The 62357-nt window shown below is 39.2% G+C and overlaps 2 protein-coding genes across 2 annotated transcripts; both read left to right on the plus strand.

The window, feature by feature from the left end:
• Positions 1–4238: 4238 nt before the first annotated feature.
• trappc9 (trafficking protein particle complex subunit 9) lies at positions 4239–7869 on the plus strand. The gene is made up of 2 exons (XM_015047790.1): positions 4239–4593; positions 7230–7869. The coding sequence occupies exons 1-2, from the start codon at positions 4318–4320 to the stop codon at positions 7407–7409; spliced, it is 456 nt and encodes a 151-aa protein (XP_014903276.1). The 5' UTR covers positions 4239–4317; the 3' UTR covers positions 7410–7869.
• Positions 7870–14604: 6735 nt separating this feature from the next.
• Positions 14605–56872, plus strand: kcnk9 (potassium channel, subfamily K, member 9). Its single transcript, XM_015047808.1, has 2 exons — positions 14605–16365; positions 55214–56872. The coding sequence occupies exons 1-2, from the start codon at positions 15792–15794 to the stop codon at positions 56095–56097; spliced, it is 1458 nt and encodes a 485-aa protein (XP_014903294.1). The 5' UTR covers positions 14605–15791; the 3' UTR covers positions 56098–56872.
• The last annotated feature ends 5485 nt before the right edge of the window (positions 56873–62357 follow it).

Below are 62357 nucleotides of genomic sequence, written 5' to 3' on the forward strand. Positions count from 1 at the left end.
CAACAAAATAAAACTGAACAGTGGAAAACTCTCCTGACCACAACTATACACATTTTCATCTCCATCATGTTTTACATTTTCACAAAGTTTACATAAAGCCATACAGCATAACTCATACAGTCAGTTTGATGGCATAGAGTCGTCACTCCTGTTGTTCTCTAAGTGCTTGTGTCAGAAATCCGGTCCTCCATAAAGCTCGACATGACATCTTTATTAGCATGGCGCTGATTTGTCCGTTCTTCCTGTAACACTGAGGAGCGACTCCTCACCATCTGACCCGACAGCCGTGGCGACACGCCAACACGACCCAGTCGGTGTGCGCCGGCTGCTTTTCCACCTGCAGTCACATGATTGTTCTGAAGGAGGTGCTGGTCCCGGTTTGATCCCCAAATTGTCGTTCCATCTTACAGCAGACTCACTTTGGAGTCACCTCCCCCAGTTGCCGTGGCGACGTCCACCTAAGCTCTTTGCCTCTGCGGGTTCTGGTCAGAGAACAGCATGCTAACACCAAACCAGGCACTCGTGTTACATAACATGTGGACAGAGCTCTTTTACCCACTCCGTCCCGTTGCCCAGACAGCACCCAGTGGAGCAGTGACATTACTGCTCACTGATCCTCAGTCACCAGGATTTACTGCCTTGAACTTTTGACTCATTTGTGATTTTATAGCCATTGGTTTTGTGTCACTTTGCAGGATTTTTAATGTGAGATACTGACCTGCTGTGGTACATAATTGGCAAGTGGAAGGTGAAGTCTACAAATGTTTAACAAGCTAAACTCTAAAGAGTGTAGCGTTCACATAGGACTGACGTACTGACCGGGTCCGCTGTCGTAGGTTTAATATTTGCAGGTTTTTCTATGGAACATGATTTGAGGAAAATTTGTCTGAAGAAAAACAGCAAGCCTTGTTGAGAACATGATGGTCATGTTTTCTTTTATATGAGATGATGATGATATTTACTTAGTTTCCAGCCTAACAAATAGAAAAATAGATCTACGTTTAGTGTCATCCCATAAAAAAAAATTTCATTAAAAAAATCTTATCATTTCCAGTCAATGTTTTCTAAAGACTCACTGTGGAAAGGCCAAAGAGCCAGTTGTAGCTGCGGACCCACAGGTTGCAGATCTCTGGCTTAGATCGAATCAGATTCATATTAGAATGGCCTAGTCAAACTCCAAACCTGTCCAATTTCAAATCTGTGCAAGGATTTTGAGATTGACTCCCACCAACACTCTCAATTCAAGTAGAGTGTTTTAGATCAGATCACCTTATATTTTAACAGTTTAGAAACCATGAGGTATTTTTGTTCCACTTGATGAATATGTACTGTCTTGTGTGGGTCCATCGCATAAAATCTCAATGAATTACAGTAAACTGTTCCGTCGTAGCATGGCGATAAGGGGAGACGTTCATTGGGGTTTGCACACCGTCTTTGTCGCCTTTCACACTTGACCGACTCCCAAATTGCCAAAGTTTGAAGTATTTTAGATTCAGACAGATGCTTGGAGTCATGTAATATAGAGGTGGATGTGATGACGTTGGATTCTCGGGTTATGACTGTATCTAAGCCTCTGGTGTGTAACCTGAGTGTTGCCTGTTCGGCCTGCAGATAGCCGGTTTGCTTTAATGTGAGAACTGAGGACGTAGCGGAAACTCTGAGACCTGCTGACACTCGGCTCAACACAACAGGGAACACACAGCGGATGTCTCTGAAGATCACTCGCATCCTCTCGGGTCCGCACATATTCGCCGAGACACTGAGCCAAAGGCAGAAGTCTTCATCTGCTAGATCCAGCACTGGTCCAGCTGTGATGCCTCCACAACAGAATGAGCTCCATGTTTATTTAGCTGAGTGTATTTTTGAACAGTGGTAGATCACCATCGACCACTTTGCCACGGTGCAGCGTTCGATGAACATCGCCGGCCGCATTTCCCAGCTGATTGCCTCTACCGGCACTCTGGGACGGCAGAGCGAGAGAAACTCTGGAGCGAGTGTTTTTCGGCATGTGGGTGTGTGTGACTGTGCTGCGTGTGTGTGTGGGAGTTCATCAGCAGACTAACCATCCTCTTTTGTTCACTTTTAATGCGGAAAAAATGTATCCCCGCTTTTAGAACCAATGTAGGTCTACCTATAATTTGTCATCTCCTAGCAACAAGACTTTGAACAAACTAAATATATCCACTTGCCAAGGTGTCACTAAAGGCTCAACGATGCCAGTTATGAAGTGGTTGTTTTGAACACAGTGTGTGTGCATCCCGTTGTCTCAGCAGAGTTCTGTTTTATTTCACCAAATGGTTGATGTAGGACGTCATAGGAATGGTAGAGTTTTAGAAGCTGCTGAATTAAGTAACAAAACCTTTATATTTTTGATTTTGCATTCATAAGCAGAAAGCTTTGAGATCAGAGTGTCTCCACCAGTTGAGGGCAGGCAGCATGGATGGAGCGAACCTGTTCACCCCTTCACCTTCAAAACTCTTCACACTGCAAGTCAGTGGGTCTGAGGACAGGGGGGGTCATCATGATTAATGTTTGTTTTTGTTTGTTTAGGGATTTCTTGATCCTTTTTTTATGGTTTTGGTCATGTATGGTTTTTATTTATGTTTTTTATTGTGTTTTATTTGGGTTAGAGTTCCAGTGTTGGTCATTGACAGAGCAAACTTGTACTATTATGTCATTATTAAGACATTATTTGAAAATGGTCTCAAGACAACAATATTATCGTTTCTCGCGATAATTACTGGGACAATTTATCATCCAGCAAAATTTATTATCATGACAGGCTGAGTCTATTCCTTAAAGGGGCGGTGTCATGTACTTTCCAGCCACATACCATTGGATAGAACAATCAAGCAACTATGAAAACTATGTTACCTTCAGTTGTTATAAAAGTGCTGTATGTGTTAAATATGTCCTAAAAGAAATTTGACTTTGTGTTTTAACACCTTGAATTTGGGTCTCTGTCTCTTTAAAAACTCCTGCTTTTTCTGAAACTTCGCCTTCAGGGAGTCATCGCAACACGGTTCCTCTATTAACTCTTTAACGTTTTTACCAGCGTTTCACTGAGAAGTAGCTCCTATAATGAGCTCAGCAGGTGTTTGCTAATTTTTCCGGCTAGTCTGAAGGAGTGGGGAGTCACGGAAAGGGCTGCGTTTTGCACAGCTGAATGGTTGCCATGGGAGATTAACATATTTCTCAAACCTGCATGAAAGAATCAACACAACACTCCAAGTGCGTCTCTGATGAGCGAGTGACATCATGACATGATGTAACGCTAAGAAAATATTTTATATAATTCTCCCTCTTTAAACTGAATTTTGTGGCTATAAAGTGATAAAATGTGACAAAGTTCAATGCCACTATAGATTATTAATTTTATATAAGACGAGCAGTTCAGTCTGAACTTTAATCCAGTTGTAAAACAGAACAAGTTGTTTTTAGAAACAAAGTTAGAAAACTCTCTCATGTAGACTCTTTTTGATGAGAGGTGAAGTGTGCTTCATCCGGACTTGGAGCTGAATGCCACCAACCACCTCTCATCTCTCCTCTGGGGCCCCCAGCTTCCACAGGGCCCCTCTTTGTCCTGCTCTCTCTCTCTGCCACTGTACTCAGCAGCCCAGCTCACCGGTAGCAGCGAACGCGGCTCCGCTCTGCCATCAGGCTGTCACAGCGCCGGTGACTCATGGTGTTTATCGCAGCCGCGGGCGTGACACTAGAAAGCATACACCAGCCGGCCCCATGCATCTGCGCTGCGGCCTGAGCGTGTGCCGCTGTGAAACCGAAAAGAGCCGTCACCAGGCGATTGTGGGCTCACTCCGTCAGGCTTGTTGTTTACAGCAGATCGTTGCGTCTCAATCAGCGGCGGAGCCAAACGTGGGGCCACTTCAGGAGCTGGTGGCACACGGCAGGGAAATCCAATTGAAGTCACTCTGTGTTTCCTGATTGGCTGTGACAGCAGGGATGGTGTATCTACTTGACAACGGACGTCTGTGTGTGTTTGACACTGTTTTCTAAAACAAACAAGTTCTTCATGCATGAGATTAAAAGGAGGGGAATCAGTTTGATATTTAGAATTAAGCTCTCCATCTCTCTCTCTGTCTCTCTCTCCATCTCTGTCTCTCTCTCCATCTCTGTCTCTCTCCATCTCTCTCTCTGTCTCTCTGTCTTTCTCTCCGTCTCTCTCCATCTCTCTCTGTCTCTCTCTCTGTCTTTCTCTCCGTCTCTCTCCATCTCTCTCTCTGTCAAAAAATGTCTGAAGAAAACCCGTTTTGTCTCTGAGGAGCTGTGTGATTTTCTAATCCTGGTCTGAAGGATTTGATGAACATTGATGTAAAGATGTGCTCTCTTGTTTTTGTCTCCTGTCTCTCAGACGTGCTGGTGAACGGGAAGCCATGCGACTGCGATGTGGTGGCAGACTGCAGAGTGGGCGACGCCGTGACCCTGGAGGTTAAACTGACCAACCTGAACAAGAACCCGGTGGGCCCGCTGTCTCTGACCGTGATGCCGTATCAGGACTACCAGAACGGGGTCCAAAACTACGACCTGGACGAAGCGGTCACCTTCGTCGGCTCAAACACCTTTTTCATCGACGTGGTCAGTCTGTTTCAGAACAAACCCTGTAGACCAGGGGTGTCAAACTCCAGTCCTCAAGGGCCGCTGTCCTGCAACTTTTAGATGTGCCTCTGCTGCACCACACCTGAAAAGAATAATTGGGTCATTAGCAAGGCTCAGGAGAACCGATCTACACAGGGAGGAGGTAATTAAGCCATTTCATTCCACTGTTTTTTACCTGTGGCACATCTAAACACTGCAGGACAGCGGCCCTTGAGGACTGGAGTTTGACACCCCTGCTGTAGACGGTTGGGTCAGTAAAGCCACAGGCGGTTTGCAAAAAGTATTCATACTGGTTGAAACGTCAGTTTATGTTTTAAGATGTTAATTGGTGGACCAACTTAAATCAGATCATTCAACTCTCTTTATTTACAGTAACTGTGTTTCTGTTACAAAACCTTTGTAGTTTTTAATTGGTGTTTATGATTAAGGGAGAAAAAAAATCTGAACACTTGAATGTGACAAACATGCAAAAAAATAAAAATGTAATCAGGAAGGGTGCAAACACTTTTTCACTCCACTGTATATAGCAACAATTTATAACAAATGTTTACTTGAAGCACTTTACAATACACACACATAAGTGATGGAAAAAAATCCTAGAAACATGTTTAAGGGATTGAAATAAAATATCCTGGTTTAAAATAACACAGAGGTTCTTAACTGTATTATTGGAGGTCAGTGTAAAAACTGTTGACGAAGGTCAGAAGGTCAGAAGGTCAGAGGTTTTTTCCCAATTGGAATAATTGGAAAATATATCATAAAAAGAACTGGTCCAAGCACGGAGCCCTGTGGTTCTCCACCAGTAACCCTGAAACAGAATTATTGTTCACATGAACAAACTGGAGTCTGTCAGACAGATGGGATTTAAACCAGCCTATGACTGTTCCTTTAATACATACAACATATTCAATCCCTTCTAAAGGAAAATCATGACTGACCATCAAAAGCTGAACTGGTTCTACCAAGATACAGGTCCAATATCTGACACCAAGCCGCCGGACTGGACCATGGTGTTACTGTTTAAATGCTCACACACCTGACCAGCTACCACCTTTTAGATAAAAAAAAAAATGAAGATCAGATGTAGATCTGTAATTTATTAGTTCATATTGATCGATTGAAGGTTTGCAGTAAGCTTCCTTAAAGCCTCCGTTTGCTAAGGATAGGCCGATCGTTTCAAACGGAACGTTTCTTTAAATAATTAGATCTGGCTAAGGTTGATGTTTTTCAAACAGCTGATATTTATGATAAGTCAGGAAGCTCAACTGACTCCAAACACAGATCAGCCTCTGTAGTTACATCCTGTGCTGCATGAAGTAACCAGTTTGGAAAACCTTTAATTGAATCTTTATTAGCAAACTTGACCAATAAAGATGATGCTGGTTTTAAAAACACACAACTTATTCCACTCATTTAAAGTTAAAAGTGGGTTAAGAGGAAGTAAAAAATAAAAGCCACAACAAAGTTTAATCTTTAAAAAGACAACAAGATGTCAGTGAATACAGAACGGGTTCGAATTAAGAGCTAACCGCTTCTAATTGGTGTCAGGATGAGGGACTGAGAGCGTTCACGTTGTGTTTCCAAGCTGAATTACCATGGTAACGTGCTGAGGAGACAGACACATGCTCCGGTTCATCCGGGCCCGATGCCGACATGCAGCCTGATGTTGGACAGCTGGCTTGGCGAGGAACCTCGAAATAAATTAGGCTTATTTCAACATGTCTGCACAACACACACACACACACACATATGTATGTGTGTGCATGTGTGACACAGAACTGTTTTTAGAAATAAAGAGAAACCAGTTAAAGAGCAATAAAAGTATTTGTTGGCAGTGAAACTCCTACAGTTCAACTGTGTTGCTTAAAATCCTTAAACTAAAAGCTTTAGCACAGAATGGATCCAAGAAGCGAGCGAAAGAAAGAAAAAACCTTTTCTGAGTGTCAAACACACTGCAGGCGGATGAAAGAGACTGTTAGGAACAAAACAAAGAGCTTAGAGTCTGAAAAGAAGATGAAAGGATGAAAAAAGAATCCCAGTGAACGTGTGAGCAGCTTAATTTTGGTGATTGTTCTCACCTTTTTTTCTCTTTTTACAGCAAAAGCAACATCTCACTCTTACCATGGAGATGTTGGAGATAGAAGAAAATAGGAGTAAATTTCATCTAAAAACTCAGAAAACTGTATTATTGAAATTCCTAAGAACCTGAAGCCAAAAGTTTACTTTAAAAAAAACTCAGAAATGTTGAGATCAATCTCAACAATCTTCAGAAAAAACTTGGAAATCTCTGAGCTCTGAACATCAGACATTTGTGAGGAAAAAAAACTTTTTGAGGATAAATTTTGATATTGATCCCAAAAATTTTCTAGGAAGAACTTCAAATATTCTGAGTTTAAGAAGTTGTAAATTTTTTTTCTTTTCTATCTACAATGGTCTTAACACACTGTCATCCTCTCTGCTGGTGTGCCCGGTTTAATTCATAGTCAAAAATACTTTATGAATCCCCAGGGGAAATGTTGTAACTCATTAATTAAGACTCATCAAAGATTTGTTGAAGATTGTTCATGTAGAAATGACAGCAGGGTGTCCGCTAACGGCTCTTGTTTCCGTCGCAGGTTAAACCCAGGGAGAGCTCGGTGTGTGAGGGCGCCCTGCTCTTCCTCTACACCGGAGACTTCTACCTCAACATGAAGGTTCAGGACGACAGCGCCCGGCGGGAGCTTCCTCTGGCCTGGTTCACCCTGCCTGGCGTCCACGTCAGAGCCCAGGACACGCCGCTGCAGGCCGGGGCCTAACGGACCCAAACAGCTAAACGTAGCACAACGTGGTGCAGCTGTAACAGCCTGGATGTGACTTCGTTACAGGTTTCTGCTTCTGTTTGAAGGAATCGAGACAACCTGCTCACCGGAGGACATGTTTTCAAAAGCTAAACTGACACTGATGATGAAAACCAAACTGACTTTGTCTTTCATTACAGGACGCAGGAGTTAGCTTAGCGCTGTGAGCTCTGCTGAACCTCTAGACACATTTAGCTGTAAGAGTCGGCTTCCTAACCGAGAGCCAACATGATGAAACGTTTTATCCCCTCTGTGAAACCGTTCTGTTTCAACAACTCTATTCTTATTTATTTTTTTTTTCTTTTGTTTACTGCTGCAGAATCATAAGGCATTGAGATATTGATTTATTTAATTAGCTGTGTGACTGGACTGATTATGCTGATGATAAACTGCTGTAAATAAATGCTAGAAAAAGCAACATGTTGGTCAGTTTGCTTTGTTTCAGCCGTCAAACAGTCTTAGTGTTTTTGATCACATCCGGTCAATCAGTAAATCTGTCGGTCAATCAATCAATCGTTACCAGACAAAAATAGGAGTAAAACAAACGCATACAAAAAGATAAAATAGATAACAGCTCTTAAAAAACCCACAGCAACCAATACCTGACGTTTTGTCAACTAACTGACTAGTGGGGGAAAAACTAACATTACAAAAGAAACTTAAGCAGTTGATATTATGCTGAACTTATTTATTGGTTTTCAGTGTTTATCTTTCAGGTTTTGGGGTTCAGACTCCTTCAGACTAGCCAGCTGCAATTAGCAAACACCTGGTGGAGCTGAGCGTCTGCTGAGCTCATTATAGGAGCTACTGCTCAGTGAGATACTGGTAAAAACATTGTTCAAGTGTCATAGAGGAGCCATGTTGTGATGACTTCCTGAAGGTGGAGTTTCAGAAAGAGCAAAAGTTTCTTAAAGAGACAGAGGTCCAATTTGAAGGTGTTAAATTAGGAACTCAAATTTCATTTAAGTCATGTTTGAGATATATGATTTTTATAACAACTGAAGGTAACATAGTGACTTGTCTGTGCTGTAAAATGTCACTGTGTTTGGTGAACACATAACACTGCTACTGTAAAACACACAACTCTTCTGCAGCATTTGTCATGACATTAACTTTGGTAATGAGGCAGTGGTGGCTGAAAACCGTGTGTATTAAAGACAAAAAGAATAAAAAGCTGTAGATTAGGTTTGATGTTGTTTCCAAATCCTTGGTTCCAGCTTCAGACTCCAGTGGAACACAGTCAGAAGCCACTTCCTCCTCCTCACCTTCCTGTTCATATTTTGAATTCTCAAAACTTTTCTTCTGTTACTTAAAAAAATAAAATAAAATTTCTTATCGGACGTCATCGCTTCATCATCAGGCACTCAGTGTTGATATTCCGACCAGCGTCGGTTATCAATCAGTTTGTGTGTGTGTGTGTGTTTGGGCTGTTTCCACTGAGAACTGAACCTGGGCAGATGGAATCCCCCCAGGACCGCAGCTGAAGAGTCCAACAAGCAGCAGGAATCTTCATGCAAACGAACTTCCAAAGGAAGCAGTTCAGTCAAATCCGTCTCTTCGTCCCGGTGACTTCGACATGCAGACCATCAGAGGAGCGCAGCAGAAGGAAGAGAAGCACTCTGACACCTGCAGGGCTCTCTGACATCCCCGGTTCTGCAAGCAGAGCCTGGCAGAGGACAGAGTAACCACACGCACACACACACACTCTTCCTTTCAACAGAATACACACCGATCCACAGTGAGGTTCTTCCAAATGTAAAGAAAACCCAACACTCTGTTAAAGGTTCAATAAAAATAAAAACTTAATTTTTCCTCCTTGTTCTCTATATTTCAGGTTATATTTACAGAATATTTAATGTTCTGTTTTTTTTTTTTATGTGGTCGTTTTGTAAGCAAAACTAAATTATCTCAACAGTTTAAAAGAAGCAATCTTAAAATAGCCTCACTGCTGCCAAGTTCTTTCCTGTCCTCATAAGGATTTCTCTGATTATTATTTTTTTTTAATATTTTATATCAAAATCTTAAACCAGGTAGAGAATCCTCCACCATCATACCAGATGTTAAAGCAGTTCACATCGCCGTCGCTGTGTCCTGACGTACCATACTGTATGTTCAGCGCCATTACCATGGAGACCATCCTGAACAGTTGCCATTATTAAACTTTGCTATCTGAGCATCTCCAGAAATACACCAGGAGTCCTGGAGGTGGGAGCTTCAGACCGAAACATGAATCGGACGTCAGCCGTGTTGATGGCCAACCTCCACTTCTTTATTGCAACCCAAACGTTGATAAGATGTCTGCAGAGGAGAAAGAGGGGGAGGAAAAAAAAACAAATCTTTAATGGCTTTAATGGAGTTCTGGAAACGGGGAGGATGTCGGTGCATTAGCAGGCCTGATAAAGAAAAAAGAAACGGAACATTTAGCGAAGCACAAGTTCATAAAAGCTGCTGCGCTTCCTGCTCGGGTCGCTCAGTTCACTGTGTTCCAGCAAAGCTTTCCTCATTCTGATGACAGAAAATGATACTAACATAAATACAGTAACGCTGATGTAATAATGATAGTTGTTATTAGACAGTAAATCATTCAGGTAAATGTCAAACCTTGCTACCAGAACAGAAAGTTTTGGCATTTATTTCATTATTTGCATTTTCCGTCACTCAGCTCCTCCAGACTAGCGGCAGCAGCAGTTAGCACATCTGCTGAGCTCATTATGCAAACTGCTTTTCAACCCAACTCCTAAGATGAGTTATAAATGGCAGTTATCAACTCCACTGAAGGCGGAGTTTCTTAAAGAGACAGAGGCCCAATTTCTAGTCATCAAACTGCAAAGTCAAGGTTCTTTTAAGTTGTGTTTGATACATACAGCATTTTTATAACAACTGAAGGTAACATAGTAACTTGACAGTGTTATAAAATGACATCATGTGCCTGGAAAATATATAACACTTCCCGCACTGTCCCTTAAGGGGTTAATAGAGGAGCGGGAAAAGCAAACGAGGCAGATTAGCAGAGCTGACCAACAGCTGATGATGTCAACCGGGACAACAAAATTTCATTTCTATTTGAATGAAGTATTTCTGAATGAAATGAAGCACATATGCATAAATAGTCCCCAAGTTAAAAAGTAGTAGTTTCAAATATTCAAACAGTTTTTATTTTTTAAAGTTCTTCTTCTCTAATAATAATGAAGATAAACTCTGGTGTTGATTCAGTCTTCACCTGCTGAAGGCGGTCTCCATCCAGCAGGTGTTCTGCAGCTCTCCATCCCGTCTCTTAATCTTTATTTGCATGAAAAATAAATGATTTATTATCCACAATATGATCAGACTTCATGCTTGTTTAAACAGCTTTCTGCCCCGTCCATTATGGAACATGAAACCATCCATGATGTACAGTATCATCATTAATGTTCCAGGTTGGTGATGAGATCACTTCTAAACATTTTCCACCCTTAGAGTCACAGTTTTATTGTCCAATTCAACTGAAACTTGTACAATAAGTAGGTAGTAACAACTTTTACTTGTTTCAAGTAGGAAGCTGTAGCTGCTTTTTGTATAAACTCACCAAAATGGACGATAATATGTGGGAACAATTTTCCTGTTCTGTTGTGCTGCTATCATTTGAAAGATATCAATATTTCCAGAGGTCAACCAGCTCCCCTCCTCACACACACACACACACACACATACACACACACCTTCTTCAAATCAGACAAAATTGGTGTCAATCAACTCGACTAGGTTTGTGCTGTTTTGTACAGCAAATTTTTTTTTGTTTGTGCTGCTTTGGCTTTGAAGATATCAATGAATGTTTAAAGGCCATTTTGATTTCGTGGACCCTGGTTGACCTTTTGACCTTTAAACTTTCATTAATATATTCAAAGCCAAAGCAGCACAAACAAAAACATTTTTGCTGTACAAACATAGCACAAACAGTCCAATTTTGCCTGATTTGAAGAAGCTGCTGTTAGGTGGAGGGGGAGCTGGTTGACCTTTCATGACCTCTGGAAACATTTCTTGATATCTTTAAAATGATAGCAGCACAAACAAAACGTTTTGCTGCACAAACGTTTGTCACCAATTTTGTCTGATTTGAAGAGGGTGGGGGTCCAACTTCACTCAGGTTTCAGTTTTTACTCCGACAGCCTCCAGAGCCACAGATCTCATTCCAGTTCAGGACCTTTGGGAAGAGTCTCACCATGGATGAGCAGAAACTTCTAGACGGACCAAAAACCCTGAGAATGTTGAATCTGTGCCACAAAGAATCAGAGCTAAAAACCTCCAGTTAACAAAGTGAGCGGTTAGTCGGAGCATTTATGGAAACTGTTTGTTTTTTGACCCTGTTTGACCCACATCACTGGTACCACAGGTGGATGATAGAAGTTACTGTATTAAACTCTTGTGAAAACCATAGAAAATTTAAAGCAGAAGATGTTTGATCTCAGTGACACCATTCAAGACTCAAGACTGAGAAAGTTGCCAAAAGGTGACGTAAGTTTTAATCCTCATTTCTTTTCCTGTTTTTTGTTCTTTTAGTATCACAGAAAAATACAAATTCTAATGAAATTGTTTATGATTTTTCTCACTTTGTCTCAAGCATCGGATTCCATCATTGTACATTTTGTATTGATTGTTCTAATGATGGCACTCAACAAACTGCAATGTGTTACTGGTTTTCCAATCGTTGACAGTATGATGTGTTTATGGTGTTATGATGTAAAGCATTTCAAACTGCCTTGTTTCTGAAATATGATTAACAGAAAACTAGATTGACTGATATGCTGCCCTAATTTCCATAATAAACTAAATCATAATGATTTCATTTCAAATATTCAATCAGTTTGTATTTTTTAAAGTTCTTCTTCTCTAATAATAAAGAAGATAAACTCTGGTGTTGATTCAGTCTTCACCTGCTGAAGGCGGTCTCCATCCAGCAGGTGTTCTGCAGCTCTCCATCCCGTCTCTTAATCTTTATTTGCATGAAAAATAAATGATTTATTATCCACAATATGATCAGACTTCATGCCTGTTTAAACAGCTTTCTGCTCCGTCCATTATGGAACATGAAACCATCCATGATGTACAATATCATCATTAATGTTCCAGGTTGGTGATGAGATCACTTCTAAACATTTTCCACCCTTAGAGTCACAGTTATATTGTCCAATTCCATTCATATTTTGTAAGTTAAAATACCTTAAAGTTCTGGGGATCCCTTTAATTCTGCAAGAAGCAGAAAGTAATGTTTTAATTTGTAAAAATACACTTTAAGTACCAGAAATGATAACGAAAAGTGTTTTGCATATTCCAAGAAAAATAGTAGAAGATTTCTGAAAGAGCAATAAAACTACACAGCAAAGTCCATAAACGAACATGTAAGTTACAAGAAAGTATTAGAAAGTTTAGTGAAAAGCAACATGTGAGATTTAAGTTCCCGTAAGTTGATAAAATCTATGAAAATATTCTGAAAGCACCTTGAGCTACTTTTATTATGAAGGGTGCTTTATAAATTTGATTGATTGATTGATTGATTGATTGATTGATTGATTGATTGATTGATTGATTGATTGATTGATTGATTGATTGATTGATTGAAAGTTCCTCTCTATTCCAAGAGAGTTTCCAAAAAGCATCCATCAATAATCAGGGAAGCAACCTGGAGTTTACAGCAACATTCCAGGAAAGACTCAGAAAATGACCCAGAAAACTAGTGAACAGGACCCTGGATGTAGTTTCTAGGAAGAGTAACTTGCAACTTTTGGGGAAACAATTTGTAAACTCTATGAAAATCTCAGAAAATCAAAGAACTTGTAAGATTCAAAATCATCAGGCACCATGTTTGTGTTGAGGAAAGAAGTGAATTCATAAGTGGAGGATTAGATCCTGGCACAGGAAATCCTTCAGGCTTTACAAAGGTTGAGTCAGTGAAGTTTAACTGAGCTCTGCGAACACAAAGCTCAGGTTTAGATACGTCCAACTGTTACAAACCGGGTCAATTGGAGAAAATGTTTGGGAAATACACCTATAAGTTCCATAACAATACTTTATGAATGTCATCTAAGTTCAGATAAAGTAATTTGTAAGTTCCAGGAAAGTTCCAAAAAAGAACTCATCCTGGCTTGTGCATCATAGGAACGATTGTTTCCTGCAAAACGAAATGCGGACCACAGTGTACATGTGGTTGTTTTTTAAGCATCCAATAAGTTCTAGAAAATTTCTGTTATTTCCAGCAAAATTGTTGGAAATTACTCAAGAAAGGCCCAGAAAAGAATCCTGGTGACATAAGTTTTAATCCTCATACAGACTACTTCTGCTAAAGTAGTTTGCATGTTCTGTAAAGGGAATAAATAAATCTAATCTAGAAGTTCATCAAAAGTACCGTGTCAGTTCAGAGAAAGAAACAATTATATTTCTGGACAAAAAATTCAGTTTTAATGAAGTTCCAGAGAGTTAGTTCAGGAAAACAGATCTTTGAGGAGAGTTTAAAGATATAATGTGAGAAACTATTCTGTATTTTATTTTAGGAAAATCTCTGAAAAAATATCCTGAAGAACATATGAAGTTGGAGGATATTTGGAAAAGCAGCCTGTAAGTTCTAGTGAAACTATTCTGGTCAGATCTTGGAAAATAAGAGAACGTTTTAGAAAATCTTTCTGAAACTTCAGGGACAACAAGCGGTACATTCCAAGAAAATAATATTCAATTTTGTGAAAGTATCCCTCTTTAGTTCCATGAAAATAAAATAAATAATAATAAAAAAAACAGTTCCCTGTAAAATCTGATTAGATTTTGGATAAATCAATTTGTAAGGTCCAGAAAGTCTCCTGAACGATCAGTCTGTAACTTCTGGGAAGATTACCTTCAAATTCAGAGAAAACATTCCATGTGTTCAATGAAGGTAAATAAAATTACCCAGTAATATCTGACAGTCTTTGAAACTTGAAAACTTAAAATGTTCAACGCAAGTTTCATCATCTGTAAGTTTTCACTTCTGAGAAACTTAAAAACTATAAATTCCAGAAAATCCTTTAGATTTAATAATAATAATAAAAAATACAGTCAAGTTTAATGTGAATGATCCAAACAGCACCGAGCTGCTGTCTGTTGAGCACCGCGGACAGCGCCCTGGCTGCGCGCGCGCCTTCATGATCTTCACCTGCGGAATCACAACACGCGACCAATTAAACCCAAGTGGACCCCTCTCCCTGCACGCGACGGGAAGCTGCGGCCACAGTGGGAGGGGTCACGCGCATCCACTGGGGAAAGAAGAAAATTAAATCAGAAAAGAAAGAAAGAAAGAAAGCCTGAGCTGCTCAGACCTGAAGTGAATCGTGACACTCGAAACAGAAACACAGACGGGAGGAGCGACGCCCACCGATCAGAGCCGATCAGATGGAGACGTTCAAATGTGGAGCTCTGAGCGTGAAAATGTGAGCAGCTCGTGACGCGTCAGGATAACTAAAGCCATTTTTTTATTTATTTATTTTCTTTCCTTTTTTGTTTGTTGTGTTTGCGTGTTTTTTCCCCCCCTTCCCTTGAACACTCGCCGAGGCGCTCAGCTTAAAGTCCGGGCATCGGGAGCTTGTGGATGTGCGCAACAGAGGATGAGTGGCACTGCGGGAGCCGAACGCGCACTCCTCATCCGTCCCGCTTCTTTCCCGAACCTGGAAAGTACTTTTCAATTCCGGCTTGAGCACGTCCTGAAACTCAACACCTCGAAATCCGAGGAAGCCTGTCAGCGCGGAACCTGTTGTTCAGTTCGGGTTTTTCTCTCTCCTCCTCTTCTACAACAAAAGTATCTGGTTAAAAAATCGCAATAAACTAAGCTGTACGTTTCATCCCCCCCAGCTCACCCCCCACCCAATGAAAATCTACATTTTAACATTTTCTCCCACTTGCTGCTCTCTCTTCCACTCTGAGAGCGACTCGCGTCGTTTGGAAGAGTCAGCACATTTGGAATGAGGATGCTCTCTGGAAGCGGGGAAGATTCGCAGATTTCATGCAGAGTAAACTGATTCCCCCGCTCAGCAGCAGGGAGAATGGTTAGGGGGGACAGGTTGTGTTCAGGGTAAAGAAGAAAAAAGAACTTAAAGCCAGGAGGGGGGGAAAATGCCAAGTTTTAGGACATTTTTATTCAAATCACAGACAAAGTAAGCGAGGAGACACGGAAAAAACAGAAGGAAATAGGAACAAATATCAACGCTGCTTTGTTTTGTTTGTTTTTATTTTTTTTCTTTCTTTCTTTTTTTTTTTTTTAGTTGGAGACGTTTTTAAGGATCCACACAGCTTGTTGCGGGAGGACAGAGCGACCAACAGGCGATCCGAAAAAGCAGCTTGTTGATGGCACTGCGCACCGGGAGGACTTGGTTCGGGCAGGTCTTGCGCAGGGTCTCTCGTCTACAGGGTTCTTGGTCCAGGCGATCCAGCAGTCTGTTGTGTCTCTCCGCGAACCAGGAGCAGGATCAGGGGCTCTGCCACCGGGACCACTACAAGGCGGGGGACTTCGGCGCCCCCCGTCTCCACGGCGCCCCCGCCTCCGGGCGCTGCCCACGCGGCTTCCCCTACGCCTGCTGCGCCTTCCCGGGTCACCCGAGGGGACATGAGACCCTCGGCCGCCGCTTCCAGTCGGCCATGAAGCGGCAAAACGTGCGGACCCTGTCGCTCATCGTCTGCACGTTCACGTACCTGCTGGTGGGGGCCGCCGTGTTCGACGCCCTGGAGTCCGAGTTCGAGATGCGCGAGAAGGAGCAGCTGGAGGCCGAGGAGAAGCGGCTGCAGGGGAAGTACAACATCAGCGAGGACGATTACCGCAAACTGGAGAGCATCATCATAGAGGCCGAGCCGCACCGGGCCGGGGTGCAGTGGAAATTTGCGGGCTCTTTTTACTTTGCCATCACGGTCATAACCACCATAGGTAAGTCTGAGAGTGTGTATGTTATGTGTGTGTGTAGGGGGGTGTAGGGTGTGTGTGTGTGTGTGTGTGTGTGTGTGTGTGTGTGTGTGTGTGTGTGTAATATTATCACAGCTGCTCAGTGGACTTTGCATGAAACTAAATCGAGGCTGCAGGACTTAATGTCACATCACAGAGAACCCAAACAACAAATCTTTGCATCAAGTTTTTTTTTGCGAGCAACATGTTGCAGCCAACCGTCTCAGGTTTGAACGCATCGGGCAACGTTTGCGGGCGTACTTGCGGTGGAACATTTAAAGCAGAGGACCGAGAGATCCGTTGACTTCACCGCAGAATCTTAACTTTTTGTTTTTCCTTCCATCCAGCCCGTCGGGATGAGGTGGTGCTGAACGGACAGCTCCTCTGAATTCAGCCTGCAGGCAGCAGGCAGTGGCGTCACCAAGGGGGGGTGGATGGGGTTGATGTAATTGCTTCTTAATTTGCTGGGTCCTCTCACTGTCCTTCTGACTAGACAGATAGTCACGTGTGTAGTTTATTATTTTAATGTGAATTTAAGAAAGGATGGAACAAGCTTCAGTGATGTGCAACAGTTATTTATTAATTTATTTGTTTGTTAACACAGATTATTAATTTATGATCTGTCAGAGATGGAAGTCTGCAACCTCAGAGAGTTTTCACACCTGAACGTGGGAAAATTTCAGCCTTTGTTGCATTTTCAGCTGCTGCGATTCTCTTTCACACTGAACTATCAAATAAACCAAAACCTTAAAAAACCTGTTCCCCTCCTCACCTGTGGTGGCGCTGAAGAACACACTAAGCTCCCGTCTCTATGAACTGTAAACAATAATGGAGTGGCGTCAGATTTTAGCAGTTGTAGGATTCCTCTTTTGTCTTTGCTCTCATTGGTTTGGGTTGTATTTACCCATGTGCCCTGCGCACCAGTCCGCTTCCTGCTTTCCTTTCATTCACATATAATTCACTTCTTTGGTCCTCATCAGTCTTTGATTACGCGGTCATACCTTCTGAAACCAAATAGAGTTTGATGGAAGTGCTCTAGAAAGGGCTAGGGGCAGATACACCTGTAGACTCAAGTCACACCTTACTTTTTTAATCTAGATGAGCACAAAATCAAAGTCACTCCTGGCATTAACTGAATTTATTTTATTTTGTTTTTATCCCAGATATTGGGGTGTGCCATAACACCGGTGGATTTTTTTGACGCCAGTGAAAAAATTTATATCGCTATGTCATATGATGACGTCATTTAACTAAGCCTGACCTGCGCAGCGCGAGACGCTGTGGTAATGTTCCTATTGTTTACCAACCGCCATTAAAACAGAGAAGAAGCTGGTGGGCTGTTCTACTGTCTGGACTGAATTTCAGAGTTGGCTGATATCTTGTGAGAAGGAAAGAATATGCAGAAGTGTTTTGACTGCTGTAGCTCCTGAACCCGCTATTACCTGGCTGCTGCTCTCCTTTCGTCACAAACAGAAAGGACAGGTCAGTCTTTGCGAAAGAATAAAAACTTTCTGAAACACAGATGTCTTCAACAAAAGTAAGTAAATAACCCGAAGCTTACCGCAGAGTTCAGGTTTATGAAACGGGAGGAAACATTTCAGTCTGTTATGTCTGCACCCGGTTTATTGGAGGTGCAGGGAAACGACGGCTAATCAGAGGAAGCTAGCTAGCTAACTGTAGCTAGCCACTTCTGCTAGTCTTTAGTTAAAGACTAGCAGAAGTGGCTAGTCTTTAGCAAACGTGCTTATAATTTTCACTGTTGGCCATTATGAATGAATGAAAAAAAAAAAAAAACATACATTTTTTTTATTAATGTTTAAGTTAAAAAAAAATGAGGGTCAAACATTTTTAACATCTTGTAAAGCTAATATTCTGTTGAACCACTGCAGTCTGCTTCATTTTAGGGCATTAAATATTTTAAATTTAATCTTAATAAACTGTTTTTGTTGGTCACATTTATTTATTTTATGTCGTCTTTGAGGCACTGACATTTTGTATGAATTTATATTTGATGATTATATTTTGTTTTCTAGTGAAAACAACAACTCTGTTTCGAAGTTACATATTTGTTTAACCAAGTTTTTTTTTAAAAGTGGGATGTCATCCATGTTATCGTTATTGAGGTATTTATAAAAATATATTGTAATTACTTTTTTTTTTTTTTTTTTGAAATATCACCCACCAGAAAGAACTTCTGAACCAGTGATTCTACATTTTTTGCGTCTGCCCTGTGCTCTCTTCTCTTAGCCATGGCAAGATGTCCGCTCTTACCTACCGGTTCTACTCTGATTCCATTGTACTATAACTCAGATCGAATTGGAATCGATACAATTTTTGACTCATCGAACCAGCACTAGGTAAATGACTGATTGTAGTTTCAAGTGCTTTGGAGTTCTCTGACTTGTTAAAGCGCATGACAAGTGCAGGCCTTGTCTTGATTCGTTCATGCATGTTTGAGAAATACTTTAATCTCCCATGGCAACCATTCAGCTGTGCATAACTCCTGGTGGAGCTAGAGCTGCCTGCATGCCCAGCTCCTTCTCTGAGTTGCAGTTTCCGCGGGAACTTCCGCCTCTGAAAGCAGCACTCCCTCACGACTCCCCCACTCAGCTCCTTCAGTCTAACCAGCAGCAATTAGCAAACGCCTGGTGGAACTGCACATCTGCTAAGCTCGTTGTATGAGCTACTTCTCAGTGAATCGCTGGTAAAAACGTTGTTAAAGAGTTAATCGAGGAGACATGTTGTGATGACTTCCTGAAGGCGGAGTTTCAGAAAGACCAACAGTTTTTAAAAAGACAGCAGCCCAATTTCAAGGAATTAAATTACAAAGTCAAATTTATGAAGTCATGTTTGATATGCAATGAGTTAACATAGCTATTTGATTGTGCTACAAAATGGCATATCATGGCTGGAAAATACATAATACTGCCTCTTTAAAATAATTCTTCTTTTTTTTTCTTTTTGTTTTCTGTGAGTGACCCCCACCAGGGTGGCCCCTTTGAAAGCTTCCTGGTAGCGGCCCTGGCTCCAGGCAGGCTGAGTAGAGCTCAGCATCTGAAACCTGACCTGTTTGCTTTTTCACAGCCGGTGGAGCGTGTTCACGCTTCGTTGTTCCCCGCCACAAACAAGTGGTGTGAGCGGGTTGTAAATGAAAGCTGCTTCACTTGGAGCATTGATCGTGTTACGCCTAGAAAACCTCTTTTTGTTCACTCCTGTATGATGCCTTGTGACATCATTTTTTTCTTTGATGGATAAAAGTTTTTATCTTTTTCTTTCTTGGTCATCAACTTGTTGTTTTCTTAAAGTGAAGGGACCTAATTCTGATTGTCTGAGCTGATAATAAGGAAATAAAATCCAGCTGGAGACGTTTAACAGGACATAAGAAGTATCAGCCTTTAGAGAGGGGAGTGGGTGCAGAAGGAAACAGGAAGTGGCGCCGCGGCCTTTCCTCCCCGTTCACCAGGCAACACCTGACGGGGACAACCGTTCGGCACAGTGAAGGCGGATCCTCTGTTGTTTCTAGGTAAAACTTGTTGTAATATTCATATTTTGGGAAGTGTCTAGCTGAGGGCACATGCGGACATTTCCTGGAATAATGTTTATGAACAAGCTGCTGTGTGACAAAAAAAACAAAACATAAGAGTGAAGTCAAAGAGGTCAGGAGCAGAACCCCACCGGTACAGAGGAAGCTAGAGCCACTGTCACACTAGCTGTGTTTCCATTGATGATATAATTGTGCAATTTGGAATTCTGACAATAAATTCCATTAATGGAAATGTAGCAATTTAGAAAAAGGCCCATGTTTTTTAAGTTTTAGTGAGGATTTTGTAGTTTTTCAGTCAGATCAAGATTAATGTATTTCAATGTGCCTGTGTGCAACTGTGGCTCTGTAGGTAGAGTAGTCATCTTGTCATCAGAAGGTTGTAGGTTCAATTCCAGCTTCCTCCTGCCACACTTCATCCTGCTGATCTTCATTCTTCATATTGGTATGGGTGAATGTGACACTAGTGTAAAGCGCTTTATAAGTTCAGTCCATTTACCATTTTGCAAAACTAAAATGGAAACATTTTTTCACATCAACAACTGGATGTTACTACTGGAAGAAATAACGAAGACGACTAACAAGAAGTGGTACGAAGATGACAGAGCAGCATGTTTTTTTTAAATGACGTATCTCCTGAACAAACTGTTTTCACGTGGGATTTTAATTGAGTTTAATGGAAACAACACATTTGGAAAATTATTTTTTTTTTTTATTTTTTTTTTTTTTACATTAGTGGAATATTGACAAAGTTTTGCACATATTTTTAATGGAAACAATAACTGAAGCTACAGCTTTTGTTCTCTAAGGAGTGAAGCATTTATTTTAAAAAATCCCTGTGGAATAGAGGGTCCATCTCAAACACAGTGTCTATTTGAAATGGGAGATGGATGTATTACCATTATCTGGAAAGCAGATTTGTCCCCTTTTTCTCGATCAGAAGATTTCCCAATCGTTATTTTGTGATCAGTGTGAAAGTGTGAAATGAGGCTCAGAGGCACAGATAAAGAACCAGGCATGCTGAGCGGCATGCTGACTCCCAGTTTGAGCTCTCCTGTATCTGCATCTGTCATAAGATTGCTAATAAAAACCTCGAGGGCCTTTTTTTTTTTTTTTTTTTTTTTTAAATTAATTTGCTGTTCAGTATTCGCCATAATTAGTCTGTTCCCTGAGTATAGTTACATAACCTACTAATGGGGGACAAATTGAAGGTCCAACAGGTTGCTGAATACGAGGGATTAGTAGAATATTTATGTGGAAATTTCACAAGAGTACTCCACAGACTCAAATCAGAATAAGTGTGTTACATCCTGTTTGCTTCATCAGAATGAATGACTGCAGACAATGGCAGGTTAACCTGGAAGCACAGAGATAAGTAGCTGTGCTTCAGTTACAAATGCGTGCAAAATTTTATCTAGATTCCATTTATGTTGAAAATGACACAATTTTGGCAAGGCTGTGTTTCCATTAAATAAGAACACATGAATATGTTCTTTCATTTTCTTTAAAAGAACATGCTCCTCCTACTGCTTCCTGTCGTCGTCTTCTTCGTTCCCACCAGTAGTAACATCCGGTTGTTGATCACATGACTTGTTTGGCACAAAAAAGTTTTTCCAATGCAGTTTTGTGAAATATACAAATTTTGACGTGGCCACAAAAACACTTCTTCATAGCGCAAAAACCTTTTATTTAAAAAGTTTGAGCTTTTTTGAGTTTGCCATTTTTTCCAAGGGGTTTTATTTTCGTAATTCCAATTTATACAATTATATGTTCAATGGAAACACAGCTAGTGTTCACTTGCAGCTGGAAGATCCTCAGTTAGAATCCCAGCCTGGGGCCTTCCTGCGTTGAGTTTGTATGTTCTCCTCATGGGTCAGTCCGGGTACACCGGCTTCATTAGGTTAATTAGTCTCTTTAAATTCTCCCTAAGTATGTGTGTGTGCGTGCATGTGTATGTGTGTGTGTACATGGTTGTGTATTTACCTGGAAGAACTGAACTGCCAACAAAGTTGTCGAGGTTTATCATTCCGAATGCGCTGCGGTCATAGAGATTTGGTGGAAAGCAATTATAAAAATTTGTTAAACATTTTCAGTGGGAAACATGCAACTAAGATGTGTGGGAGGTTGTAGGTTCGATTCTAGCTGTGGCGTCTCTGTGTGCCTTGACGTGGCTCTTAACTCCAAGTTGCTTGCATACTGTATTCATGTTCCAGACGAACATCAACCCTCAACATGAGGCCAGAGCTACAATGGAAGCCTGTATCTGTTAGAGCTGACTAAACAAAAATTTGAGTTGTTACTCTTTCCAATTCACCACTTTACCATTTTGTTCACTTATTTATCTGCATAAATACTGATTATTTGGAAATAAAATATCAATACTTCATCAGTCCCTCCAAGGTCAAATCATTTTAGCTGAATTAATTACGCAGCAGATGACGGCTAAAAGTTTACCTTTACTCATAATTTGGCTTCTGTGTGCAAAACCACATTAATGTGAGCGTCCAAAAATAAATCTAGGATGTTTGGAAAAGCTGTCATTAAAAAAATAATTGATTGGTTTAACAGCACTTAGGAAATTTCTGAAAAAATTTTGACCTTAACTGTACATGTTATACAAGTCCATGTGATACTATAGTGGCATGCTACCATGCTAAAGGTCTCTGTAGATGATATAAGCATTATTTTTTACGTCATAATGCTTTCCAAGAGCACTTATGTGGCATGTTGCCATTATGCACTACTTTGTGTTGGCCTCTTATATAAAATCTGACTTGAACACACTGAAGGTTGTGGTTGTAACATGTTTAAATGTGAAAAAGTTAAACAGGAATGGATTAATTTGCGTGGCACCTCAGTAGGTCTGATCGGATGACTGAAATCAATAGTTCAGGTTGTGATGGATGTAGAGTGAGTGAGCGCAGCGTCAACAGGTCTCTGAGACACTAATGGAGATCCTCAGTGATTCAACGGCCGTAATAACAGTATTTGAAGCAGTCGTTACTGTCGTGGTGTTTTCCCGCAGAGTAAGAAAAAGCCAACTCGTTAATAAACCGCACGACTGAAGCTTCACGTTTACCGAGGAATTAAAACATCTGTCATGTACAGATGGAGGACGGACCCGATGAACGCATGTTGTCATCCTGGATGCAGACAAAACTAAATGACGTGAAATGTTTTCAGGAACTGCGGCGATCCGGCCGTCAGGGTCCTCCTTATTTAGACCGACCTGCGGGTCAACGCTGTTTATTCCTCATGATTAACTACGCCAAATGTGCGACACTTAGTGATGAAAGCATGCAGTGTTCTAGCTGAATGCGACGCTCAGACGGAGAAAAGCAACCCCGGTGCTCTGTGGTGTGTGTGTGTGTGTGTGTGTGTGTGTGTGTGTGTGTGTGTGTGTGTGTGTGTATGTATACACACCCCTGCCTCTCTCGTCCCACTAAGCCGTGTTGCCGGGAGACTAAAGACAGCTTAAAAGGTGAAAGTCATCCCTGCTAAATGTCTGGAAATATCAACATGTGGATATACCGCAGATATGTTGAGCTCAGTATATGACCGTCTGAAAACCAGCACGTGTGATATTTCTAAAAAGTAACTTGCAGCTTTTTCTAGTAAGATGCTCCACAAGTAAAACCATTTAATTTTTCTTTGTGTAATGGAACAAGATTTAAAGGCCAGTCAAACTCACCAAGGTTCAGGAGGACAAAGTTATAATTTGCTACTTGTGCTTCAGTGTTCACACAGCAACATAACTTTATTTGTAGAAAATCTGCCTACTTATGAATGTTTTATATAAAATGTCTAAAATATTCTAAAGAAAATTCAACTCAGTAAGTTGAAATAACTAAGCAGCCAATCCAGGAGTGGCATTTATTTTCCATGGCGCTGATTGGCTGTACCTCCAAGAGCGGAGGTAAGAAAGATGGCCAACATTAGTTTCTGTGCTGGACAGTTTACACTGTGTGTGCTAATCCATATCAAGGTATGCTTAGTGTTTGTCCTGTTAAAATAGGCAGTTGTCATCAGTCTTAGAAGGAGTCTCAAGTACTCGTGGATTTTAGTTATTCATGTGTGGCTGAAATGCTAAAACGTGTGAATATTGGCTGTAGAGCTAACAGTAGCTTGTATGGAATCAGGGAATGGAGATTCAGATTCAGCTTTGTTTTTTCTACATTTGTTAGCATAATCTGCCTAGAAAAAATATGATTCTAATGCTGTTCCTTTTTAAGCTATTTTTTTGTATCAATTAACTGTGCTGCTATGCTAATGTTAGCTTGTACATTAGCATAGCAGCTAGGGGACATTCTGGGCAGAGTACTATCAATTGAGGCCCAGATTATTATTATTTTTGCTATTTGCACTTAAGAAAATTTGTGCATTGGTTACTACTGACTGAAGATTAAGCTTGTTTTGGATTCAAAGTGCTATTTGACACCAAGTTAAATAGTCACTTCGCTGTTTTAAGGAATTTGGACCAGAGATGTTTATATTGTTTGTGAAAAAATAAGAGATTTTTAAGACTTATGTTATCAGGAGGACAAACAAACAATTTTTGTTTTGGGCAATATACCTCCTCTATTCCACTGGGTCACACTAATATTAAGGGGAAAAAAACAAAAATAAACCAAAACTGTTTAGCTTACATTATTAGCTCTGTTTCCACAACAAATCTGTACAAAACTTTGTCAATATTTAGTTTGTCGGAAAAAAAACACAATTACTCAATTGTGGCATTCCATTAATTTAGAAATGCAATTAAAATCAGTTGTGAATAAGTTTTTTCACTCTTAAGTCATAAAAAACAAAAACAAAAAAACAACAAAAAAATACATGCTGCGTGAGGCAGTGTAATCTTGGGTAAACTTTGAAAATCCAGGAGGCTAAACCTTTGCTTTCAAACGGAGCATGATTATGTTAGAGTACTATTACTTATTGCTTTAATTATGCAGTGCTCTTCAAGAGAATGATGCTCTCACAGATGAATTCATCACCCGTCCTCTCTACTAAAAGCGCTTTGTGAGGATGAGTCAGCTGTTGAGCCTTTGTTGCAGCTTTTGTGCCAGCACCAGTTTCCATAACACTGCAGAGTGAGTGACTATCACATCCAGTTCAGCTCTTTCTGCAGGTGTCCATGCCCAGCCTGAATCCAGCTCATGAGGCAGTAAGAGAAGAGGAATTCACATGTATTGTGTATTCACATGTATGTGTTTTTAACATGTACATGTTAAAAAGTAGACAGGTGGGGAAAACTATCCCCTTTAGATAATTTGCCAAAAAGTGTAACAAATATATGTGGAGAGACGCCATCCCCCCTGCAGTCCTGCAAGGATAAGCAGGAAAGTCTCCAAATCTATCAATAATTAATGTGTATATAAAAGAAATGTGTTTATTCAAAATAATTCATTTAGAATTTATGCTAAAATTTGCCTTTCAACTAAAGCTTACAAGTACCAATAAAGTCAAGATTTAAAAGTATTTTTAGCCAAACTCAGATCTACTCAGTAATGATTAATCAAATGAAATAAACAAACTGTACAAAAATGGACAAAAAATTCTACAAACTGTGTGGATGAATATGAGGAATCTGAATCGCCTAGACCTGTCAGCATTCAGAATCAGAACCACAACAGGAAAAAAAACAAGTCAGTTGGTCCAAACCTGGGTTGGACCACCACTCATAGCAGAGTTTTCCACAGTTTATCATAAGCCTGGTGGGCCACCAGGCTTTGCTTGTGCCCCACCAGGCTAAGCATTGCTTGTTTATTTATTACAGGGCTTTATTTTCTCATCAGTAACAGTGACAGCAAAGACGGGTTGACGAGTCTCTTTGGTGAAACTGTTGAAAGTAGCAACATACGGTCAATATGTGAACACTGAGGTCATGTGTCTTTTTTTATTTATTGACCGGAACCCTGTAACCACTTCCTGTGTTTACCGGTCTTAAAGCTTCAGTCACTGATAAAAAATAGAAAAGGTTTGACATTTTAATTAGGATGAAACAACTAGTGCAGAACATCTATATATATTTTAATTGTTTATATATATATATATATATATATATATATATATATATATATATACACACATTTACCTTTTCTAAGGCTTTATATTTGATGTTTAGGTATTGCCAATAATGTCTTCCAATAACATAATTATGTGGTAATATTTTAAATTTCCCATCGACTTTAATGTTTTTTAACATACAAACACGGTGGTTTTGTTGGATAACTGCTCTAGCACCACTACCAACCAGGCTCAACAAGTCTTCTGGGGTAAACCCTGCATACTAGTTATTTTCTAGCCTTGATGGAGCCACATGTAAGGAATTAGAGGTTATTTTTGATTCCAGGCTCAAAAGAACCTGGAACCTGGAAGTTCTTGTATGTAAAATGTTTCTGTGTGAACTATTTCTATAGATCTCTTTTGAAATAAGAGGGAAAAAAAATAGAAACATTTTGGGTATCCATCGAATCTGAATCGCCTAGATTCAGATTCTAGGCGATTCAACTGCATAAATTGACATGCAAGCGACTTCAGAAACCTTCATTTTTCCTCCGTTCAGTTGATCTTTTCTCATTGGATTAGAAACGCAGGATTCCTGACCAGGTTTGTCAGGCAGGTTGTGGACGGTGGTTTTTCCCAGGCTGGTATATTTGAACATAAGTTGAGTGAGCGAAGAGGAGCACACACAGTCTGCTGTCCATCTGTGCTGAATCCTGACGGTGACTGATCGCAGAGCTAGAAGTACAATATCGCCACCGTTACGGACATTATCCCCCTTTGATTTTTCCTGGAGGGCTGCGGCGCTCATTCACTCCCTCCAACTGTGCTGCTTTGATTTGTTCACGCTCTCATTTGATCATCAGAAAGCACATCCAGGCAAAGGGTCAATACGCCTGCTCATTCCCATCACTTAGTATGGATTATACAAATCTCTAAAATATCACGGACACAGAAGTTCACATCAATTTGCTGCGGACAAAAAGACTGAGCGTGTTTGGAATGCTGGTGATTTTCTCATACAGAGCGGCCTTGAGTGGCAGAAGACCTGTAAATGGAATGATTAGTGGCTCATTTTATGGTTTTTATGGTCTTATTTAAGGTGCTCTCAATGAAGAAACCTTTTGTAAATGTGCATTCTACTGATCAGGGAAGACATTTGTGATTATCAAGCAAAGCAAATGACACTAATATGACCAAAATCACTGCGGTCTGGAAGTGAGCCACTGCAGGCTGCTAAATATTGCAAAGCTTTTTTTGTTTTGTTCTTTTGTAAAATGGATCTCTGGGTGCCAAAAACAACTGTTTCATGGTTAGTTTTTTTTTAAGATGCCTCATGAATGACATGAGGGATATTACTGAAATAATATTTTTGCCAGTGTTTAAGTTTAAAGGGGCAGTATCATGTATATTCTAGGTACATAGTGCCATTTTACACCACAATCAAGTAACAATTTTACTTTAAGTTGTTATAAAATTGCTACATATATCAAACATAATTTAAAAGAATTTTGACTTCATTGTTTGACACCATAAAATTAGGAGTCTCTTTTTTCTGACACGTCATTACGACAATTCTTCTCATGCTGTTTACAACTGTTTGTAGGAGTGTTAGAGTGACAAGGAGTTTAACGAACTGAGCAGACGTGCAATTCCAGCAGGTAATTGCTAATTGCTGCTGGCTAGTCTGTAGGAGCTGAGTTGGGGGGGAGGGCGCTCTGTGAGGCGGAAGTTCAGCTGGAGGCTGCAGCTCGGGGGAGGAGCTTTGTAGAAATAGGCAGAACTTTGTGAGAGCAAGTGTTTAGGCATCCTTGAATGGTTGCCACAAGATATTTAAGGACTCCTCAAACATGCATAAAATAGTCAAAAACTCCAGGTATGCTTTTGATAAGGGAGTGACATTATAGCATGATATAAAGCTCAAAATAGTTGATTTTGTATAACACATCCCCTTTAAACTATTATTATGAGCCCCAGACACACCAGGAAACTATCAGTAGTATATTATTTTTGTCTTTATGGTTGCTTTTACAATATAAACTTTCACAGAAGACAATGTCACAGGTTACCTTGCACCTCACCCCATGTGGGTGTGTTTGTTTTGCTGTGAAACAGCGTGATCTTCCTGTTTTCAGCAGCAAGCAGGGGACAACTATTGAACACAGGGATGATAACGGCCTTTTCACTGTGCATGCAGACAAGCAACAAGTATATTCGGGGAACAGCTGACTGGAAAATGATGGACTTTATACTTTTTTTTCTAGTGTCATTTGAGACTTGTGGTTGACATTATATTCCTCAGCATGTTAATGAGTCTAGACTGCATTTCATTATTTAAGAATTATTCAACCTTTATTTGTGAAAACAAGTTCCTAGTATGCTCGAACATCTTCTATTAGCCTCATCTTATTTTCTTTTTATGAACATTATATTATCTCTTTCTCCTTCTTCTCTTCCATCCCTTCATCTTTGTCTGATCTTTGTCCTTGCCCTTGAGATTATTGTCACAGTTTTCTGCTTACTAGAATCATACAGACATTTTTGGATAGTTGCCTCCATTTTTACAGCCTTACAACCATGTAAGCAAAGGCAGTAATAATTTCATTTCATTGAAGTTTTTTTTTTATATCAGTCGCCATGACAACATTTCACGTTGAAAAGCAATAAATAAAGAAATTATGTTTTTGGTGATTATTACATGTTGCCATGCTAAAATGCTGTGCTAGTTAGATGCAAAGTTGCTAAATAGTGTAAGTTGTGACTGCACCTTACCCACACTTTGCTCGAGTAAACATGAACCTCAGCATCAGAGCATCAACATCATTAGCTAGATGTGTTTAAATTTGGAAAGAGACTCGACTGAAGACATGCAGTTGGTCTGTGGTCTGAAAAAAAGAAGTCATTAACATTTTGCAGGGAGTTTGATGAGAAAACCAACACGTATTTAGTGATTCTGTGAACATTTTTATTTGTTTGGATTTAAAAAAGTGCTGGAGTTGATGTGACCAAGAAGTCCAAGTCCAGCAGCGACTACACCTGTCACCTAACAAGGGCTAAGGCCAGTCTCTCCAGAACCTTCACATGAGCTGTGAGGACCACTGGTCATCAGATTTGACCTTTTACCTTTACAACTGATTTTCTCCTGAACTTTTCAGATGGTCCTTGTTGGACTTTAGAATGAGTCAAGTTTCCATAATCCCATTGTTGTGTTTAAATAATGGAGACTCATTATTCTGGTAGTCCTCGGACATTATTTAGGTTTCCTTTTGGTAAAACACTCTTCTTACTTTTTTTGCTAACACAGATTTCCTACTCTCATGCCTTCTTTTAAAGTTAAACATGCACAGCCACAACAATCGGTGTGTTGCCGGTTTGATTCCCACTTTGTCTGCCTCTGTCATTGTGTCCTTGAGGAAGACACTTCACCCGCCCTGCCTGCATGGCAGCCTTGCCGCTGTCGGTGTACCCCAGGGCAGCAGTAGCTACTGTCAGTAGCTTACCACCATCACTGTGTGAATAACTCAGGTCCTCTGCACTTGATAAAGTGCTGTACATGTACTTACCATTTACAGCCTCTTTCTGATTGAAGACAGCAGTCTTACCTTTCCAGCAACAAGTCATTTGTAGGTCCTATTATGAGACGTTAGGTTTTTTGATGACTACTTTTAGCATCTTGCTGTCTACTGTCATTGACAAAGTATTGTACAGCAACATGTGGGTATGTCAGCAATTCTTTTAACTGTCCATTTGTGGAATATTAAAATATCAAATGGAATGACTGATTTCTCAATATTTTGAGATGTCTGTAGACCCTTGATTAGACTCACAAGCTGCTATCATCTTTCTGAAAAAATGAAAAAACAAACTAAGCAAAGATCATTTAGGTACTGCTAAGGTCGATATTAAATATTCATGTTGAATAAAGTTGCTGTAGACCAAAGCTTTCATAGAGTATCTTAACACTTTCAAGACTAGATTTGTAAATTAGGTGAAGATTCCCCTCTTGTCCTCGCCTCAAAACCAGTTTTAGATTGCCTTTATGCATCTATCCAGTTTCTCCTGTGATTAATGGAGTGCTTACTGGTTTACCTCTCTTTAAATTTTATTTTCAGGTTGCCACTTTTCAGATCAGATCTGTGGTGTAAATGAACATTTTGTGCTTTGGTTACCTCTAGGCTGTAATTTCTCATAAAGCGGCTCAAACTTGCGCTTGTGTTTCCTCCGAAAATGAGGAAGATGTAATGTTCTGTCTGATTCCTTTTGAAAAATGATTGGAGGCATTCACCCCAGCTGCACCTTGTCCCAAGCAGATTATTTTCACTTTGCTGGAGGGTCCTATGTGGAGCTTGATGAAGGTCTCTACACAGATCGATGGCAGCGTCTTCCTGTGGTGCTCAGGCTCTTTGTGGTAGTCGCTGGCTCTGGAGCCGGCTGGTCTGTTGTCACTGCTCAGAGGGTAAACTGTACACACAAGGTCCCAGCATGCAGCACAGCTTGGCCCTGTGGCTTTACCCAGAAAAAAAAAAACAAGTGACACAGGATCATATTATCCAAAAGACAGTTATATAAAGTGTATTCGTTTTTCCTGTCTATCCTCATCTTAAAGGGGAATCTTCCTGTTTTACGTTGAAGTTAACTTTTTGGTCATTGGGACTTTTGATCAAATGAAGAAAAGAAAGTCTTAATAAAGAATTGAGCTAATATTTTTGAAACCAGACAAGCAGGCATATTCCAGCTGAAAAACGTCAATGATGCAGACTAATATTCTGGATGCCTTCTATTTGCTTAGAAGTGCAGTTTCTCTTTCTTTTATTCCGCCTGCTACTGTATGCTCGCTCTTTCAAATCATTCATAGCTGGAATAGAGAGGCCTGAACTGCCTGAGTGTTTGATGTTTTTATGCTAAGCGACTTTTGTCATTTACAGTATTATAGGAGGAAAGTAGAGCCCTGCTTTCCTCCTGATCATGTAAAAAAAATTACATTTCATCAATACCGATAGCATATTTATTTAATTTATTTCAAATGATCAGTCGTGGATTTTCAAAAAGCATGTATCTGTTGCAAAATATAAATAAATAACAGTTTAAAATGTAAACATTGTATATAATGGACCAAATTAAACTATTAACATCTTAGAGCTGCAGTATGTAGATTCTATAGAAAAGTTTTTTTTTTTTTGTTTGTTTTTTGTTTTACATATTTGTTAACACTGTCACTATGCTGTGATGGTATGGTATGCAATATATTTATTTATATCTCTTATAAAAGTTACATGCTGCTATTAGTACTACTTTAATGAGAATGAAAGTGGGTTGGCATGTTCTTGTACTGTAAATAAGTTTTTACAATTGTATATTATATTTTAAAAATGCTGATCTATTTTTGGATAATATTTAACTTAATTTTTTTATCTTATTCTTGCATGGATAGTGGTGGAGTCCATCAAAATAAACAAGCATCTAGTAGATATCCTTTACTGGAGTCTCATAACCAGATTTCCTTACAGTCGGGTATGAAAGGAAAGCAGCAGATTCCCTAAATCAGTGGTTGTCACAGCAGGTTGTGTTTAGTGGTTGAGAGGAGATATTAGGCAGTGATATTCAGCAGTTCAGTGAAAACCCACAACCACACCGGTACTCCTCTGTGCTTGTCTTTTTTATTAAGCACCTCTACATTACTTTGAGTTAGAGAGATGAAGATGTAAAGTCCATCTTCCACGCGCTCCACAGACAGCAGTGGTACACACTTATGACATAGCTACACAGTGACCTAAGCAGTCTTAAAGAGACATCTGGCAATGTTTCTAAAACTGAACAAATTGTCCACCTGGAGGGAACAAACTGCTGCTCGGTACGAGACGCTGTGTGGCAGCAGAGAAAAAGTCACAAAAACTGCAAAGGTGTAAAAAGATGAAACGACATAATGATCAGCACCAGGTCACACTTTCCTGTATAATTATTCAGTTTAATTTGTAATATTCAGCTTCATACTTTATTAATGTAACTTCATGAAGTTTTAAACGAGACCTGTTGTAACTCCTGTTTCGGTACCAAATTTTGTAGTAACATTTCCTTTCATTTTATCGTGACTTTCATAAGGAATGATGCACTTGAAACATCATGTAGTAATTCTAAGACATTCATTAATTCTATGAGTAAATTGAGATTTCTGTATAACCGTTGTTGGTGTGACATTTGGCATGTACTCACTGTTACCCCAACAGAATCAACCATAAGGCCAGCTCCGACTCTAAATCCTTTTTTAAAATAGGTTCATCTGGGCCAAGGTGTGATTTTCCAATCAAACGCTCCCACACTAGTGAACTGAGTCTACCTTTTTGATGCTGAAATGCAGTCACTGATGCTGCTGCCTGTGGAGCTGGTTATTTTCCCTTCTGTCATCTTTGCAGCTTTGTTTGTTTAAAGCTACAGTATGCAACTTTTATAAAAATAAAAATTTTGCTCTACATATTTATTGAAACTGTCACTATGTCGAGACAATCTGTGAAAAAATTAAGCTTCCCTGTCTTCTCCCAGTTCTAACTAGAAACAACCAATCAGAGCCAGGAGGAGGGTCTTAGTGCTGTCAATCACTTGGCACTTTACATTTGGTGCAGCTCATCCCCACCTCTTCCTCCATTTTTGCTCTCTGCTATACTGCACCTAGCAGAACAGGTTGTGAATGCTAAGGTTAGTTAGCATAGCCACCAATGATTGTGGATAAACAGTTTTCCTGTCAGGGTGAGTTGTTTCTCCACTATTAGCACATTTAGCAGCAAGTACATGAGCTTGATTAACAGTGCTAAGCTCCTCCTCCTGTTCCTCAAATATCTGTACATTTGCCTCCAAGTTGAAGTTCATGAAAAAGGCCTGACCTCTGCTGCTGCACACATAAACAAATAACCTTTTGTCATTTAACGTCCATTGCTTATGCACATTTAATGTAATGTGCTTTGGAATTATACAAAAATATTAATGTAGTAAACTTCTTTCAAATATGAATAACATTTTCTCTTTGAACTCCCTGCACTACATCACATACAGTGTGTTACCAGATTCTATGAAAGCTGAAGAAATGACTTTGCAGCTGTAAGCATTTCAGTTCATGTCACATGTTGTTTAATGCATAAAATATTCAGCGCCATGTTGGAGACTTTCCTGTTTGTTCAGTCTGAGTTGAGATGAGGCAAACAGATCTGATGAAACTCCCTTGTCCTTCAGAGAGCCGCTAGGTGACTCTGGTTTGTACAGCTTCATAGTTTTAGCTCAGTTTCTAACCTGGAGATTAGCTTAGAAGAGGATTCTAGTTTTTGTTGGGCCTATGAGTAAGAACATGGCCTTCATCAAGTTAGTTATGGGAATCTGGAAACGTGTTCATACACTTTGAAGAGGTCTGTCTGTCAGAATATGCATGACTCACAAGAAGTTATGGGGTACTCAGCTTTTGGGTAAAGTTTCTCAAAGAACTTACAATGAACTTTAACCTCTACAGGTCAACTAAATGTGACCTTCTCTAACCTTTTGAATGCACATGTTGAACCGTTCAATGTTTCAGTACTTTTTGCAAAACTTGCTGTTCTCCAACAAAGAGCCTAACGCTGCAGCAGGTAACTTTTATAAAAAGATATTGTTCAAATTATATCCTGACAGTATGAGACAGATAATCTGTGGAGAAAAAAAATCGAGCTCCTCTGCCTCTTCCCTGTAGTCCTACTGCTATCTGAACAAAAACAACCAATCAGAGCGAGGAGGAGGGGCTTAGCGTTGTCAATCATGCTCGTTTCTCCCAGACCTGTCTGCTGCGTTCCTTGGTCTTCATGATGTTTCTTCAGTTTTGCTTTCTAACAAACTTCTGAGATCTTCATAATTCATCTTAATCCATAAGATTAAATTACACATATATCAGCCCTTTTTTTACTAATTAGCTGACATCTAAACACAATTGGTTACGCTTGATCAATATATCAGGTGTGAATATATCAGTTAAATTTTCAAATTGAGCCTTATTGACCATTGCAGAGACAAAGAAAAAAAAATAGCAATCACAAAACAACAATCATTCTTACGAGCGTTGCACCGAGATGTAGCTGGTATGAAAAGAAGGTGTTTGATAAATGTTTGCCACATGTTTTTATTTGAGCGAATTCAAAATTGTGTAGAATCGAATCCCTTTTCACAAATATTTCCTAATTTGCGTTGGTTTATCTCATAAAATCCCAATACAGTGGATACCCGCCTGTGTGCAGTTCAGTATCTTCTGATTCATCTATTCAAAGACTTTTCTTTGGAACATAATTCCAAATTATTTATGAAAAATGTTCTAAAATATCCAAAAGAAAAATGTCAGCTTGAGAAAGTAAAATACCTGCTGGACACGTTATTGGCTGGCATTTGCATAGCAGCCAATCTAGGAGCGTCAGTCATCTTCTCTGGCGCTGATTACCTTGTACCCCCAAGATGATAACCTTTATTTAGCCAGATTAAAACTGGGTGGAGATCTAGAATCTTTTTTCCAAGAGGTAATAAAAAACATAATTATCAAACGCAATGGCAGCTAAGGCTCTCTTCTTTCTACAGAGAGTCTTTTGAGTGGAGATGAGGAATATGATGGATATTGGCTTAAGCAGTAGGGCTCAGATGCTATGATGTTGATGCAAATTAAGGTATTTTTGGTGTTTGAATTATTAAAAATGGCAGGTAAAAGATTTTGATGCCTGAAGTTCACTGTATATATTAAAGTTAATGTTCAAGTAATGACAAAATAATAAAGGAGGTAAATAGTAGGGCAGCTTTTGCAAGCCACTGTATCTTAAAGCTAAAAACTCAAGTAAACCTGCCTCACATTTCAAGAGGTGACATTTGCCTCACGTCATCTTTTGGACTCAGGTTGCGGTTCGGTTTTTCTGCAGCCTGAGCGTGTGAGTCAGCGCCACAGCCGAACTGCTGGCTGCTTGTTCTCACTTCTGAAGTACCAAAGAGATTCACAGTTTCATCCTATTATGGACTTTCAGCGTGCTCTTGAACGTACTCGCTCAATTTGTTGATCTCTCAAAGAAGCTACATGTAACACCGCTGGGATGAAATCCTGTAATTTACGTCCTGTACATACAGAACAGCAGCAGCTGATGACCGGTGCCGCTCCGTCGCTACCACCTGCTGCTAATTCAGCCCTGGCAGAGATATTCTCTCTGTGATCCACTCCCACATGTTCTTATCTTTACCACTTTATTCCATCTGCAGTAGGAGTGGGAGTGTGTGGTCGTCCTGTATGAGTTATTGCCGCTGAACAGCAGCATGAAATCAGCGTCGGCGGCTTGTGCTCAGTGTGCGGTCCGCTGCTGTCTCTGATACACAGTAGAGCCTCTGATACTAAATGCGGTGTGCCTGGAGGGAGGAAAACAAATACAGGGTGACAGCTCAGTGACAGAAGAATAACATAGTCAAGACAGCAAAAAAAAAGCTGGTGGGATGTGGGCTACAGGTCTCAGTGTAGTTTGATGATAAATGTTTATGCACTTGATCTGTTCTGAGCTGTATGGAGGGCGTATTCGGACCGTTGTAGGTGGAGAGAAAAACAAAGAGTAAATTTCTGGCAAAAATTCAGTAGGTTTGAGATTAGTCTCAGAAATGTTCTAGAAAAATCTTGGAAATTTCAGAGTTTCGAAAGTCGAAAATTTTCAGCTTTTGAAAATTTTGGATGTTTTGGAAAGTTTCCACGTTTTTTTCTAGAAAATGTCTGAGTGTTTCTTAGAAATATTTAACTTTCTACTCAGAAATTTGGAGAGTAATATCAGACATTTTCTTGAAAGACGTGGAAATTTGAGATTTTTATTGCAAACTTTCACTTTTTGATACCCTCAGAAAATATCTGAGATCTGAAAATTTCTGTTTTTTTTCTTGCAAATTTTTGACACTCAGAAATTTCCAAGATTTTTCTAGAAAATTTCTGAGATTAATCTCAAAACGTCTGAGCATTTTGGCTGATTTTTACTCCTTTTTTTCTAATGCATCATTGAAGAGTTTCTATGACTAGCTAATTCTGACATTTTTCCATACATCCTGCTGGAGGATAGATGCAATGTGCTTTGCTTTGGGTTAGCTTGTGTGTGTAGAACAATAACTGCTCCTCAGATCTCCCATAAAAAACAACTTTAAGCATTTTACATTAAATCTACAAGTCTACAGTTTCAGTCAGAAGCTTAAATTCACAAATCATGGACATGAATGTCAAACCACATTAATTATTTGGAATGTATTTGGTAGAGGTGGGCAGATCGATCCATAATTCTGATACCAGTTTAGTGGTAAGATTGATACTTTAGTCTCAGATTCCTTCTTGCAATTTTATTTCATTTTTCTATTATAGCTTCTCAACTTTAACTCAAAAAAGATTTAGTTTTGATTTGGTCACAAATAATCACTTTTTCCACATTTAACACAAGTAGTTGGCTGATTTCTTTTGATCTTCCCATTGTGCTAATGAAGAAAGCACTGTGTTTCAGGTGTGACTCATATCAACTCCAGTGTGTCAATAAACCTATCGGAGGTTTATTGCTGATTCTGACCAAATGTGTGCAAACTATTTAATTCCAGGGAAGTTACAAAAAATTTTTTTTAAATGTTTTCACCATGTTTTCTGGCATTTAGCAAATAGAAATAATTTTGATAATTTTAGCTAAGCGAAAAACAAGAAAAGTTTGGTCTCATTCAACTTCAGACAATGAGGGGAAAAATTTTTTTGTGTCTTTTTATTCAGCATATGTAAATTGCTGGTTCTAACTGGATGTGATGTGGAAAAATTCATACTACCGAATTCATTTGGGACCAACCTGAAACCATCTGTTTGGTTAAACAATCAATATAATTTCAACCACATTTGATCCTTAAATGTATAAATTCTGGGAATCCTCATATTTACTTACAAATTCAGGTCTGCAGCCAGCAGATTCTCACGGTGCGACAAACTGGACATCTCACAGTCCAGTCAGATGCATCTGAGTTGTAACCACACAGTGTTAAATGCGTTTATGCTGATTCTCACTGCAGAGGTTTAATTGACATCACATAGTAGAGGCAGAGGGGTAATTTGTACAACAGAATAGAAATAAGTTCACTATAATGAGCTGAGCTGGTACAGCACTGACATGTTTTCTCTTATTCATAATTTATGCATTTAAACCCCTTTGCTAGTGAACGCTATGCCTGAGGATGATGGGTAGGATGGAGAAGCGGGGCACTCTGGGGATTTTTCACAGGAGTTTTAGTGTGGCTTCCTTTGTGAACTGGGTAAGTCTGAAACCCATTAGGTAATAATGGATGAATGTGATGTAATGGAGGTGGAGTGTGTAGTTTGGGTGGTGTATGATGCACCATGGTGCATCACTGGGAGGGATCTAGGTGTTGTTTTTCATGCACAATTGTAATTATTTCTTAATTTCTGCTCAATAATCCCTTTTCTGTAGGTAAATGGTCCTGACAATCACATTTGGAGTGTTTGGTCCAGATGTGACAAAATGGACAAAATAAGCACTAAATGCACAACATTCAGTAGTGTCACATTAAAGAGGAATGGCTGAAAATCAGACATTTAAATACCCTGGAAAAAATCTAATGTTTTTCTTGGTCTCTGACATCTTTCACCTTTGAGGTCAGTTAGGATTACAAAAAAGGATTTCAGTGCTAACTGTGGTGAGAACATCAAGAGAGAGAGAGAGAGAAAACTGTTTTAAAATAGTTTTATTAAGGGACAAATTCAGAAATCTACTGCGTTTTTGTAGTGTTTAAACTCTGACTTGGTGGAGACATTTTAGGTATCCTAGTATCCTCCAACAGTTTTCCCCTTTACCAGTACGTTGCTGTCACCCATGCTCCTAACAGTTGGATTGTGCACACTGCACACTTGCCTCTTTTTCCTCTGAATGTAGCAAGCATTGACGCTAGTTTTATTGGATCATATTTTATGTACTCTCACAAATTAAGATATTTGTTCCTGTGAGCATGCTTAAAGTGACTTTAAATGTTGATTTTTGGGTAATGGCTTCTTCCTGTGAGTGACATTTCAGCTCTAGTAGGGGCACCATTCTTTATAAAAACTATCTGCAAACAGTATGATTTGATGTGTTATAGACTTCAGTTTTTAATTTAAATTCTGTTACATCTGTAATTATAAATAGAAATGTCAGAGACGGAAGTAACTTCTGGGCTTTACTCATGGATGATGTTACTTTTCTGGAATCACTTCTCGTTTCTGGTCGCTTGTGTTTCTCCAGCTGTCACTGGGCGACAGAGTTTTAAAAACTTTTATCAATTCTTCAAAGACTTTTGAAAGAATAGAGCAGTTTTAAAAACCCTGTCCTCTGAAAGGACAGCAGCACATCCTGTAACTCTGACCTGTAGATAAGCTACAAGCTATGAAGACTCTGGCTATGGGTGAGAATTGAAAAGGCAAGTTCTATCCAGACCAGCCAACTGTGCCTACTATCCATATAAATCTGTCAATGTGGTCGGACAAACTCTTTGAAAAAGAAAAAAGTCGGGGGAAAAAACTAAACATCTTGTGTCTGCCTCCAAAACTCTGGCAGTGGTCTACTTGGTACATTGGTAGTATATTGGCTCTTGACCTTATGCAAACTTTCCCTAAACATTGTCAATCAAATTTTAAAGTGTAACTTCTCTATTTTTTAGGATTTTTTAGGATTTAGTGATTCGCTTTACCAATTACTGAAAATAAAGGTTAAAGTGCAAAAATTTCTAAACATAAATTTGTCCCTGTGCAACACTGCAAACTGTAGTTGACCAAGAGTTGATTGTTAATATTATTTAAACTTGAACATGAAATCTTGCACTGCAAAAACACAGAATCTCACAGGGTATTTTCAGTATACTTTCTTGTAAAAATATCTTAGTGTACTTGAAACAAGACAAAACTAAACTTATAAGTAAGCAAGATACACAAGCTTATTTAACGTCAATAATTACTAATGAAAACTTGCTAGTTCCCCTGGCAGATTATTTCAGTTATAACATGGAGAAAAGATCTTGTCATAAGTGAAACAATCTGGCACTGGAACAAGTATTTTTTTAAAGAATATTAAGGGATTATTGACTTACAAAAAGCTCTTATATTATGCTGAAAAATTGCTTGTAAATTAGTTTTGACTTGTTAAGTGCACTGAGATATTTGCACAAGAAAGTAGACCAAAATAATTTAGTAAGATCTTGTGTTTTGCAGTTTAACTCTACCAAAAGCCTTGGGTTTTACTGACTTTTGCCTTAGTCAGTGCTTGGTCTATGAGGGTAACAGTTGTCATGTCTGGCGTTGTAGAGGTTGGAGTAAGTTGTATTAGAAACCATCTATCTAAATGTACAAATGAAAAAGCAACAAAGACCTAACACAGAAGAATAAACTAATACAGCAAAATTTTATGTGCAAAAAAAATAAAAAAGGAATGATGCTAAACAGAAAGCACAGAACACAAATGCCTAAAGATCATGACAGTAGTTGTGTATAATTGTAATATTATAAGAAAGTGAAAATCACATCTGGTTTTAAAAGCCTTTTGCAAGGTAGATTAAGACACTGTCATATTTTTAACTCATTTCTGTGAACGCTCAGTTCATTGGGTTTGCCCAGTTCAAAGTTCCTCTATCTGATTCCTTTTTCGCCAACGTTGCCCCACCATAAACAAATTCTGCCCTAATTTTACCAGAGAAGAAATTTTTAATTTACCTCTAACTTTAATCAAGACTAATAACACAATAAAACATATTCAGTTTTGTATTAGTCATTTGTTCACTCAGTGCTAATTAAGTTTTTGAACCAAGCACAGCTGTTGCTTTTTACCAGATTTGTCCCACTAAGCGTGTCGTCATGTCTTGGAGCAAACTGCATTTACTCATCTATGGGGATGAGGCTGCTGGGGGAGGACACTTTGTCTTTCAATGTAAAGCTTCAAAGATTCTTCACAGTGTGCATTTAATAAGGAGAAAATTAGCTAAAGATTCCTTCAAATGAAACACAGAGTTTTGATCGGCCTTTAAGGTTGCAGAAACATGAGTCATCCTTGTTAATACCTATCTACCCCGGGGTGTTTTATCTCTGAAATTAGTCCCAGGGAGCAACGTGCCTGAGAAGACGAAAAAAACAAAAATAAAAACTGAACAGCAGCGTTACAAAAGAGTATCTGATAAGCTGCTGGGTGACTCATTGTTGATTAGTAGTTTTCAGAGGATAGGTTGGCCCCTGGGTCCTGTCTGTGAAGCTCTGTGTGTGTGTGTGTGTGTGTGTGTGTGTGTCTGACTGAATGCATATTACACAGTCAAAAGTAGTAGGAAGATAAACAGAGAAGTGGACAGTTCAGTCAGACTTTGCTGAGGACATTTAAAACAGGCTTTATAACACCCCAAAACGGCGGGCGAATCCCCCGGCTCCGTCTGCAGCAGCTTAGCTTAGAGACCTCCCAAACAAAGAAAGCAAGAAAACACAGCGAGAAATTGGAAAAATAAATAATTCAGCCAGAGCTTTGAGCAGCAAAACACAACTGACATTCTGAATAAAACTGCATTCAATGACTTTCTGTTGGTGAACAACAGCACCACTTTAGAGCGCTATCGCTCTAAATTATAATGCCAGGGCTATCGGAGCCATCTGAACAGGTCCTGGCTGACTGGTCAGTCAGTGCTGTTGTGCACTGTGTTGGAAATGTTAATCGGCAGAGTATGTGGAAGTGGCATTTATTAACAGTGAAGACATAAAGCATTTATTTGAATAGCCAGCTATTTCACATTCTCATCTGTTTTGGATTACAATTAGAATTCCCCTCTTGGTTTAACTTCAATGGCATTGAAAGACACAATGAGAAACTGACTCTACCACATCCTCTTTGTACACATAGTGTCATTGTAGAAGACAACTAGCTAAAAACATTACTAGTTGTGTATGTGTTTAGCCGTCTATGTATTTAACTAGACACCTAGCTTAAAACATAGCTAGTTGTCTTTGTTTAGCCATACAGCTAGTTAAAAAAATTGCTGACTGTGTTTAGCTAGACAGCTAGCTAAACTGTCTAGTGTGTTTAGCTAGACACATAGCTAAACACATAGACAACTAGCTATATGCTTAACTAGTTAACATAGGTAGTTGTCTATGTGTTTAGTTAGACAGCTAGCAAAACATATGAAGCTAAACACATTGCTAGTTGTATGTGTTTAGCTAGATAACTAAACACATGGTAAATAGAGGAGACAGAATCACAAGTGATTTAAGCTGCTGCTCTCATGCAATAGTTTATGGAATGAGACAAACATAATACATATTGCTCAATGTCATTAAGTGAAAGAAAAAAACTAAATACTGCAGTAAAATAATAAACATAGTGACTCTATGTAGGACTTTGCGGTGTATTAATTGTAAATTTGGGTTTCTGTCACTTTTAGAGATTCCCACCATGCCACCAAAGAGGAGCTGATATTAATGCTTCCAAGGCATACATGTTTTATGTTTGAGCTGATAAAAGTTATGTCTTTATATCTTTGTTGTTGCGTAGTGTCTGTTCTACGTCTAGCCAGGACTCGCCTAGATAGCTATCTTTTAAACATTTTAAGCTTTATTAGCCTGTTGACTAAGAAGCGCTAATGAAAGTTAAACATATCTAGTCCTTTATCTTTAATCTTCTCTTTCAACACTAGCCATTTATGTTTTAAAAAAAAATAAAAAAATAGGAATGGAGGAGTCCAGCGAACTAAACTAGTGAGATAACGGTTTGCTTGGGATCAAACCATCATTTTTATTGACACTACCCATCCCATGAGTGATTTGGGGTGGGGTTATAATCTTCCACGTTCTTTAAAAGCAGGATGTGGCTGGCTCGTCCTTGCTGAATGCTGATTCAGTAAGCGTCCATTTGTGTTTCTTAATCAAGCTGTTTTCCCATTTTTTGCTTGGCAAACAAAGAATAAATGGTTCTATGCATAAGGATTTGATTGTGTTTATTCCTCTAGTTTTCAAACCGTGACCTTAAAAACCTTTCTTTTTTTTTTTAATTCGTGTATATTAATGTGTCTGCACTTTGCAGATGCTTTTATCCAAAGCAACTTACAGATGAGAAAATACTTCCCAAGAGGAAGTTCATAGAAAAGCAACTGCAGCATTAGGTTGTAAAAAATTCAACCAGGTTTTTGTTAGGTCTTAAATTCTATACTGCATTGCTGATTTTATCATGTGATTTGTCTTTTTATAGAACCACAGTCTCCATTCTCATTTATTTGATAACACATGACATTACTGGTGGTAAAATTGGGTTTAAAAATAATTGTGGGACTGTTGTTTGGCAGCATAGCAAATGATTGTCATTGTACCAGAGGAGTTGGGGGAATAATTGGCCTCTTTGCATCATTCTGCAAACCACATTGATTTTATGCTGCACACAGCACGAGACTGCAAACAACCTGGCACATTGAGAGGACCTTGTTACTTTGACAAGAAGCAGGAAGTGCACAGCCTGTTGCCTGCGACTCAGCATTTGCCGGCTTGTCATTAATTCTTTATTTCTTTCCCTCCCCCCGCCCCCCCAAAAAAGTCAATATAATCGACTTATGAAAGACGTCAACAAATTCACCATTTTATTATTATGTAGGCACATTTTTCATAACAAAAGCTTGACATGTCACCACTGAGTGCCTAGTGAGGACCCAGAAACAGGACACCACAGGACCACAGGACCACAGGACGTTTTCTGGAGGACGTCCAGAAAACGTCCTGTTGTCTAATTCTAACATGGCCTTCACGTAAAAAACAAACAAACAAACAAACAAAAAACACCCAGAAAACAATGAAAATCCTATCCAAATGTGTTTTCACAAATGAAATAAAATTTTCATGAATCTCAAGCTACATTTTATTATCAGTCCAGATTTCATCAGTCCATTTTACAGTTTTTGAACTAGAGATGGTCAAATGTAGTCCAGACATGTTAAAAAACCGGTTTGGTTTCTTCAGAATCTCTAGCCACATTGTTTCCATTACAATCTTTGTAGATACTCCACTAATGCAATTGTGGTGTTGCCATTAAATGAGAAACTCAATCAAAATAACACCTTGATAAGTTTGTTCACGTGATAAGTCATTAAAAAATACATGTGGCACCATCACTCTCCTTCCACTTCCTGTTGTCTTCTTTGTCTTTTCTGCCAGTAGTAACATCCGGTTGTTGATCATGGGACTCGTATGACGCAGAGAAATGTTTTTCTACTGCAGTTTTGTGAAATACACCACTTTTGATGCAGTCAAAAAATCAGCCTATCTTCAAATAAATTCACTTAATGGAAACATGCAAAGTTTAAAAGAAACCCTTTGTTTTTTTTATAAAAGTTTTGGTGCTAGCATGAGGTGGTTTTTCCGCCATATTGAAATTAGTTTATTTTGCAAAACTGCAATGAAAGCCCTTTTTTTTTTTTTTTTTTTTTTTTTTTTTTTTGCGTCATCGAGTCACATGATCAACAACCAGACATTGCAACAGGCATAACCCTGGAGAAAAAAAACAGGACCCTGTTTTCAACAACTTATCACGTGAAGAAACAAATTCACGTGATTGTAGTTGCGTTTCTTACTTAATGTAAACAACACAATTGCAGTTTTTTTTTTACTCTAGCAGAATATTGACAATGTTTTGTGTACATTTGTAATGGAATCACAGCTAAGAACTGCTTCTTTTCTCACTCCAGAATGTCTTTAAAGATCATCAAGCTCAAAGCGTTTACCTTCATCCAGATCAGACTTTCTTCACTAGAGGGAGCATTTAGCAACACGACCTCACACTCACAACACACAGCAACACATTTTTTTAAATGTAAAACTAAGACATAATTGGAGATGCAAAACACTCATTCATGAAGCAAATTATATAAGAAATGATAATTTGAAGGTTTGCAGTGGATTTTATCTTACTCTGACATTTTGCTATGCTATTCACCGACTTCAGGTCTAAGAATAAAAGCAATGGATAAGGCACTTAATATGTAAATGTGATCTTTTTAAACCTGCTGCCAGGCATGTTTTATATTGTTGGAATTGCCTTATTTGTCAGCGTAGACTGGCCCATTTGACATTTTTCCTTTAACAAAAGAGTTAAGATGACTAGCTGTTGGAACTCAATAACCATTATTGTACTATAACATGTAAAATTTGCAGGAAAACATAGATAATAAAATATTGTCTAAGTGCTGCCGCATTAAGATCTTACTGATGATAAAGGTTCAGGTAGAGAGCGAAACAAAACACCTCTGTGCTTCCAGACCTTCATTAAAATGCCCAGACCTGTGGCAATTAATGCCGCCAGGGGCCGCTGGCACAATTTGAAGCCGATTAACCCGCGGATCAAACAAGCCAAAGGCGTTGGCTAAGGAAACTGCTCAACACTAGAGCAACTTCCCAGCCTATGCATGGCTGCTAATGAGGGACTACCTTGATAGTGTTATGAATTATGGATGATGCATGTTTGTGCAACCAGAAAATAAATGAAGACTACGGGGAGAATTGATTTACTGGTATAATGGTATGTTTGTTAAGTGGTGTGCTTAGAGGATCAAATGATTCGTGTTTTGGTTTAATTCATTCCTTTTTCTATCATTTTCACTCCATAATTACTTTCCCAGTTACCACAAGTATTACTTCTGTTCTCATGTAATTTGTTTTGGACTTTTTTTTCTACAACATCAACCAATGCACACATGCACAGGATGGGTAAAAGAAGGTGGGATGCTTTGGTTCCTTTGAGACATTGCTTTTGCTAGCTTATGGCAACTTGAAAACAAGTCAGCCAATGCCTTTCTTCTTACCACTCTTCCACAAAGATTTCTAGTGAGCAACCAATAGTTGTCCTGGTAATGGATTATCCCACCTAAACTATGGATCTCTCCAGTTCCTTCTGAGCTACCATGAGCCTCTTGAATGCTTTCCTTCCCCAGTGTTTCATTCTAGGTCAGTGGTGTCCAAAGTCGGTCCTCGAGTACCAGCATCCTGCATGCTTTAGTTCTCTCCCTGGTTTAATGCACCTGGATCCAATGATGGCTAATTAGAAGGGCTATGAACAACACTGACATGCTGAGAAGGTTATTTCTACCACCAGGAAGGAAACTAAAGCATGCAGGATGCCGGCCCTCGAGGACCGACTTTGGGCAGCTCTATTTTTTAGTTTTCATTGACTCAAAGGTGCCTCTAAGAGATTTTCTAACTTTATCCTTATATTGTTTGTCGTATTCATAAGTCTTCATGATGCTGCACCTTTGAAGGCTACTGGTTGAACTGGATTTTACTTGGGGTAAGTACATTGTAAGGGCTATTTTCATAACACATACTTTCATACTCAAGTTGTGGGGACCAAAGCTTGTTTCTCACGAGGAGAAGTGCTCTTGTGAGTTGGGGGTTATGTTTAGGGTTAACTATGTACAAGCCTGGCTATTTCTAAACCATGGTGTTCACTCTCATGTCAACAGCACAACAAACTAAATGTCTGAGGTTATGACAATGACATGATCCTCTTTCCAAATACTGGGCAGTGGTGTTCTAATGGTGCACCAGAAACCATGTGAGTATGTGTGATTTAACAATTTTAAGTGAGTGTTATAACTTATTCCCCACCAGAAATAGTGTTTCACATTTTCTTGCTCATTTATATGCATTAACTTTTCCATTGTTACTGAACTTTATAATGAAGATCCATATTTTTAGATTAATTGGAATTTTTAGCATATTAGGAACTGTATCTCAGGAATGGTAGAGATACAGTTACAATGAAAGAATCAGATTTCGTCATATTTGTGCTAATCACAAATAAATGTGTACTCTTCTGGGTCTGTCAGTTCGTTTTATGTGGCTCCATTTGTTTTGTACTGCAGAAGATATGTAATGTTGATTATCTAACTAGAGAATGAATAAATAAATAAAAAAAAAAAAACTGGATTTAGGTTACTTGCTGTGTCAGTTTTAAATTGGAGCAACAATGAGTCAGTCTTGCACAGACCTATGGAGCTCACACTGTGGATGTGGGCAGCCATTCAAAATAAGTCATAGTAAAGTGGAGTAAAGCCAAACAAAGGCTGATGAGTCATGCAATTTATAATGTAATTCACAAATGCTCAAGCATTAGAGGACCACTTAGATTAAACTATGAAAAGCTACTGGAGAGTGTGAGTTCTCTACAACCTGGCAGACTGAACCAAAAATAATCAAGCCACTTTAATAGGAAAACCTTGAGGTGAATCTCCTTTATGTCTTCAGAATTGTATTAATCCTTCATGCCATAGATTCAACAGAGTGCCACAAAGATTCCTTAGAGATATTGATCCATTTTATGATATGATGATATCTGAGGTGAGGCATCAGCCAATATGATCAGGTACAGAGAAAAGGCGCTGAATTGACTTAAAACTTTTTTTTTTTAACACAGACATAAATGTAGTGAATTACAAATTTGTTTACTTGTTTAATATATATATATGTTTTTTTTTTGTCTTTTGCTGAGAGATGCAACACTCATTTAACAAATCCAAATTGTCACATTAAAAGTTTGTAAAGCAACAGATTGTACCTCCTCCTACTTCAAATGACGGTCACACTATTTTCAGGGTCTGCCGCTGTGTGGATGAATTATTACACTTCCCACTTGGGTTTGTTATAACAGTTAAGCAGATGCACGCTGACACAATAAACTTGCTTAAAGCATTCAGTTCAATTCAGTTTTTAATATAAAGCCAAATCAAAATAAACATCGCCTCGAGGCGCTTTACGAGACAAACGGATCCAATTTATTTACTGAAATACATAAACAGTTTAAACCGAGCACACAGTCTGATTCAAATTGGACACATTCCATTTTAATCTTGGTGATAAAACGAAGCACTGAAGATCAGTTTATTATGTCAACTGAGAAAAAGTCTGTTGTCGAAACAAATTTAGCAGATTGCGGAGAGTCACTGACTTTACAGCTATCAGTCATTCTGAGCATGCATGTAGCGACTGGCTCAGCGTGAGCAGTCATCTGCTGCAACCAAATGGGGCCCTGAGAAGACAGAGTAGAAAGACAAAAAAACAAAAACAAACAGAATCCAGATTCAGGAGGAATTTCTATGTTGAACAAAAAAGTTGGGTTAATTGCATAAGTATCGCCTTTAGCGGCTTCATTTGGAAGAGAAACAGCTAAACGGGTACGTTTTCACCGGCTACGTTTCCATTACAAACATGAGTAAATCTTTGTTGATATTCTCCTGATTTCGAAACAACACGTTTATGTAGTTGCTGTGTTTCCATTAGGTAGGAAATAAAATCATCACAAGTCAATAAGCTTGTTCATGAGATGAGTTATTAAAATCATGGCTCTGACGGATGTAAAGAGTTACATTAAATATATCCATAATTCAGTCATGGCTCATCATCTATTAGCCATTCCTTTGGCGTCTTTTTCAGGCGTTGGAGCGAAAAGCCTCGCATAGTTGGGAGTGGCTACTTATGCGGCCTTTTAGGAAAATTGTAATCTGCAGTCTTACAGAAGAATTATGGATTCAACACGTTGGATTGACACAACTTTTTATGAACTGTGATGCTGTGAGAGCTCTGGTGGAGCCAGCTGAACATTGTCAGAAAAAAATGCAAACAAACCATCATCCTCCTGCGACTTCCTGTCATCTTCTTTGTGGTTTTTGCCAGTAGCAGCTAGGCCTGTCACAATAAACAGTAAATCAATTAATTGCATGATAAATTAAAATCAGTGCAATAATTTCCATTGTTTTTCTTTTTCTCTCTCTTTCGACCAAACACTGGTCTTTAGCCTTAGTGGTCTCAACCAGCCCTTTTTTTGAAGGACTGTTGTTCTTTTGCAACTTCATTTGTTGTTGTTTATTTGTTGTTTCTATAATTTTTGTATATTTAGTTTGGATATTTAACTATTTCCCAGTTCCAGTGTAAAATGTTCATTAAAATTTAAAATGACCCTCTGACGCTGGCTTCTGTTATCCACTTGTGTTATTCTCACAGGAAAACATTTGTATCTTATCAGTCACTCTGCCACAGACTCTGTTTTCTACTGAATTATAGGAGAGCTTAATTTAACACAATTAATAATTTATAAGCCATTTTTTATTGCAGAGTCACTTTGTGGTTCTAACTGCTAAGACTTTTTTTTTAAGCCAATAAGCACATCTTGCTTGTTGGAGGCTTCAAATAGAGAATATTTCACATCTTTCTTGGTCTCTTTCTGATTTTGCAGTTTTTTTTTGTTTCCCCAAGGATGCGTCTTGAGTCAGAGGCTTCGTCTTGCGCTTTTCATCATCCGCCAGGGAGTATTATTCCCTTTCAGCTGCCCTCCACAAACACCAGCATTCACCTGTGCACACATGAGCGCAGAAGCACCTGTGCATGGCGGGGCTCCGCGTGGAGCAGCAAATATGTCTGTTCCCAAGACAACAGGAGATAATAGAGGCATTATAACCGGGCAAACAGATTACACAGTTCAGCGCCGAGGCAGGAACAACACATCCCATCAATGACATCAAAGGAATACTCCAAAGAGGTGGCACAGTTTACACCACTTTGAGACTTGTAGTTTTCTCCCATAATCTACTTCTCCGGTGACCGGAGGTGTATAATGTGTCCGAACTCACCAGCTTTTACAGGATAACGACCGAAAAGCTTTTCATGAACGTTTTTCTCTCAGTGAATTAGATCAGTGGTAGGTGGCACCCAAGATGACATTGTTCGATGCCATAAATGTCACCTGGAATGACATTCAAAAGGTAGGCTACAGGTCATGTGAGTGTCCATGAACTTCCCAGGCAATGATCTCGTGTTTATCGTATTGGCGATGTAAGGAACTCTCCCTTTTTTTTTTTCTTTTTTTTTTTTTCATTGCCCATTTATGACTTCCTGCCTGGGTCTCATCAGATACAGGTAACGACTTCTGACCTTAAAATGCTGCCAGAAGTACACAGCTTCAAAAATCCCGACCAAACTGCGGCGTGTTAGACGCAGCTTCATGGTCGTTCTCATAGCGGCTTGTTGAATAATCACCCAATATGCTCTGATGTGATTGCAGCGGCGGAGGCCTGTTCTGGGAAAGCTCAAAATGACCAAAAATCAGTTGGTATAATGTCCTGGAGTGGGAAAGGCAATGCTTAAAGATGAGCTGCTGATTAGACCTGGGGTAATCTGTCTGCGCAGAGCGGCGCTGCAAATAAAATAAAAGCTTTCATCTTGTCACAGCTGCGGCTGTAATTCATTACATTCTAATTACTCGCCAAGAAGAAATTAATGCAATAAGAAAAAATATATATAGATTAACTTGCTCTTTTAGATTATGATGGAAAGATGGAAGGAGAGATGGTTATACAAATATGTACCTAAATGGGAGTATAATCTGCCTTATTTGATGCTAAAAGCCTTTTTTACGACACCCTTTGCATATTGATGTTATCTCTGTAGATTCCCTCTGCTAATGCCTGAATTAGAGGACAATCTAAGAAGAAGCAGAGGTAGAATTCAGCATTATTTCACGTGACTTTTAAGGTTGTCACAGATTGGAAAGACCAATGCCAGCATTCACAAAGATTCTCAGAGTCCTCCCAGAGCATTCCCACCTTAGCCTAAAAATTCCTACCAAGCAGCGTTGGTTTCAGAGGGATTCATTCAGGTGCTGACTGAGGAAATGACAGAAATTTCCTCAGTCCTCATCTCAGTGAGGAACCACACCTAGCAACCACGTCGTTGCCTGGTGTCGATGACCTTATTGCTAGGTTTGATGCAGTCTTCTACATACTGTGACAGAGAAACAATTTACCGTTAAGGGAAAACCGGTGGCTTTGCTGACTAGCCTTAGCATTCTGCTATCAGGAAGAAGCCGCACCATAGCAGAGATAAAGTGGGGGAAGCGGAGAGCAGGATGAGCAACTCCACACAGAGGTTGTTTGACAGCTCTAAGACCCTCCTCCTGCCTCTGATTGGTTGTTTCTGGTGGTTAGCACGGGGAGACGGCAGTGGAGCTCAATTTCTTTTTTCACAGATTATCTGTCTCATTTTAAACTGTCAACATTGTGACAATTTCAACAATAAAATGTATTTACTGCATATTTAAGGAGTTGACTTTTAAAGCGTCTTTATCAACTTTTATGATTTGTTAGCATAGCTAACACTAACCTGGATATTTTCAACAGGATGCCAGCATTTCCAACTCTATTATGTTTCTTTAAATACAAACTTAAAAACTCAAAAAGATGTGGCAATTTTGTTGCAACTGTTCAGCTTTTCTGTTATCTCCTGGTCTGCTCTCTCTTGGTTTGTGGCAGCCTGAATGAGCTCCATGGATATCTGTACATGTAGAAAATAAAGTTACATTAAATACCTTCTCAGACTGAAAGTAGCTAACACAGAGACTTCTTCACTCTAGCAGCATCTGTCCTGACTAGAGTTGTTTTCAGCTGCTAGCTCTCTGCTGTGGTGTATTTGCTGATTCTCAGTGTCCAGCCGGACGCCTGTCAGGACGAATCATGCTGGAAATCCTACGTTCACCTGTCGATTTCTCTGTGCAGCTCTGCCAATATAAAGCTCCATCATATTTATTTGTCTTGTACCAGTGCAGGTCAATATCCTCGCTGTGTTCTGTTAGTGGAGCAGTAGATCACATTGTTTAAGACACTCTCCCTGTGCAGCATGTTATTTATTCAACATGCTTCAAAAGAATGTATCTTGAATTGATGGTTTGACAAAGAAAAACAAAATCTATCCTTAATGTGACAGAATCTCTTCTAAAGTAAAGAAACAATATGGCTCACCAAATATGAATTGTGTTTTCAACTCAATCTTTCAATGTGAAAGATTGAAATTATGTGCTGCCAAGGAGGAAAACAATGAAAAAAGTCAATGTGTGATAAATACCTTACTCAGTTCAAGAGCATGTTTGAAATTTGACGAATTTTAGGAAGAGGCATGATGACGTTTGTACAGAATGACTTCACAACTCCTGAGTATTTATCATAGTTTGATTCTTCAGAGACATTATTCCCGTTCCCCAATCTGCAGTACTATTATTTTCATGATATTTTTCCTGATTTGATCTTTTTTTCTGTTTATGTTGGGGAAATGTGCTGTTGTTGTGTTTGACTAATGTTCCAGACGGTCATTAAAAAACAGAGGAACATTTCCTCTGAGCATCTATTTGGACTAAAATACATTGAAATGATAATCTCATATCCTGTCCACAGAGATGATTTAGCAAACATGGCACCATTTAGTGTTTATTGCTTCATTTTCTGGTGGGCTACAGCGCCACCCATGGGCCCGGCAGACCTACTACATCAATTTCTGTAGTTCTGTGCAGATTTTCTCTCTTTTTTTTGTTTTTAGTTTACAAAAACATACTGTTCTCATCTTTATGTGGGTTATTTCCAGATTTACAGGTTAAAAGTGTTTAAAAGTGAAAGTTTAGTTATCTCTAAATAGAGCTTGGAAATATGGACTTTAAATGTTAACACAAAGTTTTGTGGAACTAATGTGATGACAATAAAAGTGACGAAAATAACTGTTTATTACTTTTATTTTATGTAATTCCATGGCTGTCAGTGAATAACACAAATACCGCTCTTGAAAAAAAATGGTACACACAGCGGTCACAGAAGAAAATACCTGTGACTTGTCACTGAAATGCAGACAGTAACTGCATTTAATCATATTTTCAAATTCATTAATGACCTGAATGAAAAAACCGAGGAGACCATAGTGAAGCTAACAATGCGGACAGTTTGGGGCTGTTTTAAATATCATTAATTGGAATTTATTTACAACCATAAATCAAAATTCTCATAATAACATTATCACAATAGACAATAAACATTAAAATAATTGCCTACCCCCACCTCTAAATAGAATTTATAACATCTAAAACATTTTTAAGTTTCAAAGTAAAGTTGAAAATATACAATCTAGTGTAGATATTGTCTGGAGAAAAATGCATCTAAATAAATGAGCTCTGAGTTAGTTGTAAAAATCTGAAGTACAATTTGAGTTAGCTGGAGCCGCAGAGTTTTTATTTACAGGACTTCCCCTTTCCTCAGCCATGCTGTCTTTATTGATTTTTATTTTATTGAGTTTAGTTTCATATAATAATAGTTTCACAGTAACAACAAAACTGTATGATTTCTGGAAGAGAGAATGGAAAGCGTTCCTTTAATCAGGTTTGGTGCAAACAGCAACAGGCCTGATTACCTTGGGCTTCGTATTGACGTGTTTTGTCATGTAGATAAGGTTTTTTCCATTTTCATTTGCGCTCTGAGTGGTAAACCAGCACCAGATCTGTGCAGCAGATTGGACAGTGAATTAAGCGGCTTCTTTAGTTCCAAAGTTTGGCCTGAGATACGGTCAGTAAGGATAATTGTCCCTTTCCGGCAAAAAAAAAAAAAACCTGTCCTGTTGGTTTACATTTGTCTGATGGTATCAAAGTTTTATTCCTGCTTCAACCTGGCTGTGTAGCATGAAATAATGAACTGTTAATGCAAACTGGGTCATTTAAAAAAACGCAGCGCTTCATAAACATATTAGCAACTTTACATTGTAGCATCTTTGGATTAATACTCAATATTGATTTTCCAATGCAAATTTGGTCTTTATAAACTTTGATAAATGTTATTTAAACAGCTTCCGTGTCCTGCTGAAAACCTTGATTTGGATTGGTTAGCATGCCTGGCATCTCACCTGCTTTTCTTCAGCGGCTTACCTTAAAATGATGGAATTTGTTGTGTTAAGGAGAAATATAAAATCACAGTGGGTTGGACATCCAAAGGGATGAATATTTTTATAGTGACACTAGCTACTGAAATCCAGCCTCTTTTTACTTGTCTTAGACAGATTATTGTTCACATTTTAACAGCTGTAAGATGTCTCAGTAAAGCAGTAGCTTAGCTTGTCAGATGCATCTACTTTGGAAATGTTTTAAGAAATAGTTCAAACAGCATATTCGGCTTCATTAATCTGCAATGCGCATGCAAACATGAATTAAGCGAAGCCGTTCCTGGTCCAGCTCTCTCTTTTGAAAGAGCATAACTAGCAGATACACGAGTGGGCAGAAGGCCCGATGGGGAAAAAACGGAATCAATATTTGAGAGCACAAACCACAGATCTTATTCAAGACATTTAAATAAATATGTTTCCTAATATTGCCTCGCTGTTTTCCCAAAAAAATCTGACGTCTGTCACAGAGAGTGCTTTCATGGAGCGACGATCCGCCAACTGACAGGTGGCGTTTCTTGGCTTCGACTTGAGTTTTAACATCGGCACCAACAGTGCTCCGTAAAGAGAGATGATCGATATGACTGCTTAAGAACCGTAGCTCTTATTCATGCTGCAATCTCTCAAGTGACTTTGTACATAAGATGAGATACGCACAGAATCACTTGTGTTTCCAAAATTGAATCAAAACATAGTGAATGAGTTCCATTGTTAACCCCACAGGTTGGTTTTCCAAAGTATTGCGTGTGAGTCAGCAGCTTGAGGTCTAAATATAAAGTCTAATTAAGCTAAAAGCTTTACTGGCGTTCCCTCTATGACTCTTTCCCAATCCCTGCTCCAAACTCCTCTGCCTCACCGGAAACTTCTGACTAATGGGACACCCCTTCACTTTAATGTTGGGCCCCAAATAAGATTAATGAGCAGGAACATTTCTGTGGCGGCCACCTTATTCAATACCTCACCTGGCAGCGCTCACAGACTTACTGAGATTTTCTTTATGGTCCTGTTTGTAAACAAAAGCTGATTTGGGGTCAGAAAGTAAAGTAGAGGTGACTGCAGCTTCAAAACCAGAAAAAAAAAAGATTCAAATCCCTTGAATTCTTAGCATTTTGTCACATTGTGACCACAACTTCACTGTGTTTTACTTGGATTTTGTGATAAACCAGCAGAAAGTAGAGCATAATATGGTTTTCAAACTTTTTTTCACACACTTTTTAACTTTTTGGTAAAAATCTGTTCAGCCTCCTTTACTATGAAACCACTAAAACAGTGGTTCTTAACCTGGGTTTGATCGAACCCCTGGGGTTCAATCGAACAAAGGTTAAGAACCACTGCACTAAAACATATCCAGGTGTAACCGGTTACCTTCATAAGTCACCAGTTTAGTTGTTAACATACAGCTGTGTATAATTCAAACTTAAATGAACTTAAGTGATTTTGACTGATTTGATGGAGGAGAAACAGAGTGAGGTTGTGAAATATTTTCCTAAACTTTGAATTTGTCATTATGGATTGTTTAATAAAGCATCCCCAAAATCAAAACTTTGCAGAAAACTCAGCTCAGGTGGAAATATCTGTTCACTGGACAACTGTTACAGTAGTTGGGCATTCTGTAAACCTGGTGACAAGAAAGCCACCATTGAAAATAAGCTCCACAGCATTCATGTTGATAAAGATGCTCTGGTTACATGAGAACAGACTTACACTTTGTCGCCAACTTGCAACATGTAACCACAGTAACTCTGCATATCACCTTGAACATCCCGTCTCCACTGTGAAACACGGTGGTGACTACATAATGCTGTTATAATGGAATCGCAATGGATTCATTTATGTCAAAGTAAATTTAATGGGGTAAAAATGGTCCAGTCAAAGTCAAAATCAAAATAAATTGAGAATCCTTTGCAAGACTTGTAAATGGATGTCCACCAACTCTATGTACTGACTCTGTGATTTTAGAATGCAGTTGGTGACTCTGTATGTGGTTTTATTGAAGGGTAAAAACATTTGAGGTTTTAGGTCTTTATGTGTTTAAAAAAAGAAACGAGGGTTACAGGTTAGGATTAGGATTGGGGGCCAGTAACCATTTGGGTGAGAAATCCCATTCATTTGACTGTCACATTTTTCCCAAATGGAAAGAAATGAAATTCCTGTGAACTGACAGTGGATGTCAATCTCTCCTTGATTTTTGCTCATTGCCAGTTTTTCATCAGCTGGGTTTGCTATTTTGCCCATTTGGCATGCAGTTAGCTGCCTCCCTGTGGTTTTCTGGACCAGGGAATTTTTGACCTCTGACATAAAGTCCACACAGTGGTTCAACTTTACTTCTACTTTCTAGGCGTAGAAAGTTGAAAGCCATGTTTTCTTTTCCTTGTTGTGTGTTTTCTGTTTCCATTGGTCGGTCATGGAAAATCCTGAAAGCATCTGTGGTTCTCCAAAGGGTTATAAATACCTTAGCAAGGTGCAGCAAGTTAACTCTGTTTGCATTGCTAATTTTTCTCGTTATTTTTTATTGTTGTCCTCAGGCTATGGGCATGCAGCGCCTGGGACTGATGCAGGGAAGGCCTTCTGCATGTTTTACGCTGTCCTCGGAATCCCTTTGACCCTCGTCATGTTCCAGAGCCTGGGCGAGAGGATGAACACGTTCGTCAAGTACCTCCTGAAACGCATCAAGAAGTGCTGCGGAATGCGCATCACGGACGTGTCCATGGAGAACATGGTGACAGTGGGATTTTTCTCCTGCATCGGCACGCTGTGCATCGGCGCTGCCGCGTTCTCCCACTATGAGGACTGGAGCTTCTTCCAGTCGTACTATTACTGTTTCATCACGCTAACGACAATAGGCTTCGGAGACTTCGTGGCCCTTCAAAAGAACCGGGCCCTCCAGAAGAAGCCCCTGTATGTGGCCTTTAGCTTCATGTACATCCTGGTGGGCCTGACGGTCATCGGAGCGTTCCTCAACCTGGTGGTGCTCCGCTTCCTGACTATGAACAGTGAGGACGAGCGGCGGGACGCCGAGGAACGTGCCTCACTCGCCGGCAACCGCAACAGCATGATCATCCACATCCAGGACGAGTCGCTGCAGAGGAGCCGGCGGCGACGGGAGCCGTACAGGACGGAGGTGACGGACCTGCAGTCGGTGTGCCCGTGCATGCACTACCGTTCACACGACTACGGCAGTTCTAGCGGTGGGATCGGAGGCCTGGGTTGTGCCTTTTCGCATCAGAACTCCTTCGGCTCGCAGCTGAACCCCAGTCAGTACTTTCGCTCGGTCTCCTACAGGATCGAGGAGATCTCGCCCAGCACCTTGAAGAACAGCCTCCTCCCATCGCCCGTCAGTTCGGTTTCTCCCGGCCTTCACAGCTTCACGGACAATCACCAGCTCATGAGGAGGAGGAAGTCTATCTGAGACTCGGCGCTCACCGGACAGTGAGTGGTCACGTTTTATACACAAGGTCAAACATTTTCAATGCTGCTCTTCACCAAGATTTTTATTTTAGCACCTTTTACCTCCCTGCCCCCCAACTTCACAAGTTTGGTTGTACGTACTTGCTGCGAACGGATAAGAGAGACTGGGCGGAACAGCAAAACTGGACCCGAACAGGATGCAAAGCATGAAGCATGGATGTCTATTTTTTCAAGAATTGCTTAATTTAAAGAGACGTGACACAAACTACAAACTTACTTATTACAGATTTACACAATAAAATGAATACATGAACTTTGGTTATGTACTCGATGAATGCACACTGAGAGAAATGCTATTTTTCAAAGGGAGTTTGCTTGTTTCACTTTAACTTGAAGAGATATTTGTTATGTATTATCCCATTGCCTCGCTGCAGACAGAGAATTCAAGAATGATCTAAAGCATCAGGTATTATTTTCTATAAGCAATCATTTACTCTGATGGTTTCACCTCACGTTAAGCCAAAATATTGTTGCCAATATTAGCATGTGACTTGGATGTCATTTACTTAGTAGTGTGCCATGGGTTTGTGACCTTCTTTAGTCTTTTTTTTCCCCCATGGTTTCTGTGTAAGTGTCTTTTGTGTGTGAATCAAAGGATCATACTGCTGGTATTGATACTTCCTGCTGATCTACAAACACTGGGTTGAAACTCAATAGCTTTAACTTCACCTGTAGCCTTTTCATGTACATAGTGACCTAAAGGGAACCACAACAACCACAACACTGGCAGTTTTCTAGTTTCTTCCCATCAGAACAATTGATTTTTTTATTATTATTTCACAGACCTTCATATCATCTTAATGAATATTTAGTACCATATCGGCTACTGGCTCACAGCTTGAAAGCCTTGATTTCAGGTCTTGGCAGGTGCCAGAGGTCCCCACCTTGAACGCATCGATTGGCATGATGTACTCCCACTTCCAGTCAAAGTCCAAAAACATGCATGTTGGTTTAGTTTAGCTCAAATGAATACCTAAGTTTGAGTTGGAGACTGTTTATTATTGGCTGTTTGTTATGAAAACTAGAAAAACTGCTGAGTTAAAGACAACCCAAGTTGGATCTTTTTCTCCCCAAAAACTTTCTCCTGGATCAAATATGAATCAATTCAGGTCTGATTTGAGTTCACACCACAGCAACAAATTATGGATTTGATCCATCAAACCAGGTTAGGTTGTCATCTTCCTAAAACGGGTTACTCACTAATGTCTAATGTCTAGGCCAGCAGTGAGCTGATTGAAAACAATGTGTTTGGGTAAAAATGTTGAACTACATCAAGCTTGAGGTCAATTTGCCCTTTCATCAATTTCAACCTGCATTTGTGTTTGCAACACTAGTTTATACGACTATGCCTAACATTTTGTCATTTCGGCTGTTTATACGTGTCCTTAACACAGTGTTTATTTCTGTTGCTTTTGGTTGGATATTTTGTTGTACTCGTGAAAATGGGGGGTAAAAAGTTTCTAAAGTGGATCCAGATATTCACATCTGTTCTGACTGAAGAAGCATAAAATATTAACTGCCACAAACTCTCTTCAAAAATCTCATTGGCAGACAGCAGCTGTTCACACATTAAAACTTTTTTATGAAATGGTCCAAATTGGAAAGGTTTGTAAAGGAGCAAATCCACCAGCTCAACATCTTGGCAGAGTTTAATGAGATTTTTATTGACAATCAGTTCAATTTGGGTTACAAAGTTAATACTCGGTATGTAATATTTTACAGAATATTGCCTTCCTATTTTGACTTTATGGCCAATTCTTTGGTCAATGTGTGAATCTTGAACTTAGCTACCACTAGCTTGTGCTAGCAACATAGCTAGTTAAAGCTAATAAAATCTTAGTGAACAAATTTGTTCTCCGGTTTGAACTATTGCCTTTCTATTTTGGCTTTTTAACCAGTTCTTTGATCAAGGTGTTAGTCTTGAACCTAGCTAGCACCAGCTTCTGCTAGCTAGTTAGCTAGCTAAGGCTAATGAAATCTTAAGTGTGAAGTATTGCCTTTCTATTTAGGCTTTACAGTCAATTCTTTGGTCAAGCTAGGTGTGAACTTTGAACCTAGCTTGCACTAGTTTGTTCTAGCTACTTAGCTAGTGAAGCCTAATGAAGTCTGAAGGGAGGAAACTTGTTCTCTAGTGTGAACTAAAGCCATGAACACTACACACTGACAGGAATAATGTTATGAAGCAGCTGTCATGTCTTATTTCAACCTGATGAATAGGTCTAGTCAGACCAGTAAGGATGTTATTTTATGTTCATACTGGCTGTCTGTGAAGAATGGTTTAATATTAAATCAGAGGTTTTGTTATAACTACTTAGATTGCCAAACAGCATCAGTTCAGCATTTTAGTGAAAGTAATAACCCAGCAGGTTTGTTTTTTTTAAAGATTAAGTGGGTACGAAGAATAAATAAATGCCTTAGGATGGTTGACGTGTCACGATAGACTCTGAGCTTTTTTTCCTGATGTATGTTTCAGCCTCGACTAAATCTTACCTTCAATATAAATTCATTTAGTGTGTTTCCATCCAGCTGTAAAGCAGATCAATTTGAAACCTTTCCATCTGCTCTCATGCTAATGATCTCCATTTAGGAAAAAAAAAGAAAACCAACCCAAGCAACAGTGAGAGCCACTTTGCAGAAACACAATTTTTCAAAAGGAGCCAATGGTGCCAGTGGTTCTGATGCACAGTTTTAAAATGCTCACAACAAAAACTGAAAACAGAACTGAACTGCAAAAAATTTTCTAGAACTACATTTCTGGCTAAAAACATTCTCTAGCGATAAATGTCATAAAAATGAAAGGATTTTTATTATGCATTTAATTATTATTCTTTTTCTCTCTCCCAGGATGTCAGCAGTACAATTATTACTGCAATTATTTTAAAGGGGCAGTATTATGTAAAATCAAATTTTTTGAGCTTTGCGTCATGTTATAATGTTGTTCCCTCATCAAAAACAAACCTGTAGTGTTGCTTTGATTCTTTTCTGCATGTTTTAGAAATCTCCCATGGCAACCATTCACCTGTGCAAAATGCCTGGGTGGACCTGGCTCCGCCTTTGAAGCGCAGCTCCTCCTCAGAACTGCAATTTCCAAGTTTCCCTGACTAGCTCCTTCAAACTAGCCAGCAGCAATTGGCAAACACCTGGTGGAACTGAGCATCTGCTGAGCTCATTGTAGGAGCTTCTGCTCAGAGCAACGTTGGTAAAAACCTTGTTAAAGTGTTAATAGAGGAGAGATGTTGTGATGACTTCCTGAAGGTGGAGTTTCACAAAGAACAGTTTTTAAAGAGACAGAGGCCCAACTTCAAGGTGTTAAATTACAAAGTAACATTTCTTTTAAGGCATATTTGATTTATGTGTTATTATATCAACTGAAGGTAATATAGTTACTTGATTGTGCTATATAATGGCACTATGACTGGAAAACTCATTTTACTGCCCCTTTCAAGACATTCTTGGTTTGATGTGGTTTGTTATTTAATCTTTCCAATTTGGGGAAAAAAATTGGTTGTTAAAACAATATCATACAAACCCAAAATTAATCTGACATTCACACATAAGCTGAGTGCGTAATCTCCTTGCCAGATCTGTAGGTTCTAGATGTTGTTTGAAAAGGTGATTTATAAACTGTTACTACAAATTTGAAACTCAATTTTTATTCAGTACCAACTAAAAAAAAAAAATCTTGAATCTCGTTGAAATGTGAACTCACAAATTTGCAGTAAATGTTTGTACAGTGGTTTGATTTTTAATCAACGTGACGCTGACACCTTTACAACCCCAAAAACCGTCTGAACTTTTCGCCATGCAGGGCCAAAAATTTTTGAATTGCAAACACTTGAGGGCCACAAAAATTACACATGTATATTTTTAAGCATTTTTAAAACAAACTTTTTGTGCCTTTTTTATATATATCTTCTCAATAATAAACAAAAACAAGACAATTTTATTAAAATGAACAAGATAGTCGGATGTTTGCAGAAAACGGATCAGTGAAGCTTTGTAGAAAAAAAACATAATCCTCATGCAAGATGGCATTAAGTGAATTTTTCTCTCTCTTTTTTCTGTTTTTTTTTTAACCAAAGTGTAATTAACTCATATATTTAAGTCTTCTGGACCCTTCACAATAAGAGCCACAATCCCAGGGAGCCGAGTCCAGCTGCTCGGGTCTGACGGTGCAGAAAGCAGAGCTGTCGGTGCTGACGGCCAATCCAAACAGACAACTCCTCAGGTCTGAACGTACTTTGGGGCCATTAAGGAAACGTGATGAAAACATCAGCACTGAAACAAGCTCAAGTACTGAGAGTGAGTTAATACGAAGTGTCGGCCAAAGACGGCAGAAAAGGGAAGGCTTGATCGCAGCAGGATGATCCTTTTTCTGTTTTGTGTGTAAAATATCAGAAGATGAAAGGGAACATGGATTGTTTTTAGGCTGGAAAGAGTTGAAAGTGCATGAACTTGATGTGTGGAACGGTTCAATAATTTTCCTTATGATGAGGAATCTTTAACAGACAAATGTTTTGCATCTCTTTTGCCAAAGTCCTCAGGATGAGTCCCTTCCTTCCTAGTTCCCATTCAAACAAATCACACACGATTGTTCTCAGGTTTGATTGAATTTCTTTTATTCTTGGCACAAACACAGTCCCATAAGTGCAAAGCGCATCAGCCAAACTAAACTACACAATGTGTCTATATAAATACAAGACCCACATCAGGCGACGGGGAAATTTCTCATTTTGTTTGCAGAGGCCTGTGCAGCAACTGATGCAGAGAATCAGCTCTGGGAATCTGCTTGAATTCCAGCCATAAATGTAAATTCAAGAGAGAATTGAAGTAGAAGGAAACGTACCGTCATGGTGGATCAACAGTACCTATCAAAAGTATTCATATATTTTTACCTTTTTTGCATTTTGTCACATTACAACTACAAACGTATTAGAATTTCATTTCCCAAAAAAAAAAAAAAAATCTGATAACGGTGGCAAACAAATATTTATTTCGTTACTCCTAAAAGAAATCAGTAAGCAGCACAACTGTTACTGTCATTGGCAACTTTATGGAGAGAAGGAGGAAAAAAAATGGCCACTTATAGTTTGTTGCAATAGAGGAAACAGGAAATGTGGAAAAAAATGTAAGATGAGACTAATGGTGATGAGTAGTGGCAGCAGAATCAGCTCTTCAGCAGAGTGGAGGTATGGAGCTAAATACATGGTAAAAAGAAAAAAAAACAGGTTGGAAGCTGGTTAAGACATGAGAATGACAATTCCCAACTGACAACTTGTGTTGGGCTACTGAAATACACAGAGGTTTGTTGTAGTATGACAAAATGTAAAAGGTTTAAGGGTGTATGGATGCTTCTGGGAGCACTGTGTCTGTCTGTCTTTAAAACCAGTTTAAAATTTGCTGGCATTTTTGGAAAACCTTCTGGACCTTCAAGTTAGAGTGTTGTCATCACAGGGTTTTTAACAGGAGTCCGATTCATTTCTCGATGAGTTGACCGTATCAAACGAGTCGAGCAGAACTCTGTTTGGACGAATGGTCAAATGCCTTCAATCCCAGTCAGTTGTGAGAAATGTAACCAGTGGTTCAGGCATCGTTTTCATTACTACAACTACAGTTATTTATAGCAACATTTGGGATACAAAAAGAAAAAAATTCCACTTTTTTCCAAGAATGGACAGTACCTGTGTTTTTCACACAAGCATACGTGCCTTGAAGAAACAGCAGCGGAGTGTTTTTAGTCAAGTCGACACGTTTCAACATGGCGGCTTAGAAAACTGGCTTTTATCTTCAGATCTGAGCTCTGATAAAGACCCGCATGAACATTAACATTCAGTTCTCCACTGACCCTCAGCTGTGAGGCCCTGTCTGCTAATAAATCAATCTAGACATTATTATTTTTCACAGTATTTAGGAAATGATTGTTTTTATTAATTTAGGAGATATTTTCACTTTATAACAGTTTGAGTTTTATTTTCTGAGGTCTGTTTACTATTTTTACTTGACGGTAACAAAACTGGCTTTAAAAATAAGACATATAATCAGCCAGAAATTGTGACTGAGATAAAGAATGAAACTTGAATTATTATAACTTCAAACTAAACAAAGCGAATGCATAAGTGATTTTCTGGATCATGGAAGTAAATTTAAATTAAAGCTCCGCGGAGCCTCAAGCGGCCCTCGCAGCCAAGCGCCGCTCAAGCC

The sequence above is a fragment of the Poecilia latipinna genome, unplaced genomic scaffold (genome assembly GCF_001443285.1).
Source record: "Poecilia latipinna isolate Pla-1442-1.1 unplaced genomic scaffold, P_latipinna-1.0 Scaffold843, whole genome shotgun sequence".
Taxonomy (NCBI): domain Eukaryota; kingdom Metazoa; phylum Chordata; class Actinopteri; order Cyprinodontiformes; family Poeciliidae; genus Poecilia; species Poecilia latipinna.

Bases quoted from the DNA above. Each gene is read 5' to 3' on its own strand.
- trappc9 (XM_015047790.1), top strand. From the start codon at position 4,318: ATGAACATTGATGTAAAGATGTGCTCTCTTGTTTTTGTCTCCTGTCTC. The intron at 4,594-7,229 runs GTCAGTCTGTTT...TTTCCGTCGCAG, and splicing joins ACACCTTTTTCATCGACGTG to GTTAAACCCAGGGAGAGCTC.
- kcnk9 (XM_015047808.1), top strand. From the start codon at position 15,792: ATGGCACTGCGCACCGGGAGGACTTGGTTCGGGCAGGTCTTGCGCAGG. The intron at 16,366-55,213 runs GTAAGTCTGAGA...TGTTGTCCTCAG, and splicing joins CACGGTCATAACCACCATAG to GCTATGGGCATGCAGCGCCT.